The sequence below is a fragment of the Cryptomeria japonica genome, chromosome 5, assembly GCF_030272615.1.
Source record: "Cryptomeria japonica chromosome 5, Sugi_1.0, whole genome shotgun sequence".
Lineage (NCBI taxonomy): Eukaryota > Viridiplantae > Streptophyta > Pinopsida > Cupressales > Cupressaceae > Cryptomeria > Cryptomeria japonica.
In genome coordinates, this window is record NC_081409.1 from 404,967,772 (window position 1) to 405,039,860 (window position 72,089).

Sequence of the window (72,089 nt, forward strand, 5' to 3'; positions counted from 1 at the left end):
CATGGGATGCTCACACCATTGGTAGAGTGGTTTCATTCAGAGCATAATACCTTTCATTTGTCAGTTAGGGAGTTGACTATCACTCCCGAGGATGTGTACAGGATCCTTTGTATCCCTTTTGCTAGGGATAAGGTGGATTATGATACTGCATTGTTACCTAGACTTCAGGCTCTTAGGAACGTATTCAGGGATCCCAATATCTTGACTCGTTCCATGAGTTGGGATATATTGATGAGCAGGTACAGTGAGGAGTATCCACTAGCATGTGTCCTAGCAGGTTTCATTGGTTGCTTTTTGATGCCAGACAGAGGGCAATAGGGCTTCCAGAGCGGATGGGGTCGTATGTTAGAGTGGTTGATAGAGACCCCTCAGAGACTTGGCTGGGGCTCTTGTTTATTGGCCCACATATATCGGGAGATGCATGAGATTGTTTACAAAGATGGGCAGAGCATGGCGGCAAGGGTGTACATTTTACAGGTGTGGGCTTGGGAGCACCTTCCCATTTGTCAGCCGATTGTAGACGACAGTAGAGAGCCAGGGCAGCCGATCATTTATAGGTATGCCAGATATATTACGCAGCCCCATCTGGGCAAGACAAACTTCTGGCGATGGTAGCTTGATGATCTGATAGCTGTCACATGGAGACCATACTGGGGGTTGGAGTTGTGGGATGACTAGTGGGCAGTTTGGAGAGACCTTTTTGTTACACGCCCACTAATTGGGAGGTCACAAACTATTGTGGAGCAATTTATCATTTCATGAGTGATGAGGCAGTACGGTCGGCCTCAGGAGATCTCTCAGGAGTATACAGTATATGATCGATACGCTGATGAGGAGAGACAGGGATGGTCACCTAGGCTATCCTATGCTTTAGCGATGTAGGAGCTGATAGGATTACACCACCTGAGGTGGGATTACCTGGATGGTATAGAAGATGCGGGGGTATTGCCCTAGTATAGAGATTATTTTCAGCAGCATCCTTTCCCACGGTTTAGAGATCCAGGGGTGCAGGCTCCTCATATTGAGGATGTGGAGGATGATGCCCTCGCACTAGCATAGGGACAGGGCTAAAGGAAGGGATAGGCACAGAGAGTTGATGCTCCGCGATGGGGTAGTGGTGATATGGGTGCTAGTAGCAGCAGAGTGCAAGCTAATGTTGGACAGCAGAGGGGTGAGGGTGGATCCCTTGGAGAGTAGGCATGAGATTGGGTGGTAGAGAGGAGGAGCAAGTAGCTCTGAGGCAGGTCTGGTAGCTACGGGATAAGCAAGGTGGAGCCACAAGTCGAGATGGTGGTGGAAATGGTGGCAGAGAGCCTGTGAGAGAGCAGGGGGCTGACACGGGATGGTCAATGAGAGCACGTCTTGCAGAGCTGCAATCACAATTGATAGTGGCTAAGACTCAACTGGCGGAGCGAGACCGATAGCTAGTCAAGGTTAGGGTTGAGTGTGATCATTATATCATAGCATTGAGAGCCAAGTCGAGAGAAGAGATAGAGTCTCTACGACAAGAGGTGCTTCTCTAGAGCAGTAGGGCTGCATATTATGTGGCAGCATATAGTGTCGCAGTTCCTATTGCACAGTAGGTGCAACCCTATTCACAGTATATGGCTAGATCAGAGGGAGCTTGGGCACCGCGCCAGGATCTCAAGCATTAGGCTCCTCCTCCTCCACCAGGCAATGAGGGAGAGGGCGCTAGCTAGATGATTCTTTTTGTAGCTAGGATATTTTTTGTAGCCGATACGATTCTTGTTCTGATGGGAGTTTGTACATGTCATTGGACATCATTTTGTACCCTTAGACTTGATATGATATATATACGAGATCTGTTTTGACTTCATTGTACTTGTGTCAATCGACTATGAGATGTTTCTATATGCTTTAATCTATATGTATGCATTTATTTCAGCATGAATGTATGTAATGCAAATGAATATGGATGTCTATGTTTTGGTTTCTTTTTATATGCAAATAAATGAATGAAAATGAGTAATGAGTAAAGAGTAATGCAATTTTTTTGTTTTTTTATGCAATAAGATCAATGTAAATGAATAATAATGAAATAAATGAATCTATATAATATGTTATGTATGCAGCTAAACATCTCAAAACACAAGTACTCAATTGGAGAAATAATGATAAATAGACCACTTAGCATAAGAAATGATGATGATTTCAGCTCTCATTCAAAAGATAAAGAGATTATTACTATACCGAAATCACTCTAGATTCACAAAAATGCAAAATGAAATACAAAATGATATGCGAAATGCAACCTAAACCTAGTCACTGGATTTAAAATACTTAAGATTCATCATTGAGCATAACGAACACAACAGGAAGGTTAGAGTTCCTTTCTTTTTCAATGTGCAATTTTAATTATCTTGTCCGCAATGACCCTTTTTTCGTTCATATCCTTGGACAGATTTCACAGGGACCCGAATTGCATCATAAAGAAATTCTCTCAAAATAAACAAAGAAATGATATGGACCTCTCTGTAGCATACAAATAAGAGAAGTCGAGGTATGTGAGGCGATTTCACCTTAATGTGAAGGCTCTTATCACAGACACCCAACTAATTTATATGTTTCCAGATCATCAGGATCATTCCTAAAAGTAGAAAAAAAAAAAAATATTATGCCCCCAATCCTTGCACCTCTTAGTCACAATAGACTTCCTCGAGTTACTCAGAGGGATAATAATCGAAAACCAATATAAAAGATAACACACAAAGAAAATTTTCATTCATAGCTCAAACTGTTTAGTAATTATTTTTTGTTATGTTGTTTTGCTTGTTAACTCAGTGATAAAAACTTTGTAGTAGTCAAGAGACAAGTGACTGACTCGGAGTGGATGACCAAGTTTCACTAACGAAAGAATGACTTGGTTGACACTTCTTAGGATATGTAATGTGCTCTGTTGAGTAACCTAAGACTAGAATGTTGATCAGTTTCAAGTCATGAGGGTTCCAACAAACCAAGATGTCACAAAAGTGATTGAAAATATGTACAAGCAAAAGCAAAAGATGCTTGAAAGTGGGAAATGCCAACGTTGCATTGATAGATGGAGCGCTTGAGTACAAGAGGTGCCTATTTTCCAGATTTTCACCTACTTGGCAGAGATTCATTTTTTTTTTTTTACCAAGGTGCCTGTTTACTAGGTTTTCACTAGGGCAATTTCTCTCTTTTTATATTTTTTCTTTCTTTTCTCTTTTTTCTTTTTTTTTGATTTCTTCAGGACTTTTTCTGATTTTTAGGATTTTTTCAGGACTTTTTCCATTTTTAAAATTTTTTTTTAGGACTTTTTCTAACTATACAAGTTTGCTAGAGCAGATAGTGCTAAGCGAAGAATTTATTCAAGTGGATGGTGTTAATCAGTTCACAGAGTTGTTCTCCTTCTGAGTTTGAGAGTTGATAGGCACCAGAGACAAATACTGCAGTAACAATGTAGGGACCTAGTCAGTTGGGTTCAAACTTCCCTTTATTATCGCGAAATTGTTGATTTTTTGGATTCTCTCTCAGAACTAGGTCACCAGCTTAAAATTCTCTTTGTTGAACTTTCTTGTTATACCCTCTGGACATTCTCTTTTGATACACTCTGAGATGATCAAACGCCACTTGCCGACGCTCATCTAGCAATTCAAGTTCTTGCAATCTGGATATTCTATGATCTTCATCAGTGACAAGACCTTGCAAAGAAACTCTGAGAGATGGTATTTCTACTTCAATAGGTAATACTGCTTCGGACCCGTACACCAAAGAAAAAGGTGTAGCCCCAGTAGGTGTTCTGATACTGGTTCTATAAGCCCATAGTGTAGGATTGAGCTGCAGATGCCAATCCTTCCTAGACTTGTTCACTGTTCTATGCAAAATAGTCAGTAGGTTTTTGTTAGACACCTCAGCTTGTCCATTACCTTGAGGGTAATATACTGATGACCAGTGTTGCTTTATTTTGAATTTCTCACAAAGCTCGTCCAGATCTTTATTCTTGAATTATCCTCCATTATCAGTCATGATGGATGAAGGTAATCCATACCTGCAAATTATATAATTTAGGATGAACAAGGCGACTTGTTTACCAGTTTCTTTGATGAGCGAAACTGCCTCTACCCACTTGGTGAAATACTTAGTGGTAGTTATGATGAATTTATGTCCGTTGGATGAAGCCAGATATATTTGACCAATGAGATCAAAGGCCCATTGCTGAAAAGGCTAGTGTGTTATAAATGGTATGAGGTCCCTTGCTGGGGCATGTATGAGATTTCCATGAAGCTGAGATTTCTCACAAGTCTTAGCAAATTTAATGGCGTCTTTTTCCATATCTAGCCAGTAGTAGCCAGCCCGTAATAGTTTCCGAGCTAAAGAAAAACCATTCAAATGAGATCCACAAATACCTTCATGGACTTCCGATAATGCACGTTTAGATTCTTCAGTTTCTAGACATCTAAGCAATGTACCGTCCAAACCTCATCTAAATAAATCATTAGCTATGATAACATACCACAAAGCATTTTGAGTTAGGTTTCTTTTCTCATTACGAGTAAGGTTTTCAGGGATAATTTGATCACATAGATAGGAATCAATGTGGCTATATCGGGATGAGTCATGTCCAATAATAGAATAGACTATTTGGTTCTCAGGAGAATCATAAGCAGGGTAATATAACTCTTCCACCAGGAAATCAAAGCAAAAATTGGACTCCTATAGCTTAGGTATAGATGCCAAGGTAGCCATAGCATCTACTACTCTGTTCGCTGAACTAGGAATCTGTTGGAATGATACAAGAGCAAAGTATTTCTTGAGATCATCCACCATCCTCTTGTAAGGCATCAATTTCTCATCTTGAGTCTGATATGTATCATTGATTTGATTGATGACCAGCTGAGAATCTCCATAGATATGTAATTCAGCAACCTTCCATTCAATAGCTAGTTTTATTCCATTCACCAAAGCTTCATATTCTGCAATATTGTTTGTGCAGGGAAACAAAATCTTATAAGACTTTGGAATTGAATACTTCTGAGGAGTAATGAATAGTATGCCAGCACCTGAACCATTTTGAGTAAAGGAACCATCAAAGAACATCTTCCAAGGTTGTTGAGTAAGATGCATTATTGATTCATCTGGGAACTTGATGTGTAGTGGTTGAGTATCCTCAAGTGGAGCTTCAGCAAATTGATCAGCAATTACCTCTCCTTTTATGGCTTTGTGTTCCACATATTCAATGTCAAACTCTATAAGGATCATTACCCACTTTGCCAATCTTTCGGTGAGTATTGCTTTATTAAGAAGATACTCAAGTGGATCGATTTTGGTCACCAACTTGACTGAATGTGCTAGCATATAGTGCCTTAGTTTCTATGATGCAAAGACTAATGCCAAGAATACTTTTTATACTATACTGTAGCTCATTTCATAAGACACCAATGTCTTGCTGATGTAATAAATAGCTCATTCTTTTTTGTTGTCATCCTATTGCACCAGAAGTGCCCCCAATGATGAATCAGTTGATGATATATATAAGATTAGTAGCTCACCCTGAATAGGTGGCATCAATATCAGTGGATTAGATAGGTACTCTTTTATCTGCTGAAGATGTTGTTCACACTGCTGATCCCAGTTGTATATTATTCCTTTTCTCAATACTTTTATAAAAGGTTGAGCCTTGTCTGCTAGCTGAGAAATGAATCTTCTAATGGATTGGAGATGTCCGTGTAGACTTCTCATTTGACTAATGTTCTTTGGAGGCGGCATTTCTATTATAGCTTGGACCTTCTCAAGATCAACCTCGATGCCCTTCTTTAAAATGATGTAGCCAAGTAGTTTACCAGATGTCACTCTGAATGCACACTTCTTTGGATTTAATCAGAGCTTAAATTTTTCCATTCTATCAAGTATAGGACCTAACTCTTGAATATGCGTTCATCTTTTCATAGTCTTCACTAAGGTGTCATCAACATAATCTTCCATATTCTTATGCATCATGTCATGAAAGATAGTTGTAACTACTCTTTGATAGGTCACCCTCGTGTTCTTTAACCCAAATGGCATAACGTTCCAATAAAAGGTTCCCCATGCACAGGTGAAAGCTTTCTTTTCTTGATCTCCAGGAGCGATTTTAATCTGATTGTAGTCAGAAAGTCCATCCATTAGTGAGTACATATCATACCCAGCCATCATGTCGACTATCATATCAATATTTGGCAATGGAAAGTCATCTTTCGGACATGCTTTGTTGAGATCTCTAAAATTTGTACAAACTCTGATAGATTTATCTACCTTCGACATAGGCACTATGTTGGAAATCCATTCAACATAATCTATTGCTCTGATAAATCCAGCTTTGAGCAGTTTCTCTAGTTCAGCTTTGACCAATAGTGCTACATGCAGGTGCATCTTATGGAGTTTTTGTTTAACTAGTTTTACCCCTGGTGTGATTGAGAGATGGTGCATAATGAGAATGGGATCCAAGCCTGGCATATCAGAGTACGTCCATGCAAAGTTTATTTTCTTCTCTAAGAATAGCTGAGTGAAATCCTTCAATTCCTCTACTGATAGTGATTGAGCTACGTGAATAATTTGTGGTGTCTCTTGATTCTCGATGTTCAGTGGTTGAGTTGGCTTGATAAATATGGAAGACCGCTCCTGAAAATTACTGGGCAGTATACCAAGTATCTCACCTTCATGCGCCTCAAAGAGGTTTTCACCTTTAGGTATGTCCTTTATTTTCTCTTTTTTAGATTCTGACACTGCCACAATATGGTTTTCGCCATCAGATCTTTTATTTTTATTTTTCTCATTTTTGCGACTAAGATACTTGATATCCTCTTCAATCATATTTTCACTCTGTTCACTGGTGGAAGAGTTTATAGGTTCAACTACATTGAGATAATAGGATAATGTATAGTCATTGGCAAAAGGAGGTATATCCATGGGTTGATTCTGTAAAGTACAGTCAATCAATTCGGGATGTACTAAGGACAAATTTTGGATAGGTTCAAGAGCATTCACAATATTGTTATCATAGCTACGGATCAAAAAGTCAAGTTCCAGAATGATACCTTGCATAAGTGTCTCAAGACCAGGAAGAGTCAGATCATGATTATTAAAGTTCACGCTAATATTTAATCGATCTAATCCAATAGACATACTTGTAACGTCATTTACTACGTCGGACTGGACATCATATCGTGGTTTAACAGCAATAAGACTAGTAGACAACTTTTCATTGTTTGTATTAGATGATTCAGAATTTGAGGCTGAGTGGGTATCATCATGAACAAGACTGTCATCAGAGTCATCGGATGAAGTTTCCAAGTCTCTTTTAGGTGATTTAGTAAGCATATGTATGGTATCAATACTAACATCTTTAATGTTACAAGTTCCTTCATGTTGTGGTTCATTTGTCATTTGTATTTGACACACCTGTTGACATGATCTCATTGTTTCTATGATTTTTTGTCATCTACTCCATTCAGCTTCTTCTTGACTGATGACTAGTTCTTGTTCTATAGCTTCCAACTCTTCCTGTGTAGTACTATAACTGATTTAATCTGTTTTAGGATAAGGGCACATAGATGAGAAGCTTTCTGGTATTCTTCCTTCTTTCAATTCTTGTTCATAATTTGCTTGCCTCTTTTGTCTAATTTCTTGTATTTCCTTCTCTAGTTTTATGTGCATCAGCTCTTGAGTATCATCTATGACACCACTAGATTATTCTAGAGTTTCTGTAGTGGATGTGTCTGAAAGATAGTCAGGACCCCATTCATACTCGTTTGAATCAGTCTCTGAATCATCTACTTGTTGCCTGCCAGTATATGTGACTGGAACTTTTAATGGTGCAAACAATTCTCTGGTTCTTAACATTTCATCTCTTATATCCTCAGGAACCTCAACTTCTTGTATTATCGTAGTTGATACCATCGAAGCTTGAGCACTGACTATTTCTTCTTTCTTGACTGTTGATTCCTCTTTCTCTTGTCTACACTCTACTTTTGTTTGTTTAGTGTCTGCTTCATGTAATGTTAAAGGCGATAACTTTTTCGAGCACTTAGTTTTAGAAACATATTTTTCGTCTGATGTCTTTTTTGGATTGTATCCCAGTCCAGCCTTATCATGTGTGGATTTGGTTTGTAGCTGAATTGGTTCAATAATACCTTCTTTTTGTTTGCCCAAAGGACTAGTACTTGAGAAGCCCATGTGCTGAATCATTTTGTAACCATGACCATATTGGTTTGAGTAAATCTCACAATGTCATACCTCCTCATTTGGACTATCTTCCTTAAAGAGCCAGTTAAGCACAACATCCTCTTCTATTTCATCCACCAAGGAGGCAGAAGACTGTACAAAGAGACCATCATATATGGTATTCGGAGCTGAAGTTTGTGTTCTCATAGCCTCTGATGGTTTGCCCAACTATTTTGGTGATGGAGGGAGAGAAACTAATGATAGTACTGACTCTATCTTGTATCCATCCATGCCAGTATTCGTAATCTTCATTCTCTTTTCTAAGTCTTTCATCAACGCTTCTAGATCTTCATTTGGAGAGGTTGTCCTATTATGAGGCACAAAAGTATCTGCACCTTTTGTCAATGCATTACAGATGACATTTGTATCAGTAGGAATACTAACTTCAGCTCCATTAAAAGGAAACTTTAAGCATTGGTGATATGTTGATGGTACTGCCTTCATTCCATGAATCAATGGCCTACCTAGTAAAATATTATATGACAATGGAATATCAAGAACCTAGAAAAGGACATCTCTCTCTACCGGTCCCACTCTGATTGGTAATGATACTAGACCTTTGGAGGTCCTTTCTTCCTCATCATAGGCTTTTATTGTTATTTTCTTGCTGGGATCAATAACATTTTCAAAGAATCCTAGTTGTGTAAGCAGATGATAAGTACAGATATTCAACCCTATGCCTTCATCTATCAAAACACGTTTGACTCTATGTTTGTGGATCATGGCTTCAATATGCAATGGCTGGTTATGTGGATGATTTAATGAATTGTCTTCTTCTTCAGAGAAGGTCAAATAGTGAGGTGAAGTCAGATGACCCACCATAGACTGAAACTGATCAATGTCTAAATCTTTTGGAATGTTGGTAGTGAGTAATGCTTTGTCTAGGATTTCCTTGTGAGCAGATGAGAGTTATAGCAATTCAAAAATTGAAATTTGAGCATTTTTCCTTTTTAACTGTTCAACCACGCTGTATCCAGAGGATGATGATGAGGTTAACCTTTTAAATTTTTCCAAGGTTGATTCTTTTTGTTTGTTTGGCAAGGTTGTTGGATTTGATGTTTCTTGAGCCGGGTTGGAAGAACTAGCTCCTTGGAGGGTAACTTTCTTTTGAGATCGGGTTAGAGCTCTTGCATATCGTGATTCATTTGGTTTATCTTGAATTATAATGACATTGCAATATTCTAAGTGTGAAGGTTCCATCATGTTGATAACATTGTCCTGGCTGGCATAAGTATAATTTACCTTGGCACCTCCTTTGGTCTTTGAGGAATCACCTTGTTCGTAAGCAGGCAAAGGGTATTTAAATGCTTTATGATCAGCATTGGTTGGGTGATTCCCAACAACAACTTTACCAGCGTCTATGAGATCCTGAATCTCATGTTTTAGCTTCATGCAATTGTTTATGTTATGACCCTTATTCCGATGGAAGTCACAATATTCATTTTCTCTCCCCATCTTGGTTTGACATCTGGATCATGTGGTCTGGAGTTATCTGGTAGTGTTATCAAGTTTTTTGCCAATAGAGTTTTGAAAGTGGATTCATATGATTCTTCAAGAGGAGTAAAATCATGCTTAGGTTTGGAAAGCCAAGGCTTTTCTTTGAACCATTCCTTTGTTTTCTTTAGTGAATTCTCTACGGCAACCTCAGCAACTTTAAGTGCTTGTGTACCACTAGCCAAGTTGAATATTGTGGATTTTGAGTTGGTTTTGACAGTGTCTACTACTCCATCATTAACAACATTCTTAATGTTATATTTGCCAAATTTCCAATACTTATTTTTCTCTTTAGAGCTAGATCATGTTTGTGTTTCTTTCCAAGGTGTGATATCCCGCTTCTTTATGAGCACATCTTCCATTCAAATGGCATTATCTACCATTTTGTTAAATGATGGGTGTGCTTGCATTTGTATGCTATATTTCAGTTTGGGGACCAAGTTATTGACAAATATATCCATTTTCTCAGAGTTTGGAATAGGTCGTGGGTACCTAGAGAACATCTTTCTCTGGTGTTGGAGAAAAGTAAGAAGAGGTTCCCATGTTTTATGTTGAGTATTACAAAGATCGATCATAGTTACAGGATGTCGAATGTTGTATGAGTATTGTTGTAAAAATAGTTGGATTAGTTCTTCAAATGTTTTTATTCCTTTGGGTAGACTGGAGAACCATTCCATTGCTTGACCCCCTAAACTCCTTGGGAAGAGACGCATGAGGTACATTTGATCATGCATGAATTCCATACAAGCAGCACTAAATTCCCTAACATGATCTTGAGGATCTGAGGTACTGTCATAATTGTCAAATTTTGGGATTTCCACTCGTGAAGGAAATGGAGGCATGTGTAGATTCTTGTCAAATGGAAAGCGACATATTGTTTCCAAAGAATATTGTTTCAGACTTGTCCTTATTCTTCAATTCTATGACCTCCATCTACAAGGCTAGTAACTGTTTGTGTACCATGAGTATAGGTGAGTCTTCCCTTTTAGTAACAAGTGTCTGAACATCATATCCAATAGGAAGTTTGGCACATTTTTTTGCTAGTTCTAATAAATAGTCTTCCTTCTCTCGGGTCATGATAGTTTTCATCATTTTTCTAAAGTCTTTGTCCTTTTGACAATCAAGGATTTCTTTTTCTGGAGGTTTAGTGTCTTCGCCAGTCTCACATGATGATGTGGAGTCATCATGATTTTCGGGAATATTACAGTCATTTTTGTTTCCATCATTGTATTCTGTCTCATGTATAGTGGGAGATTTCGATTCATCAAAAATTGGTCTGCTTGATGACGACGGCATGTCAGTGAGTGGATCCCTCACATAGAATGGATTATCTTGATAGGTGAAGGTTTGTTCTTTTCCTTTGGCTTGTTTCTTACGAGAACTCCTAGTTTCAATAGGCATTTTTATGGATTAGTGTGACCTAAAGTCATTTTGTGATGCAGAGGTCAAGATCAATTTTAGAGCTAGTTGTTCTGTTTAGAGTATTGTTTGGGAGAGACAACTGAGAATTAGTCTGATTTCAGGAATGATCTATCCTGTCTAAGACATTATCTAAGTTGATTCTATGTGTAGTGTAAGATTTAGTCTAGTTTCAGGAATGATCTATCCTGTATAAGACTTTATCTAAGTGAATAAAATTTTATAGGTAGCTGATTGAACTAGCTGAAAGGTGATCGACCAAATTGTGCAATGCAAATGGCAGAGGTACACTATCTTTATCTGTTTATGCTCAAGAAAATGATAACCAGTATTATGTTTGTTGTAAGTTGTTTCTAGGCAAGTTTGACTATTATGTTCTGACAAAACCAGAGACTCGTACGACAGGATTTTCTGGACCGGATGATAATTTAGTAGCTACAGGACGACAATAGTTCTAATTCATACGAGTTGCTGCCTCGTACCATATGACAAATGGGTATGTGTAGGACGACAAAAGACTCAGAGCAGTTATGTTTCGTATGACACAGGATACGGAGTTAGATGACAGAATAAAATGACTCATACGACACAGGATTAGGTCTAGGATGACAAACCAGAGGACTCATATGACATATGATGTGATATAGGATGATGAATTATCAAACTCATACAACTGTTCACAGAACAGAGCCTAGAAATTTTGAGTTTTTTCGATTGCTGAGTATGATAATTGAGTATGACCAATTCTGAGATGGAATGATTTTTTACTAGGATAAACTAGTTTCTGACTTGGACAGATTTCTGACTTAAAAATGGACTAGTTTCTGACACAGACAGAGTTTCGACTCAGGATGGACTAGTTTCTGACAAACACAGAGTTTCGACTCAGGACGGACTAGTTTATGACATGGACAGAGTTTCAACTCAGGACGGACTAGTTTATGACACAGACAGAGTTTCAACTTAGGATGGACTAGTTTATGACACAAATAGAGTTTCGACTCACTGAGTTGTTTCTGGTTTTCACTGATTTTTGGTATTTCAGTTTTTGTTTCAGGGATGAAAAACAAAGAGAACAAGTAGTATGTATAGTGACTCCAATCACAACATGCAAACCTTAAGGAATTTGGTGAGGAAAGAAAACCTTTGCTTGTAGACTCAGGTACACACCCAATAGCTAATCAAAATACGGCCGCTAAGTCTCATGCAATGGATTCTCAACACCGTATTATCCTACTCTAAATGCTAATGGGGGCACAAAATGACAAGTATCTTGGGAGAGTTACTATCTCTCTTGCACAAAGATTATCCCCCTTTCGGAGATGAACTAGGTAGATTCTAATTTTAAATTGGATTTAGTTAGAGATCCGTTCGGCGCGTCGAGGTATAAACTCAATTAAGAGGTCTCCCAACCTTGAAAACCAAGGTTTAATATACCCAAAGGTACAGAGGAGAGCTATTCCCGAGCACTGCCATTGACTTGATTTTCATCAAATCACATTTATTTTATAGTGGATTGGAGTACTTGGCATCTAGTCATTCCCACTTAGGTCATTCCCCTCACACGGTTGTAACGGCTTTAAGAGTTTTTCAACCCCTCGAGAGGGCAGGCCTACTAAAGATGTACAAATCTCAAACAAAGAAAAAGCTTCAAGGGTCGGATTTCTAATTTTTTAGAAAAATACAAGAGCATACTCTCCTACCTCTCAGAATCTTCTAAAAGCACAAAAGATAGATTTGTTCTTTAACTAGATAGCAAGTTAGGTTCCTAAAAATGAATTTAAAGAATACACAATGTTTAGTCGATTCTCCTTAGGCAACCTGCAAAGACAACCAATCAGTAGTCATATTGTCTTTGTGCGACAAGCATATTCTTCGACAAGCATTCTGCAAAAACTAGTTAGGCTATGAAAAATTCTGAGATAGACAGATAAACAGTTAGGGTCAGTCATCAGAATAATCAATCAGAAATGAGAAAATTATGAAATTTGCCTTTTTTTACTAGAAAATACAGAATCGTACGATAGGCACTTGACTTGTACGAGACATGATGCAATATCATACGAAAGAAGATTATTGATGATGTCTTCTTGTATGACAGAGGATTTCTACTCGTACGATAGAGGATCTATGCGTACGACAGACGATCTGCTCGTACGATAGGATATTTGCAATTCGTGTGACACCTGCAGTTTGTTGTTTCAGCCTATAAAAATTATCGTACGAGATGTACGGATGAAAAACCAAAAAATCTGAAGCCTGGAAAATAACAAAAAATAAAGCAACCAGTCTTGGAGGCCAAAAAAATGTAGTCTTCAGGCGCCACAGTGGGCGCCAGAGATGTGTGTGTTGAAAAATGAGCCTATAGCTGCAAGCACAACACTTCAATTAAGTCATTATATGCATGGTTAGTAATCAATAATCAATAAGAAATAAACCATAGCAAAGTGACCAATTTCCTTCTAAAAGATGCAAGTATAAGATTGCTCTCATATTTTTATAAGCAATACCAGTGACTAGACTACACCAAGACGAAGGATTTAATCTATATGATATTAAGCTATATGGATGCAAGATGGATGAATAATTCAAGCAATAATAATCAATTCAAGCAACAATGGATGCAAGCAATAATGGATGTAAAATGGATGAAAATAATCAAAAAAATCACAATAATCTTCAATGACTCCAGAGCGAAATTAGCGTGATAATAATCTCCAAGCATGTTCTCAAAAATCTCTGGGGTGAACTAGAATGAGAGTTGAAGATTGAATTTATAGAGAATCATAAGAGAAAAAGCTCAATTTAGGATTAATTGAAAATAATTGAGAAATCAGATTGAGTTATCCTTGAGATAGATTCCAATTATAGTTTAATTGAAATGCATTCAAATTAGAAGTCCAAGTTGCATTGGAAAATAATAATAAATTAATTCCATGCATATAGGATAAAAATAGATAATTCTTTAATTTATTCAAGAAAAAGGTCTTTTCAATGCAACTGAACTTCTTTTTTTGTTTTGAAAAGCTTTAAGTTCCAATTTTAGAGAATAATTCAATAATTCAATTAAATTGTTTTTCTGATTTCAAGTTCTAAATTTAGAAAAAGAAATAATATCTCAAGTTTGAATTCTCTCTCAATTCAATTCTTTTTTTTGTTTTATTTTCAATTCAACTCTTTGTAATAAATTAATTCATCTTTTGTAATAAATTAATCATTTTTGCATGATTGAATGGCAAATTTATTAATTAATTAAATATGCAAGGATATTTAATAAATTAAAATAGGATAATTGATCAAAATGGTATTCTTGGAAATGATTCAATTAATTAAATAAATATTTAATTAATATTGAGTAATTGATTTACCATGTGATTTTTTATAATTAAAGAATTAATAATGTGCTCAAGGTTAATTTAATTGCCTTTGGTTAGGACCTTGGTGATGTTGTCGAGATTAGGGGCCCATGGTTTAGATGATCAATTTTAGGGTATTACAGTAGAATAGGTCACAACAGGGGCCTTGAATTGAAAGATCTATCTTCTAGGCATAGTCTATTTATCTGATACCCTGATTGCATTCTAAGGAATGATTATATATATATATATATCGATCCAAAGGATCTGGTCAGCCCAAAGTGATCAAAAACCCAAAGAACAAGACCTAACATGAAAAATGAACAAGATCATCCTCCGCCAAGAGATTCCTCCAGAAAATTCAAATGATGAAATGTAGATCACGGAGAAAGGTCAGCCACATGCCAAGGAACATCAAAATCAACTATCAAGGCTCTGCAAGCTTCGGAATGGGTTCTGGTAGCTCACCATAATGTTAGGTCCCAGAGACAACTAAGAGGGGGGGGGGTGAATCAGTTGTCAAATAAATTCAAACTAAAAACAACTTATCCAAACTTAATGTTTAATACCGGTAAACCAAACTTTATGCCGGTAGACAGTTTATCAGTTAATTGTAGTACCGGTAAAGATTAATGCATGAAATAGAAAGACAATAACATCCACAATACATAACACCAATATTTGTACGTGGAAACCCTGTAAGGGGAAAAACCATGGTGGAAAACGTTACCCACAATCAGATGATACTACTGTAGATAGTATGTGTATACAAATGGGGTCTGCACATACAGAAAGGCCAAGCGCTTAGAGCTCACTACTCAAACACAAATAGGAGTCACACTGACTACAATTGGATGGTTAAATCCAATAATGATGTACTGTTCAAAATAGCATCTTCATATGCTGGATTCAGTACCGGTTCAGTTCTGATATGCCTTCACAAAAACCTTCCTTCAACCTTCAAATGATGTATGCATGTATAGCTCTGCTTATTCTCTCATATACCTTCTTACAATTCATTTTTCCAATCACATATCGATCTTACAAATAATATCTTACATATATACCATAACCTAGGACCAATTATAGTAGGTCGGCTCTAAAAGATATTATAATAAAAATAATTTACAAGTAAATCAATAACCGATGCAATATCCAATTCAACATGTCATCTTAATGCATTTAAAATAATAATAAATCATCTCCAAAGTGTGTCATGCTGATCTGGAATAGATAAGCCTGACGGTGCTTATTCTAGACCTATTTTCTGGTAACAACAAATATGCAAACATGAATATACCAATGAAAAAATCTCCAAGACAAAGTGTCCAAATGATGTCTTCAACATAACCAAGTGTTTTCCATGTTATTCCAGGAGTTGGTGAATAATATATCCTGTCGGTGAACCAGATACCGATGATTGTGCATAAGTTACTTGCTTGCTGGTGAATATTGCCAATCCTCCAAAGTGTCAAAGTTCATAAGTGCTAATAGGTGTTGACATCAATGACAAAATCATATCAACATATCCAAAATACCAACAATCTCCCCCTTTGGCATTGATGGCAACACAAGATGGAAAAACCATCAAAGTGCCAAAATAGAAATGCCAAATACCCAAAACCAATAATCTCCCAAAAGAGATCATAACCAGAAATCAAAATTCAGATACAGAGAGTAATCAATCTTTCCCAGAGTAACAATCACTCCCCCTAGGAGTAACTTGAGTTTTCCTTGTGTTTTTCCTTATCAATCTCTCCCCCTTTGACATCAAGTGCCAAAGTAATTCAAATACAAAATACCAACCAATTCAGTATACCAACTACTCCCCCTGAGAAGTAGCTCTCCTCATCAAAGCTATAATAAAAGATTTCTCTATTAATTCTGTCAGTTGATGACAAACATCAATTGTCTAAGTCTCTATCGGTGGGGGTATGACTCCAAGCTGATCTCTGAGATATTCAAAAGTCTCCTTAGGCAAAGGTTTAGTGAAAATATCTGCAATCTTCTCTTTAGTATTCACATAAACTAGTTTTACTTCTTTTGCTTCAACATTTTCTTTCAAAAAATTCAATTTGATAGAAACATGTTAAGTTTTAGAATGTAGTACCAAATTCTTAGATATATCAATTGTTGTTGTGTTATCACAATAGATAGTTATAGGTTCCTTGCATTTTACCTTTATGTCCTTCAGCATTTGCTTAAGCCATAATACATGTGTACAGTTAGTTGCTGCTGCAACATATTCTGATTCAGCTGTTGATAAAGATGTGCAACTTTGTTTCTTACTCAACCAAGAAATTAATCTGCTTCCAAGAAAAAATGCTCCACCAATGGTGCTTTTTCTGTCATCCACATCTCCTACCCAATTTGCATCTGTGTATGCATATAATTCAAAGTTTTCATCTCTAGGATACCATAAGCCAAGATTTGTAGTGCCTTGTAAGTACCGAAAAATCCTTTTTGCTGTTGATTCATGATTTTCTTTAGGATTACTATGAAATCTTGAAACAATACATACTACATTCATAATATTAGGTCTTGTTTGTGTCAAATACAGTAGGCCTCATATCATAGATTTGTACCTAGTTGGATTAACAGGTGTAGATTCATCCCTTAGTGAAAATTTGTCATTTGTAGTCATAGGTGTGCTTACCAGTTTAGAATTTTCCATCCCAAATTTCTTTATTAACTCTTTCAAGTACTTAGATTGACTCAAGAATATACCTTTATCAGTCTGTGAAATCTACAATCCTAAAAAAAAATTTATCTCTCCAATCATAGACATTTCAAATTCTTGTTGCATTTCAATAAAAAAGTCTTTATCTCTCCTCCAAAGATTATATCATCAACAAAAACTTCTATAACCAAGATGTCATCATTAGTCACTTTGTAGTATAAGTTTCTATCAACATTACCTTTAGAAAAACCAATCTTCAAAAGATATTTATCCAATCTAGCATACCAAGCTCTTGGAGCTTGCTTCAACCCATACAAAGCTTTCCTTAACCTGCAAACCATATCTTTGTTATCTATCAAAGAAAATCCATCAGGTTACTCAATGTAAACTTCTTCTTCAAGATCTCCATTCAGAAATGCACATTTAATATCCATTTGATATACTTTGTAGTTCTTGTGTGCTACAAAAGCTAAGAATAATATGATTGTCTCAATTCTAGCTACCGGTGCAAAGGTTTCATTATAATCAATTTCTTCTTTCTGAGAATATCCCTTACATACTAGTCTTGCTTTATTTATGATTACCTTACCATCTTCATTAAGTTTGTTTCTGAATACCCATTTTGTTCCAATTACATTTTTGTCTTTAGGTCGGGGAACTAATGTCCATGTGTTATTCTTTTCAATTTGTTCTAATTCTTCTTCCATAACTTTAATCCAATGCTTATCTTCACATGCCTCATTAATTGATGATGGTTCAATTTGAGAAATAAGACATACCTATTCATTTTCCAGTCTTGCTCTTGTTATAACACCTTGATACTTTTTCCCAATTATCTGATTTTTAGAGTGGTTCAATCTTACATATCGGGGTGTCTTTGTTTGTTGTTGTTCCTCATTTACAGTGGAATTTTTAGATGTTACCGGTGTAACTAGATCTTCATTCTGTACTAATGGGTTCAATGTAGGTTCATTTGTCAGTATCTATGTTGCCGGTTCAGAGTCTATATACCTTGAAGTTCCTCTAAACTGTTCATCAATCTTCAGATTTGTACTCTCAACAATTTTCTACAATCTCTTGTTAAAATATCTATATGCTTTGCTCTTAGATGAATAACCAAGAAATATTCTTTCATCACTTCTAGGATCAAATTTGCCAATATACTCATCTCTCCTAATATAGCATTTACTTCCAAATATTCTGAAATATTTAAGAGTAGGAGTAATGCCAAACCATAGTTCATGAGGGGTCTTACCAGTTTCACCTTTGATGTGAACTTTGTTGAATGTATATATTGTTGTGCTTACTACCTCTCTCCAATATACATATGGTAGATTTGCTTCTGATAACATACTTCTAGCTGTATCCAAGATAGTTATGTTTTTCCTTTCTACAACTTTATTCTGCTGTGGTGTCTGGGGTGCTGATAACTATCTTCTGATTCCATTCACTTCACATAATATATTAAATTTCTTAGATGTGAATTCACCTCCTTGATCTAATCTCAAACATTTGATTTTCTTGTCGGTTTCATTTTCTACCATCACCTTGAATAGTTTGAATTTCCCAAGTGCTTCTGATTTTTCTCTGAGAAAAGTAACCCAACACATTCTAGAATAGTCATCAATGATTAGCATGAAATATCTATCACCTTGTAAGCTTTTAGTTCTATCTAGACCACATAAATCAGTATGAATTAAGTCAAGAGCATTATTGGATTTTTCTAGAATACTTTTAAAAGATGCTCTAACTTGTTTTCCAATTCGACGTTCCTTACATATCGGATTGTGAGGTTTAACAATCTTAGGTAAATCTCTAACTGCTTTGATAGTACTGATTTTCACAATGCAATCAAAATTTACATGACAGAGTCTCTTATGCCATAGCCAACTTTCATCAATATGTGCAATCAAGCATGTATTTTCATTGTTATTCAAATGAAAGATGTTACCTCTAGTTTGATTACTGGTTGCAATTTCCAAATCAGTGATGTTCATAATTTTGCATTTTTCATTCTTGAATTGTAATTGAAATCCTTTTTCAACTAATTAACCAACACTCAAAATATTATGCTTTAAACCTTCAACATAGTAAACATTGTTAGTATTATGCTTACCATCAAGAGATATAGTACCTTTTCCTTTGATTAAACAAGCTTTATCATCTCCAAATATTACTAGACCTCCATTATATTCCTGAAAATTCAAGAATTTACTTTTGTCACCAGTCATATGATGTGAACATCCTGAATCAATGATCCATTCATCCTTAACTTCAATTGTAGCTGCCAGGGCCCGCTCTACCAGTTGAACAGTAGGTGTCAGTTGATCTTCTATTATTGCAACAAAGACCCATCTATTGTCTATCGGATCCTCATTAGAATCAACAGTCACTCCTTCATCAGCAAGATAACAAGACTTGTCTTTATTCTTCTTAAATTTGTATCTCTGATATTCAAGGTTAGGCTTGTATGTTCTTCTAGCTTCTTCTCTTACTCTAGTATGTCTATCAGGGCATCTTGAAGCCATATGACCAATCTTATTATAGTTAAAACATTTAAAGAGTGCTTTACCGTCATACTTACTTCCAACTGGACCTTTAGGCGTTTTCCTTGCAAATAGTGCTTCAAGTTCTTCCAGTTCTTCATTTTCTCTCCTGCTTTCTTCAAGTTCTCTTGCATAAAAGGCTTTCCAATCAGATTTGTCAAATGATGGTGTAGATGATGTTGATGCCTTTAAAGATAAATCTATCTTTATAGTAGCAACATGACCAAATTTCTCAATTTTAAAAGCTGAAAGTTTTCCAATCAATGTGTCCCTAGTTACTAATGTACTAGGCATTGTTCTTAATTCATTTATAGCAGTAACTTTCATTTTGTATGCTGGTGGCAATCCTCTTAAAACTGTTGAAACAATTTCATCTTCACTTAAGGTTCCTCCACAACATTTAATACCCAAAATAATTTCATTTACTCTTTCCATAAAAACAGAAATCCTTTAATCTTCTTCCATTTTCAGATTTTCATACCTGACCCGGAAGCTTTCAAGTTTTCCAATTTTGATTGTGGAATCTCCTTCATTCAATGTTTCCAAACGGTCCCAAATATCTCTAGTAGTAGATATATCTGATAATCTCATGATTTGCTGATCTGATAATGTGCTCAAAAGTACTTCTCTTGCTTTGCAATCATTTTCTTCATCTTTTCCTAAGGTAGGAGGATTAGGCTGATTTTGAGTAGGAGCAATACAACCATTATTTGTAACTTCCATATGTCCTTTCCAATGCAATTTAGATGTGTCTCCATCCTTATCTTCCATATGCCATAGTTGGTTCCATCAAGTTTAGGATTGTCCTTCCTGAAATAGTTAGTAGACATTGGATCTCCTCAAGTTGTTAAAGTTCTGCAAAAAGAGGACTAGTCTCTGATACCAATTGTTAGGTCCCAGAGACAACTGAGAGGGGGGGGTGAATCAGTTGTCAAATAAATTCAAACCAAAAACAACTTATCCAAACTTAATGCTTAATACCAATAAATCAAATTTTATGCCGGTAGATAGTTTATCAGTTAATTGCAGTACCGATAAAGATTAATGCATGAAATAGAAAGACAATAGCATACACATCACAACACCAATATTTGTACGTGGAAACCCTGTAAGGGGAAAAACCATGATGGGAAACCTTACCCACAATTAGATGATACTACTGCAGATAGTATGTGTATACAAATGGGGTCTGCACATGCATAAAGGCCAAGCACCTAGAGCTCACCACTCAAACACAAATAGGAGTCACACTAACTACAATTGGATGGTTAAATCCAATAATGATGTACTGCTCAAAATAGCATCTTCATATGCTGGATTAAGTACTAGTTCAGTTCTGATATGCCTTCACAAAAACCTTCCTTCAACCTTCAAATCATGTCTGCTTGTATAGCTCTGCTTATTCTCGCATATACCTTCTTACAATTCATTTTCCCAATCGCATATCGATCTTACATATATACCATAACCTAAGACCAATTTTAGTAGGTTGGCTCTAAAATATATTACAATAAAAATAATTTACAAGTAAATCAATAACCGATGCAATATCAGATTCAACATGTCATCTTAATGCATTTACAATAATAATAAATCATCTCCAAAGCGTGTCGTGCTGATCTAGAATAGATAAGCATGTTGGTGCTTATTCTAGACCTATTTTCCAGTAACAACAAATATGCAAACATGAATATACCAATGAACAAATCTCCAAGACAGTGTGTCCAAACGATGTCTTCAACATACCAAGTGTTTTCCATGTCATTCCAGGCACCGCTGAATAATATATCCTGTCGATGAACCAGATACTAGTGACTGTGCATAAGTCACTTGCTTGTCGGTGAATATTGTCAATCCTCCAAAGTTATAGAGTTGATAAGTGTTAATATGTGTTGACATCAATGATAAAACCATATCAACATATCCAAAATACCAACACAGAATAGGTCTCAAGTAATCGGTAACAAGAAATTGTCATGAAAACAAGTAGCGATATCTTGTCGGTAAGTGATCCAAATACGATGCGGTTTGAAAGCAAGAAAGATGATCAAGTCTCCAAATGGAATCCAACTCCACAAGATCTAGTGAGCCAAAACTGAGACACATAGAGAGGAAAACTGAAACTACAAACAAAATAGAAAGGAAAATGTTTTTGGTTGATGCAAGATTGTTGTGAACCGAGGATGCTCCTGCATCAGACATCTGGGGTTAATGAAAAAGTGAGCCTCTCACTTTTCTAGGGTCAAAGGGAAACTAAGGTGGTCTACCTCTTCCTGATAAATCCAAGATGAGTCTTCAACCGGTCTTCTCTTCCACTTCACAAGATATTCTTTGTACTGACTGTTCCAGATACTACGCCCAATCCTACTATCCAAAGTCTTTTCAATCTTATCTGTTTCCTTCTAGGGAAATTGTTTCTCAAGGTCTGCAACACTATCCTCACTAAATTTTGGTTCATGGTAATCATGAAGATCTCCAATGTTGAATATAGGTGAAATACTTATACTATCCGGTAGCACCACTTCAAATGCATTTCCATAATTGAACTTCCTCAAAATCTTATAGGGTCCAAACTTCTTCATTTGTAACTTATTATAAGTTCCAACAAGGAATATCTCTTTTCTCAAATATACCATCACTTAATGACCAACTTTAAATTCCTTATGTCTCCTCTTCTCATCTGCCTTCTCCTTATATTTGTTATTCATGTTTTCCAAATGTTGTTTAACCCGAATGTGCAATGTTGCCATGTGATTTGCAAAATCTTCTGCTTTTGAACTCTTCTGATCTTCACTGCTAATGTCTCTCAATTCTGCTATTCCTTTAGGATACACTCCTGTAACAATCTCAAAAGGTGTTTTTCCAGTACTTCTATTCACTGAATTGTTGTAGGCAAACTCTGCTTGTGCAAGGATAAAATCACAACTTCTGGTTTTATCTCTCACTAAACATCTCAACAAGTTTCCCAAACTCTGGTTAACAACTTTTATCTGTCCATCAGTCTATGGATGAAAATTAGAACTAAACTTCAAATCTATCTTCATATTCTTCCAAAGTGTTCTCCAAAAATAGCCAACAAACTTAGTGTCTCTATCTGAAACTATGCTCTTAGGTAATCCATGCAATCTCACCACTTCCTTGAAAAATAGGTTTTTCTACATGTAATGCATTTGATGTCTTCTTACAAGGTATGAAATGGGCCATCTTCAAAAATCTATCCACTACCAATAATATAGAATTGTTCCCTCTCCGTGTCTTAGGCAACCCAAGTACAAAAACAATGCTTACATCCTCCCAAGGTCTTACCAGTACTGTCCAAGGTTTATGCAATCCCAGATTTTGACTACTACCTTTTGCAACTTGACAAACTCTACAAATCTACACATATCTCTTAACATCCTTATGAATTTGGGGCCAAAAGTACTACTCACTCACCAATGCAACTATTTTGTCAATGCCAAGATGTTCGGCTAAACCTCCACTATATTTCTCTTTTATTAGGTTCTCTCTCATGGAACTTTTAGGTATGCACAACTGAACTCCCTTGAATAACATCACATCCTGAATAAAATAATCCAACCATTTGCTCCTATCAACCATAACCGGTTCTCTACATGCATTCCAAGGTTTTGCAAAATTTGGGTCTTCATCATACAAGGTCTTCAAATCTTCAAAACCTAATACTGTCACTCTCATCTCTGCCAGCAAATTCCTTCTCCTACTCAATGCATTAGCAACTTTGTTATATTTATCACTTCTATGCTTCAACACAAAGGTGTAACTCTACAAGAATTCTACCTATCTCATATGTCTCTGATTCAACTTACTCTAACTATTCAAATACAACAAATCTTGATGATCTGTATACAACACAAACTCCTTAGGCAACAAGTAGTGTCTCTATTTCTTCAAGGCTTGAATTATGGCATAAAATTTGTGATCATACACTGGATATCTCTTCTAGGAATCATTCAATCTCTCACTAAAATAGGCTACTACTCTCCCTTCTTGAGTCAAGACTGCTCCTATTGTTGTTCCACTTGCATCACAATCCACTTGAAATATCTTATTGAAATCTAGTAAAGTTAACATAGGCTGCTCAGTCATTTTCTGCTTCAACAATTCAAAACTTTTGTTTGCTCTGGTGATCCACATGAATTCCTTCCGATCTCCCCTCATGGTCTCAGTCATAGGGTTACAAATTTGAACTGAAATTATTGATAAACTTTAGGTAAAAACTAGCCAATCCATGAAATTATCTTACCTCCCCAATGATTTCTGGTGTAGGCCACTCAACAATGGCTTTCACTTTCTCAGGGTCCATCTTCAAACCATCCTTAGATATCACAAATCCTAAATAGACTAACTCATCCTTCATGAAAGTACACTTCTTGATATTGATCAGCAACTTTTCTTGTCTCAACCTCTATAAAACCTATCTTAACTACAACAAATGCTCTTCTTTTGTTTTACTGAAAAATAGAATTTCATCCAAATACACAATAACAAACTTATCTAAGAATTTCTTGAATACCTCCTTCATCAGCCTCATGAAAGTACTCGGTGCATTAGTCAATCCAAAAGGCATCACCAACCATTCATATAGTCTTTCATTTGTCTTAAATTTTGCCTTCCACTAATCACCTTTTCCGATCCTGATCTGATGATATCCACTCTTCAAATCTATCTTTGTAAAGTATTTTACTTCACTCAAACAGTCCATTATGTCATCCATCCTAGGCAAAGGAAACTGGTATTTCACTATGATCTTGTTTATTGCTCTTGAATCAGTACACATCCTCCATTCTCCATTCTTCTTAGGTGCTAATATTGTTTGTACTACACAAGGGCTCAAACTCTCCCTGATCAAACCTTTCTTCAATGGTTCTTGCACTTGTCTACTCAGTTCTTCATTCTTTGTCGGTGTCAACCGGTGTACAACTTTGTTAGGCAAACTAGCTCCGGGAACCAAGTCCATGCAATGACTAATACTTCTAACAGGTGGCAATCCATTACGTACATTATCTAAAATGATGTCCTCATACTCTGTTAGCAAATATCTTATCTCTTCTGGGTGCTCTTCTTCTGGTTCCAGTCTCTTAGTCTTCTTAGGAATTAAGGCAAAACACACATTCTCATGTCTTAGTCCATCCATGAATTTCCTTCCATCTACTAAATAGATTCTGGCATTTGTACTGACTTCATTCTTCAAAGGTTTCTCTAAAGGTAACAAGGTTTACTTCATCCCATTGGCCACAATATTGTATGTATTCTTCCTCCAATCATGTATTGTCTATCTATCAAATTGCCAAGGCCTTCCCAACAAAAGATGACAAATATCCATAGGCATAATATCACACAAAAATTCATCATGATAATTCCTAATTTTCAATTTTACCAAACACTGTTCACTTACTAACAACTTATGTTCATCCCAAATCCATGCTATCTGATAAGGCTTAGGGTGTTTCAATCTCTCCAATTTCAATTTATTCACCATCTCTTCTAAAACAAGATTATCTAAACTACCACTATCAATAACAACTTTATAACACTTACCAGATACCTTACATCGAGTCTTGAATGTATTCTTCCTCTACAAGGGTTCCTCATCTCCTCCGACATGACACAAAGCTCTCCTCATCACCAATTGTTCTCCATATTCTAGTTTATTGTTTGATCTAGTGGGATTTTCTTCCACCACTGCTACTCTCTCAGTAGGCTTTATCTTCTTACATTCGAATGCATGATGTACTTATCCTCCACACTTAAATAAAGTTCCTCTAAATGTCCTCTTGTCTTGTCTTCCAAATTTCTCATTTCAGTAACCATCCGGTTCTCTCCTCCGATAGAAATTTCTGTCATCTTTCCAGTATGAATTACCTTCTTTTCTCACTTCCTTGTCCTTGTTCCAATCTGTATTGGTTCCTCTTCCTACAGTATATCCTCTTCCTCCTTAAAATATTCCTTTGGTAAACCTTCCACCTCCACCTCTCTGTCTTTGCCCATGTCTTTTATTCAATTTCTCTCCAGCCTTTAGTGCATACTAGTAAGCCTCTTCAATACTCTCCAATTTGATTGTACTGAGTTTATCTTGTATAGACATTTGCAATCTGTTCAAATATCTTGCAATTTGTTAAACTTCATCATCAACATGTTCGGATCTGATGTTCAACTTGTAAAATGCTTTGGTGTACTCCTTCACACTAGATTCCTTATGTCTCTGGTTCCGCAACTTCCAAAACAAATCCACTTGATAATTAACTGGGACAAACTTTAATATCAACTTAGCAATCATCTGATCCCATCTCTTAATCTTTTCCTTACCTCCATCTCCATCTCTAAGATCCAATCCATCAATTCATCCAAATCTAACTTCCCATATTATTCTGGTGGGTTAAAATGAGGTTTAGTGTTCATCTTACTTAAAACCCTTAAAAACCTTTCTTCATCTGGGTCAACCGCTAGTAGGTTTACTTGTTTTGTCGGGGCTTCTTCTCCTTCATCTTCACTTACATCTTCAATATGTAGGCCTCTTCTCTGAGTTGTCTCCTCAGCTTCTAACTGGGCTACTATTCCTCACAACATCTCCATCACAACAAGGTCTGCATTCCCACGTGCTCCACCATTCCTAGTTCCTCTTTGTGCCATTGATTCACACTAGTCCTCTACAATTGCAGGTCAGATCTACAATCCGCCACCCTATAAAAAAAATTTAGGACACGCAACCTTCAGAACAAAACTTCATCTGATACCACTTGAAGCAGTCACCGGTGAGGAGGATCCTCAAGGAGATCAATCCAAACCGGTCAGCATGAGTAAAGACAATAGAAATACATAGATATGATGGAGGTAATGCAAAATGGATAGTTTTATTGCATGAAATTTTATCACATCCAACCAGTAACAACCAAGTTACAACATACCGACACACAAGCTTGATAGAATAGATCACAATTGGGACCTTGAATTGAAAGATCTATCTTCTAGGCATAGTTTATCTATCTGATACCCTGATTGATTCTAATTGATTTCATTCTAAAGAATGATTACAAATATATATATATATATATATATATATTGATCCAAAGGATCCATTCGGCCCAAAAGGGATCAAAAACTCGAAGAACAAGACCTAACATGCAAAATGAATAAGGTCAGCCTTCGTCAAGAGATTCCTCCGAAAAATCCAAAGGATGAAATGTAGATTGCTAAAAAAAGGTCGGCCACATACCAAGGAACATCAAAATCAATGCTCAAGGATCTGCAAGCTTCAAATGGGTTCTGGTATGTCACCAAAATAGGTCTTAGGCAACTGGTAACAAAGGAACAACTAGTAACAAGAAACTGTCATGAAAACTAATAGTGATATCTTTTTGATAAGTGATACAAATGCGATGTGGGTTGAAAGCAAGAAAGATGATCAAGTCTCCAAGTAGAATCCAACTCCACAGGATCAAGTGAGCCAAAACTCAGACACATAGAAAGGAAAACTGAAACTGCAAACAAAACAGAAATGAAAATGTTTTTGGTTGATGTAAGATTGTTGTGAATCGTGGATGCTCCAACATCATGTCCCAACAGTCCTAGCACCTAAAAATGATGGAATATGGAGACTTTGTACTAATTCTAGGACCATCAATGGAATTACCATAAGATATAGGTTTCTTATGCCTAGAATTGAAGACTTAATGAACTATTTTGGAGGGGCTTGCTACTACTCCAAAATTGATCTCAAGAGTGGGTATCATCGAATCATAATAAGGCAAGGGGATGAATGGAAGACAACCTTAAAGAAAAATGAAGGTCCCTATGAGTGGATGGTGATGCCTTTTGGGCTATCTAATGCCCCAAGCACCTTTATGCGCCTCATGAATGAGGTATTGAAAGACTTCATTGGTAAATTTGTTGTTGTTTATCTTGATGATATTCTTGTGTTTAGCGGGACAAAGGAGGAACATTTGGAGCACTTGAACCTGGTTTTGAAGAAGTTACATGATGAAAAGTTTATGATCAACATGGAGAAGAGTGTCTTCATGAAGGAGGAGCTTGTCTACCTTGGTTTTGTAATATCCAAGGGGGATTTGAAGATAGATACAACAAAGGTGGAGGCTATCTTGTCATGGCCAACACCCAAGATAGTAGGTGATGTGAGAATTTTCCATGGATTGGCAACATTCTATAGGAAATTCATCAAATATTTTAGTAATATATGTGCACCTATCCTTGACACAATCAAAGGAGGTCAATAGTGTAAGTTTTCTTGGTCAAAGGAAGCAAATGAAGCTTTTGAATATCTGAAAAAAAAGAGTAGTATAGCAGCCCATTCTTATTTTACCTGATTTTAACAAGTTGTTCATAGTGGAGTGTGATGCTAGTAATCTTGTCATAGGGGTTGTCTTGAGTCAAGAGGGCAAACCAGTGACTTTCTTTAGTGAGAAACTCAATGATACTAAAAGGAAGTAATCTACATATTATTTGGAGTTGTATGCAATGGTACAAGCCTTGAAGAAATGGTTGCATTACCTTTTACCTAAAGAATTCATTTTTTTATACTGACAATCATGCCAGTTTTCTGAATGGACGGGAGAAACTTAGTCAGAAGCATATGAACTGGGTTGAACATATTCAAGCCTACACATTTACCATCAAACACAAGAAGGGGCAGGCCAATAAAGTGGTAGATGCATTGAGTAGGAGGGTATGCATGGTGCAAGAAATCCAGTTGCAAAGTGTGGGAATTGATTCCCTCAAGCAAATTCACAAGGATGATGAAGATTTCAGTGAGATATATGAGGTTTACATGCAATTTTCAGATTCTTATCATTCTAATTTTTCTGAGTTTTGTTGCAACATGGGTTGTTGTTCAAAGGGAGCCAATTGTGTGTCCCTATATTCTTCATGAGGGAGAGTATTATCAAAGAGAAGCATTCTAACAGTTTGGGAGGCCACTTTGGGCTTGATAAAACACTAGAATAGGTGAAGAGGTTCTATTTTTTGCCAAAGTTGCAATAAGTTGTCAGAAAGTTTGTTGAAAGTTGTAGCATATGCCAAAGGGCTAAGGGAACATCATCAAATGCAGATTTATATCAACCACTCTCTATTCCTAATAGGCCATGGGAGAGTATCAACATAGATTTTGTTTTGGGTCTTCCTAGGACTCAAAGAGGCTTTGACAACATTTTTGTTGTGGTAGACAGATTTAGTAAGCTAGTTCACTTTTTTCCATGTAATTGTACTAATGATGCTTCCCATATTATTGGATTATTCTTCAAAGAAATTATTAGAATCCATGGTTTTCCTCTCAACATTGTGACTGGCAGGGACTCTAAGTTTGTGTGCCACTTTTGGCATACATTGTGGAAGAAGTTGGGCACTGAATTGTCCTTCACATCAGCCTATCACCCTCAAATTGATGGCCAAACTGAGGTGGTGAATAGATCATTGGGAAATTTTCTTAGATGCCTCACAAAACAACATGGAGAAGCTTGGGATATGATCATCGCTCAAGCTGAATTTGCTTATAATGATTCTATCAATAGAAGCACATGAAGAAGTCCTTTTGAGGTGGTCTATGGGATTCATCGAAGAGGTATTCTTGAATTAAGGTATCTACATAGATTGGAAAGAAGACATTCTCAAGGAGAAGATTTTGCATTGGCCATGAAAGACATTCATGAGAAGATGAGAGAAACTCTTCACAAGAACACTAAAAATTACAAAGAGAAAGAAAATGAGAGGAAGAGAGATGTGCAGTATAAGGTGGAAGATTTGGTGATGAAACACTTGAAGAAAGAGAGACTTCCAAAGGGGCAGCCAACAAAGTTACTCATGAAGAAGATTGGTCCTTGTAGGATTGTGCATAAATTTGGTCCTAATGCCTATGAGATTGAACTTCCTCAAGGCTTAGGAATATCACCCATTTTCAATGTTTTAGAGTTGTTTCCTTACAAAGGTGATGTTGCAAGTTTAGATGCAGGTTTGCAATCAAAAGGAGATGAGGGTTGGGTCAAGGATCTACCACCTAGTCAAACCTTGAAGTTGGAGAGCATCTTGGACACCAAGGTGGTCAAGAAGACTAGAAGGAAGACTTATAAGGAGTACCTTGTCAAGTGGAATGGCTTACTTGATGAAGATGCCATGTCGATGGCAGAAGATGACATTAAAAATCATGGACATTTTGTTGCAGACCTCATTCCTCAAGAGACGTGAGTTTTCTATACCCCTCGGGAGTAAGGTGAAAGAGAACCTTGCAGTCTTTCAAGACCATTAAAGAAATGAAGGCTCTTAGAGGTGTTTGTTGAATGTTTTGAGTTGTAATAAGGTCTTTTAAGACCATCATTTTTCTTTGATTAGCCATGTAAGGCCTTGATGCCATTTTGTAGTGTGAACTTCTTAGGACCTCTTTGGTCAACCATGGTCAAATGACATCCAAAATGCCTAAATGAGGAAAACATTGTGTTTTGGCTTCTATGTGGCCTATTTGTAAGGTTTATGATGTGTCATAATAGGTTACATAGGCAAATGTCATAGATTGTCAAGTTTGGATGATAACTTTTGTTGTCAGTTTGTAACTAATCTCCCTCCAATGGCTACCTAATTCAAATTTAAGTTGGATTCAGTTGAGGAGGTTGGAAAAACCTTTCTTAAGGACTTGGAGGTCAAGGATAAAGGAATGATGAAGTTTTGATGAAGTTTTGGATGTAAGATAGTGATCAGATTTAATAAACACTCAAAAATTTACATAAATTCGCTGCAACAATGCCCTGTATAGTCATTGTACGAACTCCATGTGTAGGATAAGTCATTGATTTAAATAGGCCTTTGTGTTGTTTGGTAGGAAAAGACTAAGAAATAAGCAAGATATCTGCATTTTTGTGAAAGGTGGTATGAAAACCCACCAAAACGAGGGTCTTCGAGGAAATGTTTTCTTAACCCCACATTTCTCTGGCCAAATTAGCTTAAAATATAGGGAATGGTAGGGGAGACAATTTATTTTAATATTTACAAATTTTCTAAGTGGGCCGTTGAACTGGTGGATTTTGGGATCAAACCCTAGCCTAGACATCCTCATGTGACTAGTCAGTTTTGACTGTTAAAAATTGTGTAGCAGTAAAACAAGAGTGGTGGACCCTATATAATGGTGGATTTGGTGTTTAGGGATGTGTGCAAACTTTTCATGTCCATTGGTGTATTTGGGCCAAGCCATTCGTATGTGGTTTCTTGTAAAAGTGGCCTAAAAGTCCTATTAGGCCTCCTATAGCAGCAATGTTTGACCCAGTCAATGCAAGAATTGGGGTCTAAGTTTTGGAAGTGTTTTGTATCACCAAAGGAGACATCAAAAGGTGTCAAGAGTCTAGTATCATTAATAAAATTTCAATTTTTTTCCCTTAAAGGCTCAAACCAAGGCTACATGGAATAGGCGTCTTGTACAGGGCAAGTTACCTTGACTAAACTTGTACAAACAAAAGGGTGTTGTCTTGGTTATAATCAATATCCTTGGAGTTGGACAAGAGGTTATATAGGGTCCATACCTACTCTGCAATGGTGGATGTGTTATAGTCCAAGTTGGTCATAGGTGGTTGTAGGAGAGTTGGTGTCAAGAAGAGACTTGATGTGAGAAGTTGTATCTCAATGAGTTGTTTAGGGATCAAAAGGGGCCCCATTTAACAAAGGGGAGTGTATAGGTGTCCTTTAATGTTGTTGTTAGGATTGTCCAAGAATCTATGAATGTTGAAACCTTAATTAAGGGTCTTGTAGAGTGAGTTTGTGTGAGAAGCCTTTGTTCCTTGGGGCTCTGCATCACTTATGCCTACTATGTTCTTCCATTTGAATTGTGTAATGCTCCAACAACCTTTTAAAGGGAAGTCTTTGCAAATATTTCTCACAATTGCATGGAGATATACATAGATGATTTCACCACCTATGGAGATGGTTTTAAGGAAGTAATTGATAACTTATCAAAAGTGCTATAGAGGTGTCAAGATCATAATCTTTTATTGAACAGTAAAAAGTGCTTTCTCATGATGCAAGAAAGGTTGGTCTTAGGCCACTATGTCTTAGCCAAGGGAATTCAAGTGGATCTTTCTAAGATTGAGGTAATTAAAACTCTTCCAATCCCCACTAAGCAAAAGGATGTAAGAGTTTTTTAGGCCATGTTGGATACTATAGGAGATTTGTTAAAAAATTCAGCACTATAGCAAGTCCCTTGTATGGCCTGTTGCGTAAGGCTGTGGATTTTCAATGAACACCAGCATGTGACAAAGCCTTTCGAGATCTCAAAACTTTCCTAACTCAAGCACTGGTACTTTAAGGACCTAATTGGAATTTTCCCTTCTATATTTATATTGATGCCTATGATCATGCAGTTGGAGCAGTCTTAGCACAAAAAGATGGAGCCATAGAAAATGCAATCTACTATATAAGCAAAAATCTCCAAGGAGCTTAATTGAATTATACCGTGACATAAAAAGAAATATTAGAAGTAATATATGCTCTTAACAAATTTAGACATTATATAATAGGATACCAAGTGTATTTTTATACAGACCACACAAAAATCAGCTACCTCATGAATAAACCAGTTGTTTCAGGTTGACTTCATAGATGGCTACTTCTAATGCAGGAATTTTATATCACTATCATAGATAAACCAGGTAAAGAAAATGTGGTAACTAATTTATTGTCTAGATTTACACATCAGTCTCAAGAGCCTCTCATTGATTATTCTTTTCCAGATGAACATCTATTTTCTATTACTATCCATACACCCTGGTATCCTGATATAGACAATTATTTAGTTATTGGCAAGGTACCTTCATATTTCTCTCCAAAGAAAAAAAGGATCCTCGCTGAAAAGAGTATTCCATATACTTGGGTCAATGGATGTTTGTTTTATATAGGACCAGATAATGTCATGAGAAGATGGATCAGAGAAGATGAGACAAATAACATTCTACATACCTGTCCTGATGAACCTTATGGGGGCCATTTTTTAGTAAAAAGGACAACAATGAAAATACTTAATACAAGTTATTATTGGCCTACTCTCCACAAGGATGCAGTCAAGTATACAAGAAAATGTGATAGATGTCAGAGAATGGGTCTCCCAACCAGGTTAGATGAAATACCTTTGCATCCACAGGTTGTTGTTACACTTTTTAACAAATGGGGAATGCATTTTATAGTTCCAATTGACCCACAATCTAATGGAAAATCATATATATTAGTTTGTACTAACTACCTTACAAAATGGGTAGAAGTCAGGGCTATGAAACATGCCAAGGACAACAAGGTTGTATAATTTTTATATGAAGACATTTTTACTAGGTATAGGGTTCCTAGAGAAATTGTTACTGATCAAGGTACTCACCTTACATCTAATTTGATAGAAGCAATGGTGGAAGAATATAACATTAGACACAAGAAATCTACCCCATATCACCTACAAAACAATGGGAAAGTTGAGGTCACAAAAAGAGATATTGAAGCCATCCTGACAAAAATAGTGGTCGTGCATAAAAAGGATTGGGCAAATCACTTACTAGAAGCAGAATGGGGGTATTGGACACCCTAGAAAACAACCACAAGATTTACACCTTTTGAACTAGTGTATAGAAAAATAACAGTCATGCCTATAGAGTTTAAACATAAAACTCTCCAACCTACCATGGAATTAGGTTTGGATCTATCAACAACACAAATAGAAAGGATTCTACAACTCAATCAACTAGATGAATTACAAAAATCAGCACTGCAACATACCACTCTGATTCAACAATAGTGCATAAAATGGCATGACAAATATATTAAGACAAAAGAATTTCATGCAGGAAACTTGGCTTTGTTGTATGATTCTAGATACAAAGATAATCTCAACAAATTGCAAACAAGGTGGCTTGGTCCATATGAAATTGAAGACATATATTCCGATGGTGCAGTCAAATGGGCCACTATTGATAACACCAAGTTCATACTCTTAGTCAATAGCCACCGTCTTCATCTTTATCACAAGCCCCAAACTAAGGTGGAATTTATGCAACAATTTGTGGAATTTCCAAATTCTGTTTCTCTTGTAGCCACTGATGGTGATCATCTGGATCCACCATCAATTTAATACATCACATAATCACCATAAGATTCTCTGTATCATTCCATTTCACTCATCTTTCTTAACTTTCATTATCAGTTCCATTATCACAATCATATCTTGAATGGTTCAAAAAGAAGCTCTTCTGCTTTGCACGTATCGAATATCATACCCATGTGCCAAAATATTTAATTTACTCATGTAAGTACTTTATCTTTCCTTTCATGATTATACTTTTTGTTTCATATCTTATTGTCATTTCATTGATGCCAATATTTATAAATGCATTCATAATTCCTATTCCTCTACATGTGTGGACACCTGCGTATCACTTTAGTTGGAGGGGAATATGATAATGTGAGGTTGGCATTGTCAGTTGTCAGTATAAATTTGGCACAAATTTTAGTTATTATATCAACTTGGGTTAAATCCTTGAGTTGACTCTTTTTGAAGCCTAATGTCAAATGAGTCAAATTTCATTTAAGAAAATTTGAAATTTAAAAGGAAGTTGTGTGATTTGACACTTTATTACGCTTTCTATAACCAACTCCTTGTTATTTGCGTTCAGAGAAGTTGTGTCATAATTTTATCCTATTTTTAAAAACTTGGGAAATAAGGGAGTATAACATTTGAATCTCAGAATCATAGTAGGGCTTTGTGAATAATTTTCTATCTATCTCAAAGGGAAGTGAAATGGGAGGTCCTCCAATTCGTCACGAGCCTATAGATCACAACCTACTCTTACAAGATTCAGATTGTGAACCTCTTTTCAGAGGATGTGGTTAGCTTGATTATTTTATTAAGATACATGCTTTTGATGATGAGGTTGCCCTGGAATTTGCACAATCATTAAAGGATGACCAAGCAGTGGTCAAATGATTAAGAGTTCATATTACAGAATAACAAATTGCACAAATCACGAACTTGCATAGGACTAGAGAACAATTTCCTCAAAATATGGATGCTAGGTTGTCCTGAGCTCAAGTTATAGAACATGGTGACCCTCCACTTCATGTTACTCATCAAGGCACAAGTCAGTTGTCATTGCCACCTCTCTAGGCTCATAGGGTGACATATGTCATCATGTATCTCACTTGTGAAGGTCGACAATTGCAGTTGCATTAAATTTATTTTAATCTTTTGAATCATTTAAGGCATGGATAGTGGATAAAAATTCCCAACTTCCTTTATAATAAGCTAAAGTATATGGTTTCCCAAGTGCAGAAAGGTAACATCTAGTCAGTTTATCACCATTGTTTAATCCAATTATTAATTGAGCAAACCCTAGTTGAAAAGAACCCTGGAATGCAATGGGTGGATTTCGTGGATGTAACCAGAGCTCAACCATTACGGCAGATACCAAGTGCTAAAGAAGTTGTAGGAACTTCATCCTCCAAAGTAGCTAATATTTCTAGTGGAGATTCTTCGAGTGAAGAAGAGTTTTTTGCTCGAAATACAAAGGAATCTCCTATGGTGCAAAAACTAACATATACTAGGGGTGGAAAAAGTAAACATGCACAAGAGGCAATGGTAAAGGAGAAAATGAAGGTTAAGCTTCCTAGTTTTTCTCCAAAGAAACCTTCACCAAAGACCCATGTATCAAGGAAGTGGAAAGTAAAGGAATCTAAACTCCCTACAGCAACTCAGGAAAAGAGCAAACTAGTTGTACAAACAAGGCAAACTGGTCAAAAACAAAAGCAAATTGATAAGCCCACTACTATTAAACATCCTACCTAAAGCAGTCATAGAATAAAGAAGAAGTTTAAGAGTAAAACTATTGAGGGAGAGAAAATTGACATTCAAAGCTCGGATACTGAAAAAGAAGAAATTCCTAAAAGGGATTCCCCTGAGTTTCAAACTTCACCTCCATCTTTTTCCTTTAATGATGAAGTCCACATCAGGAGGCATCTCAGGAAATGTCTGAAGAATAATTAAAGGAGACATCTCAGTTTGAGGAAGTATCTAAAGGGGAATCAGAGGAAAAATCAACAGATGAAGAGTTGGGAGACATAGCAAGAGATGTGGTTCAGAATGTAGCATAGTCTATGACTGAAAATGTAACACAAGATGCAGTAATGGATGAAGAAGAGGTTGCAGAGGATGAAGCATCAATTCATTCTGGATAAATTTGAGTTGAACTTAACATTCAAGACCCTCATGAACCTCAACAACCACTTAGTGAAGACCCCTCTATTGAAAAGGAGACTATTGTACCAGGATTGGAGAATTTAGCAGAGGTAGCATAAAAGGTTAATCAAGAGCTGTAAAGAATAAAGATTGTGGTAAGTACACATAAATCACCTCTATTTTCTTGGGCTTCAGTTGCACTTGGTTTATGGAAATTATTGGAAAGGAAAGAGGAGGCATGGAGAAAAGAAAAATAATTGTTTGAGGATAAAATAAAAGGAAATGATGCAAAAGAAATAGATTGGAGGACATGATAGACAATATAGCTACATTGGTACCCCCAATAATTGAGTGTAGACCACCTCCTAGGGCATATTCTCTTTACTTATAAGAATTGCATCTTTCATATAAGCTAAGTAGGGAGATATCTTGATTGCATTCATCTTTGTTGACCCTTGAATAATTTATGAATGCCTATAGCACGTCATCTCCTTAGTAGAAAAAAAAATTATGTGAATTTTATCTCCATAATTATGCTATTCCTTGCACGTCACAGTGGAATCCATTGCTTGAAATTGGAGATATTCATCTCAGAGCATTTATGTCTTATATTTAGAATGAAAGAATAAGAGGCGAACAAGCTAAGGAATACTTGGATATGGAACAAATTGTTCCATTGACATTAAGAGCCGAAGTAGGATAGCCTGATGAAATTTACTACAAGTGGAACTAATTGACCTCTGAACCCGATATTAAAGGAAAAATGATAACATTAAAAGAAGAGGCTTATGGTGAGTATGAGAAAATGGCTAAAATAGTAGCAAGGACAGTATATGGACACCTGGCTCATAGGTGGAACTCATTGCCTGAAGACCTAAAAAAGGACAAAACCTCACTTACTCAGAAACTATCATTCATCACTCAAAAGGGCAACTACCTATATTCATTTAGGTTGGACTCAACAGGAAAAATGGATACCACTCATCTTCCAACCGCCTATGTTGTGGTGGTCTATGCCATATTGGGAGGAGCTTCAATACTATGATGTGGAGAAGGAGAAGGAAAGATGGAAAAACTTTAAGAAGGATCAAGGATTTTACTGGAGTCCAATTGCCAAGACAAAAGGGAGAAACTTTTGTTGTAGATTTTAGGTTACTCACATGGAAAGAGAATAAAAAACCTTCTGCCGGTGGACCAACAAAACCTTCAGTTAGGGAGGATGATGAGTCTTAGTTTATTTCTTTATTTGCAGTTATTTTATGATGCTTAAGACTTTTATATACTCGTTGTTAAGATAATATGATATACTTTAACTACCTTTTTGAGCCTATGTAACGGTCATGTTGTCCTTAATCTGAGACCTTTTGTTGTGATGATACAGTAAGCTTTATGAATGCAAATATAAGTATTAACTTTATTTTTGGATGTTGATGAATATGTTGCAATAAATAACTCATGAATATAAATAGATGTCCTTGTACTAACCTTGGTGATGCACCCACTCAAGAAGACTTTTATGATAAAACAGGGCTTAATTATCAACAGCATGGCAACATTGGATAGGACTAGACAACGAGGCAAGAAAGGGTCAAAGATTGTTACAACTTGGACACCAAGTATTAAAGGTTACTAAGGAGCCTTCAAGACCAGTCATGATCTATTGATGTCTTTCATCAATGAATATGCTTGATGTTAGAGCAAATCTAGGGAAGATTGTACATATGTTTGAGGTTGTAATAGAGTCTTGTTTCTCTTAGCCTTTTAAGACTTTATATTTTAAATAAAATCCTCCACCTAGATACTAGGAGTGGATCGGCTATTGTGGAAATCTGTTATGAGGATGAATGTTATATAATCCTTCTCAAAGTTTCCTAATTTAGTTAGTTACTATTATGATATCAGACTATGTTATGTTGTCAAGTTAATTTTGAAAAAAGAAGACTTACTTCTTGATTAGGTTATGGTGTTTGAAATGGTTATGTGAGATTTATAGATAATCTCTATTGTAGCTTGTAATTCAGAAGACTCACTCAACGGGGCCCACTTGGTGAGGATTTTGTACACTATTTTTTATGCACTTAAATTTTTTTAGTTGTTTAAATCTATTCAAGTGAACTATTCATTGTTTGTTCCTGCAACCACTAGATTGTTATTTTGTGTTTGTTCATGTAGCCACAACAAAATAGAACAATTATTTCTATATAGGTTAGACAAGCTTATATTTTGTTGATAGAAGTTGGCATAGCTTTCCTCTATTATAATCTAGAAGGAAGTTATTTCTATAAGAAAGTCCATTCAGCATTTCATTTGTTTAAAGTTAGGATAGACTTGTTCAATAAAACTCTTAGTGCATATATTTTGTTGTCCCATTTCAAGCTATACCTCCTCAGGTTGATAAGATAAATTAACCAAGAAAGTGGGGTTTCGATAGCTGCTCAATTAGGAACTCTAGTCTCTAAGCTTGAGTATACTGTTGTATTTAACAACTATTGTTTTGGGCCAACACTCGTGGTAGAATTAGTTGCTATTGAAGTTTCCTTTAGGAATAAGTTGTCCTTGGGATTAGGAGCATTGACACATTTTTTAGTTCTGAAAAAGTAAATGATCCACTCTTAGACTATTTTAAAAAGAGAATTATGCTCGAGCTAATCTCTTTTTTCAGTTTTTCGTCTTTAGTCATTGAACATGTATGTATAATGTAAATTAGATTTGTTTATAATTTTTTTGTTTAACAAAAAAATTATGGATGAATATTAATAAAGTAATGACTATTACAATCTAAGTTAAATATTTTGTTATTTATGGAGATTACATTTCCTCAAGCATGGGCCACTTTAGGTAATGTAACTCTCTCTTGTGTTCTTTCTATTTACTAAGTTTATTTTAAGTAAATTATTAATTAGATTAAGGCTACTTCTTTGGAATCATTGTTTATTTGGTTTTAAGTGTTTCGTTAATACACTTTTAGGTTAGAGTCTAGGTTGCAATCGAGTCATACTTTTTACCCATAGCCACAATTGGATCACTAATCAAGTTACCTATAGCGACTACTCTATAGATAGAATTTTTGTTTCAGTATTGTTTATGTTTTCATTAGTTAGTATTTTCCTTTGCACAACTGATAGACGACGTAAGAATCTTTTGTTGCACATATATTGCCAACATCATCCAAGCAGAAATGTCCCTGGTGGATAACTAAATGAGCCTCTATTTTAGGACATTAGATTACTTTGTATGGGATTAAATTCCCAATCGAATTGAGTGTGTCGATATACTGCACCAATGTTTTGTACTTAGTAGACACCAGTCAAGGATATAAAAGGTTTTGTGTTCTTTATTTTCCATTAATTTTTCCTTCACTTAAATATATGCATTGGACCTACAAGGCACCTAAGGAAAAGAAAGAATATTAAGGAACCCTAAAGGACAAAAACTAGCTAACCAAATAAACATAGCAATATTTTTTTATAAACAAATCACATTACATTAATAACTCATAATGAAACTAATTATAAAAAATGCACATGTGGAAGATAAATATTCACATCAACTAAGTCATCTTGCAGGTTCCCTAACATCACTGCTTATGCCTTGCTTCTAAACAAAATCTAAGAATCTTAAAACATAACAAACTAACAATTTCATTGCATAACATAAGAACATCTACCAGTATCACTAGGTTAATTTTAAACACTAAACAAAGTGTTCCTATGATAACCTTTTTGTATAAGAGATGATACAACTTCCATCCACATGAGAGTAGCCGGTATCAACACCAAAACACTTAACCATTACTCTAAGATTACATTGCTTTTCAATCACATTATATAAAATTACATCAATCTTCCTAAGGAATGTCCAATATACAATAATAATGATATGCTACAATAATTCCAATAATACATGACATCTACTGAAACAATAACTGATAAATCTGCATCATGAATGAGAGGTACAAGAAAGTAGAAAGCAAGATCCATCCAACACACATGAACAAGTCTATTGATCTCCAATGGAAGTTGGCAACAACCACTCGACCATGTGGAACCCTTAGGTCCACCCCATTGTGCTCTAGAGATAGACACAAGGCCCCACACAATACAACAAACTAGGTTGACAAAACCAACATCTAAGGATACCCAAAAGATACACATGGATAGACAAGACTCACAACAAGGTTCCACCAAAGTCTTCTAATACAACCACATAGGATAGGGTTCTAATATATAACTAGGGAAGAGTGTCATCACGTAGTGTTAACATGGGTTATCCTAAACAACCTCTTTAGGCCTTAGACCCCATTTCATAGCCCATGTAGAACCGAACAATCCTTTCATAAGGACAAGGAATTTCAATCATGCCAAATCAACGTCCCTTGGATGGCCAGACCTTCCCACTCTCATCCTTAGTCTATACGAGCACTAAGGCCATGGGTAAGGAATCATAATTATCTTATTGATGTGTATTTTCCTCCCTGATTCATTTATTTACTTATCAATTGATTACAAAACTCACAATTTAGGTTATCTTGGCTAGCCACTTTAGGGCTCCACCCCCCATTGAGAGTGACTCCCCATAAGTTGCACCTAGACACCCCCTAACCTAAGGTTTCATTCCAAGGAAGGATAGAAAACCAACACATAGATAACACATATGAATCATAGATGAATCCATAATTCAACAATTATAATCATAAATCATACACAAGCCTCTCTAGGCCTTATCTATCAAGATACATCAATCAATCCACTTCCAAAAGCAGTATCAACTAGATTTCTTTTCATCCAAGCATAGAGAAACATACATATGAATGAATCAATCCAATTCAAGCCATACATACCCCAAAATGAAGAAACAATAGAGAGCCAACTCAACCCAAGTCTCTGGAAACCACCTAGAAGCCCTACAAATTAAAACCAACCTAAACAAGGCCAAAACCCAACTTCTGTGCAATTGGCTTGCTAATTGTAGAGTTGAGGCCTCAATCCACGTAGTTTAGGATTCTTTTTGCATAATTGATACCTTTTTCTATGCAATTGAATGCTTAAACTATACAGTTAAAGGCTTAAATTGCACAGTTGAGCTTTTTCTAGCGCAGTTGAGAAGCGGGCACTTGGGAGGGAAAATTGACCAACCTACAGGTCTTGGAAGTGAAAACTGGAAAAGACCCATTTGAGAAGGGCTTCTTTCTCTTCCAAAAATCCCTTCAATTTTCCCCCAAGACTTAGCAAGAGATTACAAGATACAAAAATCCAAAAACTACCACTCAAAAACTCCATTTGGAGAAGGCCTACCAACTCAAAACCACAAATACATAACCAGAATCTAAAATCTCTTAAGGATATCATTAAAAGACATCAAATACACTATTTTACATTACCAAATCAAAGAGAAAACATTAATTAACAATAGGCCCACAAATTCTAAGAAAAATCACCAAAAAGAAAAGAGGAGGGAACTTTTAGAACCCATATTCGACATAAAAGACCAAAATTTTAAACCCTTTCAAATAATAATCAAATAATATTAAAATGAATTATTATTCCTTTTCCAAGCAAAAATAATAATAAAATAATCAATGGGGTTTAAAACACTACCTTGGGTCCTACAAAGACAACAAAAATGAAGGAGAAAGAAGAAACGATGCAGGAAAGTAATCCATGCACAACCAAAAGTTTCCAACCAAGAACAAGCTAAGAAAAGAAACAAATATTCCAGCCAATCCTTTCAACAATAAAACAAACCAATCTTTGAGAAAAATCCCCCCTTAATTGCCACAAGAATCAATATAAATCTCTCTCAACTCCTCTCCAACAATATCCAATTCCAAAACTCTCCAACTTCTCCCCAAAAACTCAAGCAAAAATGACTAGCCTTTTCCTCTTAAAAAACCAACCATCAAATAATAAAATTCCATCACAAAGCACATGTATGGGAATTCCAACCAACCCACCAATTAAACTTTACAAATCAAATCATGAAAATAAATAAATTAAACTTATATAATAAGCAACCAATTCCCACCATTAATATTAAATAATCATGAATGATTAATACATAAAATTCACCCCAATCAAAACATATTTGCACAAATCAAACTTTATATTATTTATTATACCACCACTACATTGACTAACATAAATAGGCTCATAAATTATAAATGAGAACAAATACTATAATATTAATGTGTATGGTGAAAATGGATAACAATAATAACAATATTGAAAGGCTAAATGAATTCAACCACCAAACCCTAGCCTAACAATCAACAAAGATCCACCATAACATATGAAGATTACCTAAGACAATGCAAATCAAATGTAATCACAAAGATTATACCATCACATGTCCAATAGGGTTTTGGATCTCCATTCTTCCTATCTCCATTGATCTTGCTTGATATATATTTGCTCTCAGATTTTTATGTGCACAAGAGCTCAACAAAGAACGGAATGTGGTTGCAAGTAGGATCGTAGTGTAGTCAAGTCCTCCAAATTGTCGATTAGGGTTTGATAATGAAGAAGGCATCTCCTTAAATAGAAGACACAATAATAAATGGAGGGATAAGATTGAGAGGTGTAAAAAAAGAGGTCGGCTAGGATATGAGGGTAGGTAGAAGAAATAGTAAAATAGTGAAAGGGGTAGGTAGTGTAGGAATTAAGAGATGAATGACATGTGTCATGTGTAAAAAAAGATAATGAATTAATTAAATAAATAAAAATTTATTTAATTAATAGAAGAAATGGGATAATTAAATAAATAAGATATTTATTTAATTTAGGAAAAGGATAATTTAAATAAATAAATGTATTTATTTAAATGAGAAATAAGGCTAGAAGAGGATAAATGAATTAATTAAATAAATAAAGATTTATTTAATTAATAGAAAAATTAGGCTTAGATAATTAAATAAATAAAATATTTATTTAATTAAACTGGACAATTTTAGGTGTCTACATTTTGCCCCTCTTTGAGACAATGTGGCTTGTCGCGTTGTTTCAAAGAAGATAAGATGAACTGATACAAAGTTTCCCCAGTATGGGAATGATATGCCCCCTGGAGAGATTGGATGAAAATGTCTAAAAAGATTGCAGACAATCTCTCGATAAGAAAGAAAGGCTAGAATGGATTGACCGGATAAAGTGACAGAGTCACGGAATGAAGAAGACTGACTCAGAAAATGAAGGCGAGGGCTAGGATAGGCTATAAGATAGACCAGGGGCAAAAGACATCCTCATTGTCATCTACACCTTCACGAGATCAAAGTGCAGAGCGAGAAAAAGAGCAGCAGCAGTCAGCAGCGATGGCTTTCATACACAGATTCGACCGCGTTTGCCGATTTCAGAGACCAGCAGAGGCAGGAGAGCCGGCAAGTACCACCAAACCTCCTCGTACTTTGACGCATTTTCTTTTGTCATTAATGCTTGTCGAATAGAGCAATAAATGCACCTAGGAATAGTGTACGAAAAAGTGCAAAAACATGAAATCGCGTCTGCATCGGTGCCAGGCGCGTCTGTGTTCGACAGGCGCATCTGTGTCGGTGCTAGGCACGTCTGTGTCTGGAACCGCGTTTGTGCCAAATGCAGGCGCGTCTACGTCCTTCAGGGGCGTTTATGTTGCAAAATCGCGTTTGTGACAAATGTAGGCACATTTATGTCAAACAGGCGCGTCTGTGTTGTTTAGGCGCGCTTGTGTAGTCGATAGGCGTGTTTGTGAGTTAAAAACACGTTTATGTCTGAAAATGCAAGGTTTGGTCTTCTAGGTCAAATCGGCAGTTCTGTCATGAACATACGCTGTCGATTGGATAAGCTGCTGAGAGGATACATTCAAGCAGGTCCTCTAGGAAGACTAGGATAGATCAAGGCACTTTGTGATGAACAGGGAGCACCAAGATAGAGTACTTTGTGATGAACAGGGAGTACCCAAAGTATGAGCAGCACTTTGTGATGAACAGGGAGTGCAAAATGTGAGTAACACTTTGTGATGAATAAGGAATGTCACACACGTAGTACTTTGTGATGAACAGTGAGCACTACTAGGATAGATAGCAACACTTTGTGATGAATAGTGAGTGTCACTAGAATAGATAACCATATGCATTTAGATAGCGAGTAGCATTTTGTGATGAACAGTGAATGCCACCATGACTAACATGATTGATTTGTTTGACTGCAGGAGTATTTGCCTATGCTAGAGTCACGGGAGAGATTCCCGTCCACACAGAGGTTGCGACCGGAGTTGTCTTTCTAGGATAGAGCTGCCATCGAGGAGATGGGTTTGAGACACGTATTGTATGTGCCTGAGTTTCGGGCAAACATGGGTTTGCTGACTGCACTGGCCGAGAGATAGCATTCAGAGACATGCACATTTCATTTGCCGATGGGTGAGATGACAGTTACCCTTGAGGATGTCTACAGGATTCTGCGGATACCGATCGATGGAGAGCTGATTCCATACAATCGCGATGGAGACAGAGAGGCTTTGAGATGGGTGTTTCAGGATCCCGGCCTAGAGATGAGAGCAGGACATGTGGCATGGGACACCATGACCGCGACAAGATTAGCCTTGCTAGCTGTGATTGGAGGAGCTATCAATGGGTTCTTATGTCCGGACAGAGCAACACGGGGGTTGGCAGTGGGCTGGGGAGGAGCACTGGAGATATTGGTGACAAAGCACACTAGATATGCGTGGGGTCCATGCGTGTTGGTCCACCTATATTATGAGCTTCACCAGTTTGTCTACCATGGATCAGTGCTGGGTTGTGGAGTGACACTACTGTAGGTTTGGGCATACGAGCATCTACCTATCACGTGGCCGATACACTTCAGAGGGAGAGGTCATGGACGGAGTTTTGTGCATCTGTATGACATGATCACTTCGCAGCCTCGGATTGGCAGGTTAGAGCATTGGCGGCGAGTGATAGATGACATTGACGTCGTCATCTGGAGGCCGTATCTAGGATGTGAGGAGTGGGAGGATGATGCAGTGGAGCTGCCTTACACCTTCCGGAGCAGATATTTGATTGGGTAGACGCCCTATATACTGGAGAGGCAGCTGGTGGATAGAGTATGCAGGCAGTATGGCAAGATCCAGAGGATGCCACGAGGCTCGGGTATGTATGCCTGTACAGTTAGGGATCAGGCGCAGTTCAGGCCATTATTGTCATATGATCAGGTAGTTACATAGCTGGTAGAGATGGTGCCCCTACCCTGGGATATGTGGCTAGAGATCGAGGATGTCGGGATGGATGCAGAGTATTCAGCATATTGGGCCAAGCACCCATTCCCTCGACTGACAGATCCAGGAGAGCTACTGGAGGGCGATGGAGGAGGAGATGATGATGAGGATGGTGGGGGTGATGGAGGCCAAGGCCGATAGAGATGAAGGGGAGTAGTTGGGGAGAGGAGGGTGGCACCTCGGAGAGAGGGTGGACAGGAGGGACAGGCCCAGGTGGTGAGGGGTCGCGGTGGAGTGCCCCTGCAGGTACCAGCAGCACAGGGTCCTAGAGCACAGGGACAGAGACAGGGACAGGTGCAGGGACAGGTGTCAGTACAAGCACAGGGACAAAGATAGGTACAGGGACCTAGGCATGTACCGAGACAGGTACCCGTTCAGGCACCGGTATAGGTACAGGGGTAGGCACCCACAGAGGGAGAGCCACAGGCAGAGGCAGAGGGTGGGGATCCAGAGGAAGATGAGCTAATTGAGCTCAGGGAGATCTGCTAGGGCCAGGCAGACGAGATCCAGGAGCTGGAGAGGGAGAGGGACCGACTCAAGATCAGGCTTAGGGATACTGAGCGGGAGAGGGATCAGGCAATTTAGCGCTACACTGAGGCTGAGACAGCGCTAAGGGCAGGGAGGCAGGGGACGGAGGACACAGGAGCAGGCTACGCATATGTCATGTGAGCCGGAGAGGAGATTTCCTACTACCAGAGAGGAGATTACCTACTAGAGGGACCTGTATTATGGTGTCGTGCTAGCAGATCAGCGGGCGAGGAGCTTCCATAGACCATCGCGGACAGCGATAGCTACGAGAGGGAGCCGGAGGAGACAGGCATCGAGTGGTGGGGTCATGGGTCCTCCACCACCACCAGATAGGGGGGACAGGCAGGATGATCCTGGAGCGGGTCCTTCTAGGGCTCAGATTCCGTCGAGGCCAGGCGGCTCCGAGGGAGGGAGTTCATCATAGCCATAGAGGGCTCCCTTGTATCAGTATTTGTACCTTTTTTTTGTATTGTAGACACCTGCGGGTGATTGTAGCCATATGATTTTTTTGACATCATTGTATCATGACACTTTTGATTATATATATGAGAGATGATTCATTTTTGCGGCAGCTATATGCATGTGTACCTATGTGATGAGATGTTCTTATAATGTATGTTTTATGATATGGATGCTTATGATATGGATGCAAATATGTACATGATGCAATGCAATATTTTTGTTCTTTTATGTTGTATATGTGATGCATGATGCAAATGTGAATGTATGTGATGCAGATGAATATGATAATGCAAATGTAAATTGTGCTAACAGGTGTTGTGTGCAGGATGTGATGCAGTTGTGATATCTATATGTATGTATGAAATGCTTATATGTGGTAATGCAGGTGCAGCTACATGGAATGCAAATGTTTTTGGTGTGTCATTATACTCAGTCATGTGATAGCAGGCTACGCGGACTCAAGAAGGATGATGGAAGTCAATCAAGAAAGGGGGATAAAAGACAAAAGATATGAAAGTGATAGAGCTTCTTGTGCGTTATCATCATTGAGCTTTATTATGGCAAGTAGGTTATGACAATCGAGGCATATGTTCGACCCAGAAAGTCATTGTACCTATTTGCATGGAGATAAGACAGTCACAAACAAGGAATGACCTAGTTCATACTAGACTCACAGATAGCAAATACAAATAGGTGACAATACCCCATCCTCGCCTTTCTAGTCAAAGACATCCTGGAGATAGAATCTCTAGTCGGAGACATCCCAGAAAAGCTAAAAGACATGTCACCAGAAAGATATAATCAAAAGAAAACCAAGACTCGACACTAACATCCACTGTAATCCTCAAGTTTAGTATCTCTTGTCATTTGTATAAGTCTTATCTGATTGTGGTCACAATGTTCACTTTCACAGAAAGGATAGATAGCACTGAACCATAATGTTGTCTGAGTCTGTTGAAAGATTTGATTTGTTGAAGCCCATTGTTGCTGTTGTGTCTCATCTGAAACTGACTGAATCCATGAAACTGATAGTTTATTGCGGAGAAGACGAAACTTTATTGCGAATCTGTGATACAAATGTTGCTTTATTGCGGATTGCGCGCGAATAGACTGAAGAAAGCTGGAAGAAATTGTACTCCTCGAAATATGTGATGTTCTTAGTTCCACACACATTACTAGACGTAAGATTTGCCTTAGCCACAGATAGGACCGGATTTATTATGGATAGAAAGGGAGTGAAAAGGGGGGTTTATTATGAATGGCTAACCAATCTTGGGTAGATCAATAACAAGCCATGATGGGAATGGGTAAGTTTATTGTGAGTGAATAGGTTGTGAGTGTGTGCAATGTGAAGTGATGAAATTGAATCCTGAAGGAGGGAGGAGCAAGGTCTCTACACATGGCACTGGTGACCCAGTTTTCACCATGGTACTTGCCTAGGGTGCCACCGAAGTGGTTTTCACCGTTGGACGAAATTATTTCTCTTTACTTTTTTTGATTTTTCAATGTTTTTTGTGTCACAAGGCGCCTGTTTGCCAGGTTTTCACCAAGTAACGATTTTTTGTTTTTATAATTTTTTTGTATTTTTGAATTTTTTGATTTTTTTTGTATTTTTGAATTAGGATATTCCGAAGAGCTATGTGTAGAACCTACGAAGGAGCATGTTGTTGATAGGATCCTCCAAAGGTTCACCTTCTGTAGTTGAGAGTTGATATGCACCAGATCCATAGGCTGCTGTAACGATGTAAGGACCAAGCCAGTTTGGTTCGAACTTGCCCTTCTTCTCTCTGTCTTGTTGGTTTTTAGGATTTTCTCTGAGAACCAAGTCACCTACCTCAAATGTGCGAGGCTTGACTTTGTGGTTGTAGCTGCGACTCATTCGTTGTTGGTAAGCCTTGAGATAATTAAAAGCAATTTGTCTCCTTTCATCCAGCAGTTCTAGTTCTTGTAAGCGAGAGACCCTGTAATCTTCATCGCTGATGATGTTTTGCAAAGAGACCCGTAAAGAAGGTAACTCGACCTCAATAGGCAAGATGGCTTCAGCGCCGTAGACAAGTGAATATGGTGTAGCTCCTGTAGGTGTGCGGACACTTGTGCGGTAGGCCCAAAGTGCAGGATTGAGTTGAATATGCCAGTTACGGCTAGCGTCGTCGACTGTCTTTTTGAGAATTTTAAGAATTGTTTTATTAGACGCCTCAGCTTGGCCATTACCTTGGGGGTAATATGGTGTGGAGAAATGATGGGAAATATGGAAGCGATCACAGAGTTCACAAACATCCTAATTTTTGAAGGGACGCCCGTTATCAGTAATAATGGACTTAGGAATACCATATTGACAAATGATATAGTTAAGGAGGAAGGTAGCAATTTGTTTCCCAGTGACTTGTGTGAGAGGCATAGCCTCAATCCACTTTGTATAATACTTTGTGGCTGTGATAATGAATTTATGACCATTGGAAGAAGGAGGGTGAATCTTGCCTATGAGATCGAGTCCCCACTGACAAAAGGGCCAAGGAGACGCAAGTGGTTGTAGTTCTTGTGATGGTGCATGTATGTGGTCTCCATGAATTTGAAATTGCTTACATTTCTTGACAAACTGATATGAGTATTTTTCCATATTGGGCCAGTAATATCCAGTCCTGATGAGTTTCTTAGCCAAGGTAGGACCACTAGTATGCGGACCACATATCCCTTCATACACTTCACGTAACGCAATCTGAGCTTCATCGCTTTCTAAACATCTAAGAAGAGTGCCATCTAGACCTCGTCGATATAGGATATCAGCTAGAATGACATATCGAGAGGATTGGCGAATGAAAGTGTGGCGTTGGTTGTTTGATAGATCAGGAGGTAAGATATTGTCGCGAAGATATGTGAATATGGAACCATATAACTGGGATTCAGGACCAACAACGCATATCATTTCAGTAGGAGTGATCTTATATGAAGGAACCAACAGATTGCCTACCAGGAACTCGTAGCAGGTTTCATTTTGAGGCAGGTCAATTAGTGAAGCAATTGTAGCCATGGCATCTGCAGCACGATTCTGCTCTCTTGGTATCTGCTCAAAATCTATCTTTGTGAAGTGTTGTTTCAAATCATCTACCAGTTGCTTGTAAGGCATTAATTTTTCATCTTTTGTTTGGTAATCATCAGTTGCTTGATGGATGACAAGTTGAGAATCCCCAAAAACACAAAGTTCTTGGATCTTCCACTGAACTGCAATTCGTAATCCAGTTGTTAATGCCTCATATTCTGCTATATTGTTAGTGCAAGGAAATGATAAGCGGTATGATTTTGGTATGGAATCACCTTGAGGAGTTATAAAGAGAATACCAGCTCCTGCCCCATGCTATGTGTATGAGCCGTCAAAGTACAGTTGCCATGGCTTTGCCTGTGATATTGTTAAAATGGATTCATCTGGAAATTCTGAATTTAGAGGAACATCATCTATCATGGGAGCATCTGCTAATTGATCCGTGATTGCCTGTCCTTTTATTGTTTTTCTGTCAACATGCTCAATGTCGAATTCACTCAGGATCATTACCCATTTGGCCAGTCGCCTAGTAAGTGTAGCTTTGTTAAGAAGGTATTTTAATGGATCAATTCTTGCAATCAACTTAGTCTTATGAGTGAGCATATAATGTCGTAATTTTTGTGAAGCAAAGACCATGGTGAGACATGCACGCTCGATTGGTGTGTAATTTAGCTCATATCCCACCAATGTGCAACTGATATAGTATACTGCTTTTTCCTTGCCATCAGCTATTTGTTGCGCTAGGAGTGCCCCCAGTGCTGTTGGAGTAGTTGATATGTATAGTAACAAAGGCTGATCTGGAATTGGTGGCATCAAAACTGGCGGATTCAAAAGATAATCTTTGAGCGTCTGAAAAGCTTGTTGACAGTTATTATCCCATTTGAACTTGATATTTTTATGTAGCAGGTGTTGAAAAGGATTACACTTATCTACAAGTTGTGCTATGAATCTTCATATAGACTGGAGTCTCCCTTGTAAGGATCAAAGTTGACTGATATTTCTGGGTGGCGGCATGTCCAAGATAGCCTTGACTTTTGCTGGATCGGCTTTGATTCCTCTTTTGGACACAATGAATCCTAGGAGCTTTCCAGAGGTTACTCCAAAGACACATTTCTTGGGGTTTAATCTTACCTTGTACTTTTCCAACCGATCAAAGATGACTGGAAGTATGTCCAAATGTGGGTTTCTGTCTATTGATTTACCCAAGAGATCATCAACATAATCTTCCACGTTTATGTGCATGAGATCATGAAAGATAGTGATCATCGCTCTTTGATATGTAGCACCTGCATTTTTTAGCCCAAAGGGCATGACATTCCAACAGAAAGTTCCCCACGGACAAGTGAATGATGTTTTGTGTTGATCCTCGAGTGCAATCCTGATTTGATTATAACCAGAAAATCCATCCATTAAAGATAACATTTCGTGACCTGCTATGAGATCAACGATCAAGTCGATATTTGGTAATGGGAAGTCATCTTTCGGACAAGCTTTGTTGATGTCTCTGAAATCTATACATATTATGATGCTGCGATCTGGTTTACTGATAGGTACTAAATTGGAGATCCATTCGGGATAATCAATTGGGCATATGAATCCGACATCCAATAATTTCTCTAGCTCTGCTTTGACTAGTAATGCCACTTGTGGATGCATTTTCCTTAATTTTTGTTTCACTGGCTTTGCCCCCAGTTTGACTGTCAAATGATGCATTACCAAATCCGGATCTAGTCCAGGCATATCAGCATATGACCATGCAAAGTTGATTTGTCGTTCTTTGAAGAAGCTTATGAATTTTGATCTTTCGGACTCTGTTAATGATTGGGCCAATGTTGTGTGGAACCTCCTCTGTACCAATGTTTGTTTTGATAGTCTCCTCTACCAACATGGATGATTTTTCCTCATATGATGCTGGGAGAATGTCGAGCCTTCCATCTTCGGGTGCCTCAGAGAGGTTTTCGCCCTTAGATACGTCCTTTCTTTTTATTTTTTTGGAATCAGATAGCGTCACGGTGTGGTTTTCGCCATAAGACCCTTGATTTGTTCTTATTTTCACATTTTTGCGACTGGAAGGTCCGACACCCTCACCAAAATATGCCATGTTGTTGAGTTCTATGGTGTATCCTGCTTTGTGGTCCCCAGGGGGAAGATCATCTCGTATACCAAGATAGTCAATAATAGCTTCGTCATTTTGGAATGTGTCAAATTGTGCTGGTCCTTCATAATCCCAGTCAATGAGTTGGTGGTGAACAAGGGGAAGGCCTTTGATGTTTTCAGAGTTTGCAGGGCTAAGAGTGAAGATGTGGTTATATTCGGGTATATCGAGGCAATCGTCGAGGTCATCGATGGCACTCTCCTCATCAATTTCGATCGCAAGTGAATCCAAATTGTTGTCACTAGTAGCGCCTTCTGGGACAGGTGTCCTCATCCTATGTGATTTTGACCTAGAACCTTGAGACGAAGACTGTGCGGAATCCTTATGGGTTGTTTCTTGACCAACTCTGAACTTTTTATAAAATTCCTCTTCTTCTGTGGGTTCATCTGGCTCTCTGAATGTCTCGGTAAGCTCATAGTCACTGGAGGATTTGTCTGAACCCCATTCCCATTCGTTGGAATCTGTGGAATAGCAATCTTCTTGTTGAACTTTGGCAACTTTCATTTGTGATGCCTCTTCTATCCTTTTAGTGTGGATCTTGGAAGTCAGAAAACCAAGTCCCTTTGAGCGTTCCCTTTTTACAGTCAATTCAGGTTGTAAGGGTTCCATGACGCCTTCTTTGCGTAACCCAAGAGGGCTTTTTCCATCATACCCAAATTTTTGTAGAATCTTGAAGCCTTTGCCATATTTCTCACAAGGTATATTGATCTGATCATGTGTGTCCTCTTCAATGTCTTTATAGAGCATTTTGTATAGATCTTCCTCTTCTAGTTCACCCCACCTTTGAAAGGTAGTAAAATCCCATTTGAGTATCATGATGGATATTTGCTTGTTAGGATGTGGCCTTCCATATTCTTTCAGAGAGCTCATGACTTGTCATAAATACATGGTCTCATTTAAAGTGTATTCTCCCATGCCTTTGTCTTGAAATTTGCCTTTAAGTTCACCTTGTTTTGATTTCGAAGGTTTCAATGACTCAGGGTCAATGTATGCCAAAGAAGGAACAGCTTCACGATTACTGGGAATGATGGTCTCCGTATGTGATCTCAGGTTATTGCAATATATGAATGGATTAGGATCACCGTTAACTGTTACCTCGACTCCATTATGAGGAAACTTAATGCATTGATGATATGTTGATGGGACTGCCCTCGTCTCATGAATCCAAGGACGTCCTAGCAATATGTTGTATGTGAGATCCAGATCTAGGACTTGACAAACCACATCCTTTGTGACTGGCCCAATTCTTAGAGGTAAGGTGACTGTGCCTTTGGATAAGCGCTCTTCATCATCATATGCCTTGATGGTGATTTGATTTGTTGAATTCACATCTTTATCAGAATATCCCAATTGTTTAATGGTGCTCAATGTACAAATGTTTAGACCAGCTCCTCCATCTATCAAGACTTGCTTTATTCGATGTTTGTGTATGAAGGCTTCAACATGTAAAGGTGCATTATGTGGCTGACTTACGGAGGCGTCATCAGCTTCTGTGAATGTGAGAGAGTGTGGAATGGAAAGGTATCCCACCATGGCTTGAAACTGGTCCACGTTCAAATCAGTAGGAACGGCAGTATCTCTCAAGATTTTGTCAAGAATAGCTTTATGAGCGGGGGATATGCGTAAGAGCTCAAGGATGGATATGAGCGTGGGTGTCTTCCCTAACTGTTCTACAAGGTCATACTCAAGTTTGGTTGATGAAGAAGCTGTATTTTTAGTGGAGGCACCTGGCAAAGTAATCTTACCTCGACGAGTTGTAACATGACATTCAGAGGTAGGTTCGGAAGAAGATCCAACACCTCTTAGGACAATCTTGGGTCGCTGAGGAGGATTCTCAGGGTTTTTGTTCTTGATGGTAATAATAGAGATATGATTGTCCATCGAGATGTGATTGATAGTTGAATCATAGTTGTAAGGTGCTCTAGTATAGTTGGCCTGATCATCTGTGACTTGGACTTTTCCTTTGTCGTGCTTTGGGAATGGTTCCTTAAACATCTCATGTTCTTGATTGGATGAGTGTCCCTCAATCTCAATGTCACCTCTATCAATGAGATCTTGCACAATGTTCTTCAGTCGATGGCAATTTCTTGTCTTATGACCCTTGCTCTTATGAAACTCACAATACTCATCATCATTCCACCAATTTGGTTTGACCTTTGGTTCATATGGAGGAAAATCTGGAACTGTGATCACTTTGTTTGCCACTAGCTTTTTGAAGACTGATTCAAGTGGTTCTCCCAATTGGGTGTACTTCCTTCGTGATCTAGAAGTTGTTTGAGTATTCACTTGATTGTTTGTAGAACTTGATCATGAAAAGATGAATTTGGGCCTCACTATATTGGCATCAACAACAACATCATTGACTGTGTTCTTGTTTTTATTCCAAAATCTTGGTTTGTCTTTTCCTTTAAAGTCATCTTTGTTTTCCTTGAATATTTTAATGACTCCTTGTTCAACTAAGACCTTTTCTGTTGCTAAACCCTTTTCAATAACATCCTTGAAGGTGGACAAACAAGCTTTCCTTAGATCATAGCCAATATCCTTGTTAACGTTTTGAGTGAACATTTCTACCATTTGTTTCTGTGGAATTTCACAAGAGCATCTACTAGCTAGATTTCTCCATCTTTGTAAAAATGACGCAAAAGATTCTCCCTCCTTTTGCTTAGTATTGCACAAAGTAGTGACTGATATGTCTGTCTCAATATTGTAGGAGAAATGCTGAATAAATGCCTCTGCTAAGTCACCCCATGACTTAATACCAGGAGGTAATTGAGAGAACCATTCCATAGCTTGATCGCCTAAGCTTTGCGGGAACAACCTCATCAAATATGTTTCTTCTGCCGCTACCTCTATGCAAGCTGTGAAAAATTGTCGTATGTGTGCCTTGGGGTCTCCTTTTCCTCTATACTTGTCAAATTTTGGCGTCACAAAGTGTGCAGGGAATGGAGGCATTGGAATGCTCTTATCAAATGGATAAGGACATATGTCTCTCATAGTGTATGTTGGTTTTGGTGTACTCATGTCCTCCATTTTCTTTTGTAAATCTCTGATTTGTTGCTCCAAATTATTCTTAGGTGGCGATCGATTTCTTGTAGCATACCCCATGTTTGAGACACCAATTTGAGGAGGAGCTTGTTGCATGTATGGATGATATTGATCATAGACATGTTCATATGGAGGAGGTTTATATTGATGCGGCATATAAGGAGCACTTGGTATAGCTTCATGTTGAGGAACCCCATATCTATTTTGTGCATATATACCATATTCTATAGGCACGTCATGTTCTATTGTGTTGCCCCCAAATTTGACATGAGGTTTCCTTGTGTCCAAATTTTGAGCATGCCTTTGAATGTCCACTTGTTTTGATTGATCCATAGCTTGAGCATGTGATTGAGCATATCTATCTGCATAAGGCTTCCATAATGGTCTTCGAAGGTAAGTATCATATGTTTGACCGTGTGTATGTGGGATTTCTGGTTTTTGAAGCAAAGTTGATGGTGATTCAGGTACCATATGCGGTCCTCTATTTCCTCCACTATTGGGTCTCCTTTGATCCATGTTGGAGTGAGTTTGTTGCAAGGGTCGGTTTTCCATAAGTTGAGACATGTCAAATTCATGAGGTATTTTAGCTCCACTTTGTGCCATCATGTGTAAGAAGTATTGTCTATCCCTCTTCATTATCTCTTCAACCAATCTATTGAAATGAGGATTCATAATGGATTCTTCTATATCTGCTGATTGTATTGAAAAGTTGTCCACATTGTCATTGTGTGTAGCCTTGTTGTTTGTAGTGTCTGCGTTTTCCACATTTGGAATGTGTCTATAAACATCCATGTCAGGCAGTGTAGTGTGCTCAGGATTGAAAAATAAATCATTGTCATACTCATAAGAACTCATGTTTGCGGACTCTTGAGCTTCTTTAGCTTTTCTCCTAGATTTTTGAAGACGAGTTTCACCCATGAACTAGGTGTTTGACCAAGATGTGAGAGAGTAGATAAAAAATGGAAAGAGTATGGAAGACCAAGAGTTGGATGAAATGTAAATGAGTCTGAGGTGTACTTGCAAATGTCCAAAGTGTAAGACCAAGTATGTAAGTAGTAGAGTAGGTGTGACTTCCAAAGAGAGGATAGTTTCTCTTGATGAGGTAAGCTGACCTTGACTCTAAGTAAGACCAAATGAGACCCAAAGGTAAGAAACCTTGATGAGGGACCACTTAGCAAAGTGTTGTTGTATGTAGTATGTTGACAAAGTAAGATGAGGACAAGCAAGTGACCTTTTGACCCAAGTTTAGACAAGTATGAATGTAAAATGAGATGTGAAGCAATGATGGACTGTATGAGACCCAAGGACAGGTTGAATGCTAGATGAAACCTGAAGAAACAACCTAGGAAGCTCAAGTATTCCGAAACTGATTTCTCTTGTTTGCTGGATTGTGAAATTTTTCAATTCTGGACACAGACGCTTCTGTATACTTCATAGACGTGATTCCCATACACAGACGTGTCTCTGTTCGACACAGATGCTGCTAGACACACAGACGCTATTATGCCCTTCACAGACGCGCTTAGATGACTCAGACGCGGTTAAAACAGACACAGACGCGTTTCTGTAAACTTCGTGCAATTTTTCCAATCTGTGAAGTTGTTTTGTTGTGACCAAATCCGACTGTTTGACTGTTTTTCGTGACAAGAGGACACAATGTTGATGAGGACTCAATCTTTGCGAGTGTTTAGACTCCAAAAGTGTGTTGTTTGATGTAAAATGTTTTTCATATTTATTTAATTAGACTGGACAATTTTAGGTGTCTACAATTAATATAAATAAATTTATATCATATAACAATATAATATAGTATTGTTAACATTCATAATGATAGTAATATAATTATAATAATAATTTTGTTAACATCCATAATGATATTAATATAATAATTATTATTATTATTATAAATACTCACACCTAAAATGATATAATCAACTCATAAGTATTATTAAACATACCACACATGAATACATATGAACATAACCAAGACAAAAACATCATTCGCCACATAACTAGAGTGACTGACTTAGGGAGATGAATATTGCCTTTCTAGCAATTCGAATGAGTAAACTCAAGACCAAAGATTATTGTTCTAATATAGGACATTGGTTAGGGCTAAGTCAACTTGGGCCTTTATTCTATCTCCATTGCCACCATCGGGGATTATTAGGCACGCTCAGACCTGCGAAGCTAGGTGGAGTTAATGCCTGGTACTTGCATCAAAACAAAACACAAAACACATGCACACATACACATCCACATATTTGTATCTAACAAATAGCATTAGAAATAATAAGCATTCTCCATATGCAATCATTTGAACATATGTTAGTACATCATAAACACAATACATCATCTAACATATAGCCATCAAGAGATTATAACATAAAACCCTAACATCAACATAAGTCCTGATGAGCATAAAACATCATAATCATAATACTTCATCTCACATATAATCATCAAGCAACCCTAAGCATTAAACCCTAATATTTTATTATTATACCCTCAACATATCAACACCACTAGGACATCATAGATGTAATCATAAACCCTTATACCGCCAATAGGTCCTTGAAAATATAAATCATCACCACATATTCATGTTCTAAAACATAGATCCATTATACATAAGCAAGCTTCATTAAATCAATTGAGTCTATAGAAACCTCTAACAAACAACATACCGCTAAAACCAACATAAATCCAAAAGAACCATATTCGGGATACGAACATAGAAGGTGTTACCCTAGATCATAGCTAACTTCTCAAAATAGAACACATAGCAAACATAATTAGTCAACTTACTCATTATAACATTATCATAGTATCATTAAATGACCATCTCCAAATAAGCACAAGCAGGATATTTACACATTATACCTAAGCACTCGCAAATACATATAAGCAACCAAATGTTAAATTCATTTGAAGAGAATTCTAATATCACATGCATTCTCATCTATTCAGGACGATTTGATGTTATCCCTTTCCATCCATCATCCATAAAATATAACCATGCTACCTTAATGAGTTAACTATATTAGTAGGATTTTAATCATTGCAGTGACTACTACAACTAACAAACATCTTTATCTACAATAATTATTACTATATCACTTACATCATACACATTAAAGTGTAGGTTCAGTTTCATAATACATGTTCTATCATGTGAGGGTTAGAGGGGTATTACATCTTAACCAAAAATAATTATGCCAAAAAAATAAAATAATTATGTTAAAACTAGATCACAAACAATTATTTTATTGAGGATAATTTTACTATAATATGTAAAAGGAAATAGCTCAAGACCTATGGAGGATCACATAAAGTAAGAGTATGAATAAGTAGCTCAAACAAAACATTTGCAAATGGAACTTAATAGAGTAGGAATCATTTTTAGCAAGGATTTGTCTATGGTGTAACCATGGAAACTTAATGAAAGGGGCCAAGGTAGGATCAAAATAAAATAGATAAAAGGAAGGCCATGTCAAGCCCAAAATAAAATTTAGTAAATTGGGTATTCATTGGGATGGAGCCAACAAACAAGGGGTAAGCCATACCCAAAACTTTAAAAATGTCTTCATCATTGAAAACAACAAATGAGATACTAAAATAAAATATGGCACTAAAAAGAGGCAATACACACTCTATGACACAACACAATGACAAAATTAAATAAGGAATCCTTAAAAAATCATGTTAACACCAAGAAGATATAACTATGCAAACAAGTATGGAGACTAGTCACCAATGACATGTATGATTATCATCAAAGGAAATATAATTTTGTAAATCCTTTGTGTTATAGTCAAACACGTGTGTCATATTATAAGGCCAACAAACACAAAATTCTTTAAGGACATGCAATACCAAAAACAAAAATAAAGTATAAACACAAAGAATATGTCCTCAAGTGGGGGCAAAACAATAATAGGCACTAGAGTAATAGTAATAAAAGTAATAATAGACTGAGAAGAAACAATAAAGAGATCCTTAGAATGAATAGTATCTAGAATAATAATAATAGGATCGTTGGAAGGAACAACATCAATTCTAGAATTAGCATCAAGAGGACCCCAAACTACATTAACAATAATAGGAGCATGACGATCCTCAAAAGAGGTAAAGAATCTACAAGTTGTGGTGGGTCTAGTAAAGGTAGACTAGGAGTGAATATGTTAAATGGGATAGGGAGGTGGGGTTTTGGTTGAAGAGATAAAAGTTTGATTACAGTGCGAATTGTGTCTTACTCTTGGGTTTGGGGGGAGGAAGGTGATAATAGATTACTGGCTTTAAAAAGGGATGAAAACTTAGAGGTGAGGAAAACAAGTGGAAGAATATGAATAATAAAATGGATTGTAGGTTAAAGGGAGAATGGCTAAGGTTTAGGTTGAAAATAAGGTGGTTAAGCTTTCTATTGTGGGGATCGGTAGTTTATATTTTGGTTGATATCTAGGTCTAGGGGAAAATGTAGCAATACCAAAAATGGGAGGTGTTGGCTTAATGATGATTGTAATGAATTCATCATATGTTGTCATTGATGAAACAAATACACACACACACACACACACATATTCATATTGTCTACCGGTATAACTTCAAAGATCTTTATACTACAACCGGTACTTGGTGACAACCGATATATGCATAGGAGACAACCAGTGGATCAACATAACTCAGCAGCAACACGAAGATTATCAGAAGAGCATCAAGGATAATAGTTTATATGTTTAACTCCAACTGGTATTGATTGTTCCAACCGGTATTTGTTGATTGTGTGATGAGTTATCATAAGTCGTGATGAGTTATCATCACCAAAAAGATTTGGCGGTATTTTTGTGATGAGTTATGATCACTTGACTAGATACACTGCACCTATGTAATTGTGTTATGATTTCTAGAGGCCGACATGAAATCTAAAATGTCTATATATTGACATCACAATGAATTATTTTTGCATGAGCAAAAGTGATATGCTATGTGTAAAGGCAGAAGTGTTAAGTTGCAGAGTATGTTGATAAAGAGGAGTTAAGTGCATAGAAGAGGATCTATACAAGAAATTTGTGCTATCACTAGATCACATCACCTGTTGTTTTCTAATCATTGCAACAGTCAAATACCCTAACCAGGTAAGCTCTAACAAGCTTCATTGTTCAAATCCTCTAACCAGGTGATCCATTAGTTTGGATTTAGAAATCCTCCACTGAGGTTACGCCTTACAGGGTACCACCTTTTACAGGGTATAACTTTTAACTAAGCTTTGGGATCTTTAACAGGATTCACTCCTAGCAGAGCATTTGTAGACCCTAATCGGTCAGTTATCTATTACTGCAGATAGTTAACTTGTGAGTCCCATCTCACTGTGGTTTCTACCTATTTGGGTGTTCCACATATAAAAACTTGTGTTATGGTGGATGTTTTACTTATTGTGGATGTTGTTATATCATTTTTAATTATATGCATATTGTTTAACAAACTTGTTAAGTTTATCTACCTATCAGTGTTTAAAGTAATATACTTGTTGGTGTCACTAATTCACCCCCCAACTCTCAGTGCTTTACAATTCCATCAATTGGTATCAGAGCCTAACTTCCTTAAAGCCTAATAGCTTGGAAGAAATTCCTAAATCTATCATGGGGGATAGGAGCTACTTTGAGATGGCTAGAGAGCTTGAGGCTAGTAGGAATGAGCTAAAAACCCTAGGTCAAACTGAAAGCTTCTCAAGTCAAAAGAAGAGAGCTCACTGAACAACTATTAGAAATATCAGATAATAGTTCTTCAGATGAGGCCAATATTGATGCTTTAGCTGATGAAGTTGAAAAACTAAACAGTGAAAAGCTAAATCTGAGGAGAGAGCTAGAAGGTCTTACTATCTACATGAGTCAGGAATTGGAAGCCAGGAGGACTATTGAAGATCTCACAAAAGAAAGAGATCATGAGATTGTCAAGATCAAGCGAGAGAATGCTACCTTGCATGAGCATTTGAATGCAAAGAGAAGAAAAAGAGAACCTACAACTAGATCTTGAATTAGCATCATCTCTGAGAGAGAACCTGTCAAAACATAATGAAGATCTCACCAGACAACTCACTGAAGCAAATGGAAAATTGGAGAAGTTAAACAAAAGCTTTATCTTGCTAGAAGAATAAATTCAATCACAAAGGATGAATGGTGATACCTCTGGACTTGGTTTTCACACATCTGAAAAAGGTGAATCCTCTGGTACCAAGAGAAACACTCTTAAGAATAAATCTGCTCCTAAGGTCAAAAAGCCTACTGGTAAGAAGGTCTTTAAACATGTTTGTTTTGTTTGCCATAAACCTAGTCATACTGCAAATGTTTGTAGAGACAAACCTAATAGAAAAGCAAGCTACAATACCAATGCTAGGTATGTATCCAAGAAATTTGAAGGTCGTTGCTTCACATGTAGAATGTATGGACATAGATCAGTTGAATGCAGATATGGAGTGAATAATCCTGTACCACATATGCATTCAAGACCAAATGGCAACTGGATAAGAAATTTTGACAATCAGGTCAACATGAATTGGCAAAGACCTTACGGCAACTAGTTTAGTCCATTTGAGATGGAAAAGGTAACAAATGTCATTTGCACCATCTGTAACAACTTTGGTCATGTGGCTATGAATTGCAAAAGAAGAACCAAGAGAGGTAATGGAAGACCTTGGAAATCATCTGGTATGGCCTGCTATCAATGTCACAAACTAAGACACTTGGCCAAATTATGTAGATCCAGAAAGAGCAAACCGGTCTACCTTCTAAAGATCAGAAAGGAAAGTGGAAAGTTAATGTTGAAGAAACTAGAGAAGAAATGAATCGAATATGGAAGAAGAAGAGTGATGAATCACCTAGAGAAGAAACTATTCCTTCACCAAATGTGGAGAATCATGCACCGGTGAATTAAGCCCTTTTAATATGGCTAATGGGAACTTAATAGTAAATCCACCTCTAGACCCATGAAAAATGAATGAGCAATAAGAGAATTTGTATGCATGAAATTTTGATCACTTTTTGTCAATCGGTTATCAATTGGTTTTACATCTATGTATCATTAAGCAGTGTAATTAGGGTTTGTAACCCTAACGAGCAAGCATTTAATGTAGTTGGTAAAAAGGATAAAAGTGAGTTTTCACTTTGTTATTTTTACCCTAACGCATTCAAGAAAGAGTTTGTGAGAGCTTGCAAAGTTGAGAAAGGATTGTTGGCTAACATTTGTCAAAGCTACATTGGGATTTGAGCAATCAAGTAAAATTTGAAGGTTGGACAAGACTAAAATGGTGTGCACTTGAGAATTCAACCAGTTAAAGCAGCAGGGTGCGTGAAATAAGGTATTTCTTTGAAAAATCCTGCTTCGAATATAGTTTATTTGGAATGGAATCATCTTCTAAACCAGTAGAGAGATTAATGATTACATCTAAACCTATGGAAGTTGTTGAAGCAAAACAAATTGTGTTATAATGCTTTATCACAAGTTCTGAGTGTTGTTGTAGTGAAAGGAGATTTGTTCAGCTACATTAACTACAAGATTGAGGCTATAGGATCATTATCGATATATTCTCAGTTAAAATCCCTTTGAAATGAGAACGGGAAGATTCAACCAGAATATATTAGGGTTTATGAAAATGGTTTTCATAACGCAACTTACTTTCTTGAAGATTTTGAAGAAGAGCATATCCGAATTATTTTGAGTCGAGTTCATGGAGAAAACATGTATTTAGAAATGACTCATACTATAACCAAGGAAGCTATTCAAGCTATAACTGGTTTTTACGCAACTGGTGAAGTACTTGTGCTAAGACTTATTTCAAAAGAGACAGTATACACCCTAACTGGATCAACATCTGATAAACATTTTTTTTATGTCAATAACATCAGGGACCCAGCGGTAAAGTTGGCAGCTATAGTTATAGGTTCCCGGGTATTTTATTCTAGTAGATTAAATAGTGTTCCATCAGTAGTGGTGCATACTACTTACAAGATGATAACTGAAAATGCTAATTATGACCTATGTGAGGCCATAAGGAGCCAATTAATGTTAAATATTCAGTCTATCAAGAAGGACAATAGTCTAAAGTTTAAATGTGGACAATTATTGATTGATCTATTCTTTTATGTCTAGAATTTCTTGCCAAGAATAGGTGATCTTGAATGGTCTAAGGATCTATTGGTATCTGCCCAGATTAAGAACAACATCAAGGTTGTGAAGAACACCTTTTCTGTTGCAATGAACAAATACTTCAATGAGTTTCAAAAGAAAATGAGCACGAGATTAAGATTGCCTGAGGATGTGGTAAAACAATTTGCTAAGGACATTGTTTTCACAATTACCACTGATTATCGTTTAATGGAGGCAATTGAGCCTAGAGAAGAAGAAATGGAAGATATGAGTTATGAGGTCAACTATGACTTACTAATTGGTTATGCTAATAATCTGTTAGCATCTCTAAAGGATAAAAAGAAGGCAAAATTGAATATTGTTGAAGATTAGATTGCACAAGCCGGAACCAATATTGTTCCTACCACAAGTGGTAAAGGTAAGAAAAAGAAGGTTGAGCAAGGACCTCCGGTGTTGAAAAATACAAGAGTGACATGAAGTGTCCAAACCAAAAAGGAACCGGCACCAAAATTTTATGCAAAGAAGGAGAATGCATCTAAGAAAAGAGGTCGGAGACTAATTCACCAAGCAAAATCTGAAGGCACTGACACTGAGGAAGAACCCAAGAAGCTGAAAGCTACCGGTAGAGTAGCAAAGCAAATGAAGGAAGTGCCAAAGGCAACTGTCCCTTTTGATATTTCAACTTACAAGCCTGAGACTACCTTTGAGAGGACAGTAAAAACATTAGGGAGAAATAGATTTGACAATGTCAAAGAACATTTTGATTCTTTCACTAAAGAAGAAAAGGAGCAAATCATTCAACAGGTAATCAATCATTTGTGTCATTACAATAGATTACCACATGATCTTGAAAAAGACATCTCTAATTCCTTTTATATTATTCTTTTAAATAAATGGGAGGAAGGTATAAAGAAAGAAAAATGAATCATAGATGATGTACTTATGCAATATTTTCCTGAATTTTCAAAGGATGAGTTGAATGAGTTGGTTGATAAGTATAAAGTTCATTTTCCTTACAAATCAAGAAGATTGAAGCTGATCAATGGAAAATTGCAAACTGTTGAGACTGAGAGTCATCAGATTGCTTGTAGTATCAAACACTCAAAAGATCTTATACATTCTTCTAAGGATGAACAAGATATTGTTGATAGACCTGAAATGGATAAAGAAGAAATTGTGCAAGCTGATGTGGTCTATCCTATCAAGAAGAAGGATGACACTATCATCCAAGTTGTTGATGATATTCATGATACAATTGATCTATCTGGAGACATCATTGTACCAGATATGCGACCACCTGAAATCATTGTTTTACAAGTTACTTCAGTCGAGAAATCGACAACTCAACCAAGAGTGAATGTTCCACCTGCAAAGGAACAACCTGAGAAACCCCAATCCCCACCAGTTTCGCAGAACATTTAGAAGGAATCTAATGAAAATGTTGACACATAGACTTCTAAACAAGAAATGGAGAAAAGACAAGAGAAAGAAATTGTTAAGGTAACATCTTCTGAACCGGCAAAAGCATTAGTCATTCAGCAGACTAATGAAGATGATGATGACTCATCAGGTATATCAGGGCCTATAATTGTTGATAATATAAGTGCATCTGAAATGATGAAGATTTCAACTATCATGCAATCTAGAGCTCACAAGAAGAGACTCAAAGAGAAAAGAATGGAAGCTAAAACAATTCAAAATGCAGTAGGTATTCTATCAAGTCTATTATTGAAAACTTCTACAAGACATCTGACAACCCCTATTCACAAACTTGGTCAATTGGTTGTTGATGCATCTGACCAAATTAAGTCACTTGAAGAAGCAACACAAACTTATGTTGAGAAGAGTTATAGGAAGAGGCATGGAGAGAAGCTTATGAAAGCAACTGATACGGGGAAACTTTCTCTATCTTTGAATAAAGATTTGTTAAGTAAAGCTATTGAAACAGGAGGCAGATATCTTGCTTCTACTTATAATGTTTCATTCTTTTAATCTAGTATCACTAAAAGGCAAACTGAAACAGAGCAAGAGCTAGAAAAGATATCAATGCATATGTACCACTCCAAAACTCTATTTTTGCTTTTAGAAAATTTGTGGATGATTTGCACAACAGGTTGGATACCTATGATCTTGAGAAAGCAAAAAGACTTTGGTCACTAAAGGAATTGAAGTGTCTCCTCACATCCCAAGTGGACATACTGAAGAGACCCTACAAGAATGTAGAATCTATTTTAGCTACTCCAGAAACCTATACACTTGATTCCATGGAAGAGTTCCATACAAAGATTATGTCTACACTTGAGTACACTGAGAACATGCTGGAAACATGGAAACATGCCCTATCACAGTTGAAGAGGAACTTTAATGTTATTTTCATGAGACTTGTGAATGCATGAATCTTGATTCAATTTTTCAAGTTTTTGTATATTTAAAACATTTTGATACAAACATTTCTATATATATATATATATATATATATATATATATATATATATATATAGCTTTTCAGTTTTGCATTGTTGTCAAAGGGGGAGTAGAAATATGTATGTGTGTTTTTGAAAATTTTGTATGATGTATATAGTAAGGGGGAGTATGTGTATATGTGTATATTTTTTTGTAAGCACACTTAGCAGTATTACTGTGAAATTTTCAAAGTGTTGTCATTAATGCCAAAGGGGGAGATTGTTGGCTTGATGATGATTGTAATGAATTCATCATATGTTGTCATTGATGAAACACATACACACACATATATTCATATTGCCTACCGATGTAACTTCAAAGATGTTTATACTACAACTGGTACTTGGTGACAATCGGTATATGCATAGGAGACAACCAATGGATCAACATAACTCGGCAGCAACATGGAGATTATCACAGGAGCATCAAGGATAACGGTTTATATGTTTAACTCCAACCGATATTTGTTGATTGTGTGATGAGTTATGACAAGTCATGATGAGTTATCCTCACCGACAAGATTTGGCAGTTTTTTTGTGATGAGTTATGATCACTTGACCAGATACACTGCACCTAGGTAATTGTGTTATGATTTCTAGAGGCTAACATAAAATCTAAAATGTCTATATATTGACATCACAATGAATTATTTTTGCATGAGCGAAAGTGATATGCTATGTGTAAAGGTAGAAGTGTTAAGTCATAGAGTATGTTGGTAAAGAGGAGTTAAGTGCACAAAGGATCTATACAAGCAATTTGTGTTATCACTAGATCACATCACCTATTATTTTCTAATCACTGCAACAGTCAAATCCCCTAACCGGGTAAGCTCTAACAAGCTTCATTGTTCAAATCCTCTAACCAAGTGATCCATTAGTTTGGATTTAGAAATATTCCACCGAGGTTACTCCTTACAGGGTACCACCTTTTATAGGGTATATCTTTTAACTAATCTTTGGGATATTTAATAGGATTCGCTCCTAGCAGAGCATTTGTAGACCCCAACCGATCAGTTATCTATTACTATAGATAGTTAACTTGCGAGTCCCATCTCACCACGGTTTTTACCTATTTGGGTTTTCCACATATAAACACTTGTGTTATGGTGGATGTTTTACTTATTGTGGATGTTGTTATATCATTTTTAATTATATGCATATCATTTAACAAACTTGTTAAGTTTATATACCTGTCAGTGTTTAAATTAATATACTTGTTGGTGTCATTGATTCACCCCCCCCCCCCCCCTCTCAATGCTTTACAAGTCCATCAGGAGGATGGGGAGAACAAGAATAATAACTATAAATAAAAACAACTTCAGCACAACAAAAACTTAAAAGAGATGCCTTAAGAGGGTGTATAAAAACATTTGGTTCACTTGTATGAATTTGGTTATCTTGTTCTTTGACCTAAACTATGTATCATAGAATTCATAATGTTTTATAAGTAAAGTAATAGATATAATGAACCTTCTACTAAGCCATTAAAATGCTACAAAAGAACCTCCAAAGTGCACATAAAATTTTGTTAAATAGTTAAGAATATCTATCTAAGTTTTTAATGTAGAATAATTGCAGCATATCCTAGTAAAGCAATACATTATAAGCATAGAATTTTGTAGTTTTATCCTAGAGGCAAAAAGGTATAAAGAGGATGTGCACATAAGTCTTCAAGGACTCATTCCTCTAGCAAGTTAGATTCATTGTTATTCTTCTATAACTCAACTAGTCATTAGCTAGATATAAACACAATCATGAGCACATACATTGATTGTTTATACATTTTTAACACACGTATAACTATAGTCTAAAGTTAAAACAAATCCCTAACATGTTGCATAAATCATATTAAATCTTCTCTTCTTATCTATACAACTAATCTTTAATTTCTATATGATAAGCAATACAACATTATTTTAACTATAACCATAAAATAAATGCACCATCCAGTTAAAATTTGGTTCAACTAGTACAATATATTATATCATTTTAAATACGATAAATTATTTAAACCTTTATCTAAATTAATCAGATAATCAATTGGTGACCCCCTAAAGATCTATAAATCTCTTGATAGAATTGTTACAAAATTAGTTAAATTGTCTAATCCCAAGTTACTTTATGCATACAACTAGGTTTCCATTCAATTATTCATTAAGAATTTTCTCAAAATGCCATTTTCATTCAAATGTATATATTTTGCAACAAGATTATGTGCTTCTAATTTTAGTTTTGTATGTTGACAAGCTAATAATCAAAAGTTAATCAATCATTAGCAAAATGATTTTTTTTTCTTCAAGACAAGTTTGTCATGACTAATAAGCTTCTCACACTATTTTTCAAGATTAAGGTCACATACCATGATTTTAGGATTATTCTTGCACAACACAAATATGGTTTTAATCTTCTTACACAATTTCAAATTATTGACTATAAGCTTGTGTCAACCCCCTTTCTTTATAGAGTCAAGCTTGATTCTTAGTCTTTCACTCCACTAGTTGATGCAACATGTTATTGCAAACTCATTGTATCCTCATCTTTCTACTCACTTCTCCAAACATTTCATATTTTGTGGCATGGTTCCTTTCTTTATGCAAGAAACAACTAAGCTTCAGTAGAAGCTTACCAAGCAGACACTTCACTATTTTAAAGGCACACAGAGGGTTGTGATTCAATATTTAAAAAGCACAAATCCAAACTTGGTAAGATAGACAAATTCTGATTAGGCATGTGATTTTCATGATCATAAGTCCACTTCCAACTGCAACTTTCATCTTGGTTTTGACCACAATTCCTTGTATTATATGGGTAAAACATGTTTTTAAGGGGCCTAAAACCCTCTACAACATAATACATACATAATAAAGCTAGAAAATAGCAAAAAAAATCCAACAAGATAGGTTGCCACTTAACAATAGCTTAGTTGTCATATTCCAATAAAAATAATTGCAACCAAACTGCAAACACAGCAAAAAAAGATGGCCAACTAAACCATCCTTGGTCCCTTCCTAACATTTTGAGCACCCTTGACCTAGGTGTTGGACACACAAGCATGTTTAGAAATACCTCTCCTTCTTTCAACAATCTTGAACAAAATGTATCATCCTATAAAGGCTTAGAACAAGATGACAGAGGGTGGGAGGCTAGCCTCCATTGTCCCCAAAATTAAAGAAAGAGTTGTATGATTTACCAAAGTATCCAATAAACCATGATTTATTCAATCCACCTTTGACACTAAGGGACCACAAGTGGGTTGACCGAAATAGGGCCCACAAAAGACAACCCATCAAGATCCTCAAAAATCATTGTGATCCTTGGGTCCAAGCCTACCTCTGAAATCTCATCCTCTAAATCAATAAAATCACCAATAGTTAGATGCTTCAGATGGGCATTTTTTGACCAAGTCACCTCACCTTTCTTGCAACAAGAGATAGGGCAATTTCAAGCCATGTGTCAAGTAGAAAATTATTTCGTACAACAAAAGGGGAGACTCTCATAGTTGAGTATCTAACTCAAGGGTATATCCCCAACAAGCATGGCAATATCTTCATGCAAATCCTTAGAGGTGGCAATATCGATAAGAATGTGAAAAAAAGTAGTATGACTATACTTCACCAATGTAACATCTTCTTGTAAAAAAAGACCAAGAGGATTATTAATAGAATAAAAACATGAAATTTCCCAAAATTTGAGAGGGAAATTAGGAAGGTTGGCCTGGATAGGAAAAATATTTAATATTTCTCTTTCAATGTCCATGGCAATTTAGGTGTCTAGTAGCAAAGCATCTCTTGCAGAAAAAGGGAAGATCATCATAATAAATAGGGGAATATCCTTTGGAAGATCCTTAGAGGTTTCAATTTCCATGAGATTTCAAGAAAAGGTATTATGGGTATAGTTTATCAACACAACATCTTCCTCTTAAAAAATTAGAGTGAGATTGGCAAATTTAACATACAATTTTGATCCTAATTGAGGTTGAGCATCAAGGGGTTGCTAATGTCACCAAAAAGTCATCTAATTTCAACACATCTTCACTAGGTTTAACATTACTTTTTATAGGCCTTTAATCATCTAGTGTGACCACATGAGTGGTATTCAAATCTAGAAATAATGTTGTCAATCATCAATACACCAAACATATCATGGACCACATGCACTACATGCAAGAATAGATTCAAGAGCAAGAAATTGTTATCCAATATTATCTTACTTCAAAGTAGGATGTAAGAATCTTCATTGCACACTTCACAAAATGATAATTTCACCATTAAAAATCAACTTCAAAGTAGGATTTAGGAGGCTACTCTATCATGGGGATAATCCAGCGAAAATCATTTTGTACATGCATGTATTTAACATGTCTACTTTTTTGTCAAGACCCATCTTGATCAACCTAAATTTCTTAGGTGCCAAGTGCTGGTGTTTTTATTTATATATACATTTAGTATATTTACTTTTCCTTATTATGTACCTTAGGTTAATCTTACTTAGGTAGATATTACTTGGGTAGACTTAAGCTTAGTGATTCATGAGGTGTCACCTTATTTCCCCCAGCTATACTCCCTCCCACTTCAGAATATAGATGAGTGACGGGCCCTATTATTCTATTGTAGCTTGGTTTTGGTCGGATCTAGCTCATACCAAATGACAGTGGGCTAAGGTGCATTCTAATTTTTTGATGGTGGAAGAGCAAGATTATATATGTGATATGTTTGATGAACATAACTAGTTGCATGTTATAATTCCCTCCCACCCGATGGCCCATAGGGAGGGGATATTTGAAGGGGTGGGTGGATATTTGTGGGTATGTTCTATATATAATCGACTATCTTCCTAAACTATTGCCCTATAATAAAAGGTTTCCAAGACCACACTCCACGACTCGAGGAAATCTGGTGATTTTAAGGTCCTCCTGGTCGACTCAACCTTTAGCAGCCAAAGTGACGAGGTGCCTTCATAGAAGTTGAACATAATAAAGGTTGATGAGAAAATGTTGGTCAATTCCTCCAAGGTTCTTCTTTACACCCTCACTTTAGCCCATTCCAACTTCCACTAGATGGAGCCCAACTGCTTTACCTTCTTCTATGACAACAACTACTATATTTGGGGGTGGGAAATTTTGGTTCTCGGATAAAATATCCCCTCTCCTTAGGTCTAGGTGATACAATTATATTTATATGTAGCTAGTTTTTAGCCTTGTCTTTAAAAACATGCCTTGGGATTGAGAGGGCATGAGCCAGGCCAAACCAAATACTTAAACTTTATTTCACAATTGGTGCATTAGCACCTACCTATGAAGGCATGAGCCAGGAACAAGATGATTTTCTATTAGTTAGAATAAATTTAATAAGACCCTATGGGTCCTTTTTGTAATTCAATGTCCTAAGAGTGTGACAAGTTTGTCCATGTTTGGGTCAAATTGTCATCTAGGGTCTAGTAGAGCAAATTGAGTCAATAAGGGTCAAAATGGTTTGAATTGAGGGATCAGGTGACCACAAGTCTATTTGAGTCATTTTTTATGTTTTACAATAAAATGTAATCATTTTGGCAGACTATGACAGTCTGAGTCTAAGTTGGTCGAATTATGCAAAAGTTATCATATTGTCAATTTATTGTCTTGACAATTTTGCACTTTTTGTAAGTTATGATTCTCTAACGGTTAGTTCGGTTTGAAAAATAGTTGAAGGAGGTTGTGGTCATTTGGGAAACACATTTAAAGGCCCCAAACACTGAAGAATGTATGTTGGTTGATGTTGGTTGTGTTGGTTGATTTGGAAAGAAATTGAAGCATCAAGAACTGTTGGGAACTGGGAAAAAATTGTCTAATTTTTGTTGATTGCATACTGAAGGTAGATTGGTAAGAATTCTCATGGAATAGATCATGTAACTAGATTGTTTTACCTTTTTTTTCTTTTAGTGTGAATTCTTGAAGTGATCGATGCCCCATTCTACAATCAAATCTCTACCGAGTAGCCTAAACCCTTAAACCCCTAGGGTTTGACTGCAATAATGGGTTTTGGCCTATCAATCCTTAACTAAACACTCTCCCGTTATAGGAGATGATAGCCCATTGTATCATATGTCAGTATCAAAACCCATTAAGAGGATACAACAGGGTAAAGAGGATGGAGAACTAACACTAGGTCTGGCATCTCTATGTGACAAACCGGTTTGATGAGTGCAGTGTGTGAGAATTGAGAGGTACAACACTGGGAAAGGGTTTGAATGTGGTACAAGAGTAATTTGGAGGTTCACATGACATTTCATGTTCAGTAATGGTCACCCATTAGGAGAACCAAACCAGTTTGTGAAAGGAATTCAATCAAATAGGTTTGAAAACCCTATTAGGTCTGTTAGTGCAGCATTAGTTGGAATATCCACGAGTTGATCCGATACTAAAAACTACGATATTGTTTATAACTCCCAAAAGGGTATCTGAAAATATAATTTGTTTGTCTAGATCCTCAGGGTGTCAAAATTTATCACCTGATTCCTTCAAAAGGAGGCCTAATAGCAATCGATTCAAGTTTGTGGGCGAGTGAGTCAAAATTGATGTTCTGGTGGATCTAAACCAAGAAATCTTGTTTCATTTGTGTTCAGGTGTTGTGATAACACCCCTCCAAGGATTGTTCTATTGAATTGGTCAAGTGTGTCATTCAAACCCTTAAGCCTAGTAGTAGCCCACTCATTGTATGCAAGGGTGTGTGTAGTCACACAAGAACTTGAGAAGTGTTAGTGTCTGTCAGTGAACATAGTGGAGCCTTGTGGTTTTCCAAGGTGTTGTTTGGTTTCATTGAACCATTATTTGACTTGGTGTTGTGTAAGGATCTTTGCAATCAGGGATTACCAGTTGAGTTTGTATGCCATAGCGGTTGGCTGGTTCAAGGTCTCCCTCCTTCCGGTTTGTTGTCATCAATAATTCCCTATCAATTTAACTTTAACCTTATCACCAAAAATCAAAGATAAAATAATGAATTATCATGCACAAGAGAACACCAAATTGATGTGGAAAACCCAAAGTGGTAAAAACCATGGTGAGAATCAACTCACAATATATGAAAAAGAT